The sequence below is a fragment of the Labeo rohita genome, unplaced genomic scaffold, assembly GCF_022985175.1.
Source record: "Labeo rohita strain BAU-BD-2019 unplaced genomic scaffold, IGBB_LRoh.1.0 scaffold_46, whole genome shotgun sequence".
In the NCBI taxonomy this organism is placed as follows: Eukaryota; Metazoa; Chordata; class Actinopteri; order Cypriniformes; family Cyprinidae; genus Labeo; species Labeo rohita.
In genome coordinates, this window is record NW_026129379.1 from 504,599 (window position 1) to 576,687 (window position 72,089).

The 72,089-nt window shown below is 38.4% G+C and overlaps 2 protein-coding genes, 1 long non-coding RNA gene and 1 pseudogene across 3 annotated transcripts; 2 read left to right on the forward strand and 2 right to left on the reverse strand.

The window, feature by feature from the left end:
- The first annotated feature begins 2,066 nt into the window (after positions 1-2,066).
- Positions 2,067-3,822, forward strand: LOC127160800 (uncharacterized). The gene is made up of 2 exons (XR_007826851.1): positions 2,067-2,642; positions 3,073-3,822. It is a non-coding gene; the product is annotated as an uncharacterized LOC127160800 (long non-coding RNA).
- Positions 3,823-6,111: 2,289 nt separating this feature from the next.
- LOC127160803 (uncharacterized) lies at positions 6,112-7,553 on the reverse strand (annotated as a pseudogene).
- Positions 7,554-43,497: 35,944 nt separating this feature from the next.
- Positions 43,498-45,977, reverse strand: LOC127160804 (protein AF-9-like). Its single transcript, XM_051103465.1, has 4 exons — positions 45,869-45,977; positions 45,132-45,284; positions 44,491-44,775; positions 43,498-43,652 (listed from the first exon to the last, which is right to left on the reverse strand). The coding sequence occupies exons 1-4, from the start codon at positions 45,975-45,977 to the stop codon at positions 43,498-43,500; spliced, it is 702 nt and encodes a 233-aa protein (XP_050959422.1).
- Positions 45,978-50,907: 4,930 nt separating this feature from the next.
- Positions 50,908-53,094, forward strand: LOC127160813 (endonuclease domain-containing 1 protein). The gene is made up of 2 exons (XM_051103469.1): positions 50,908-51,243; positions 51,407-53,094. The coding sequence occupies exons 1-2, from the start codon at positions 50,956-50,958 to the stop codon at positions 52,517-52,519; spliced, it is 1,401 nt and encodes a 466-aa protein (XP_050959426.1). The 5' UTR covers positions 50,908-50,955; the 3' UTR covers positions 52,520-53,094.
- Positions 53,095-72,089: the final 18,995 nt, after the last annotated feature.

The following is a 72,089-nucleotide window of genomic DNA, read 5'->3' on the forward strand; positions in this document are numbered from 1 at the left end:
TAAACCCTGTTCGCCATGATGGTGAGGTCAATTGAAACAAACAAAAATAAAAAAATAAAATTTGTGGATATATGACAGAAATCAAGTCAAACTGTAATGTTGTTTGTGGAGTTGTTTAATCAGAGATTTAATGTCTTTATTTATTTAAGTTCATTTTCTCTTTGGCTGTGTCTGATTCTTGTGTTTCTCTTTCCTTCTGTGATTCTGCTTGTAAACAGCAGGTGTTGATCATTATTGGTCAATCATGACATAATGATCTCCTTAACTCCAACACTGTGTCAATGCTACTTGAACACTCTGTAGTGTGGAAACACATGAACACTGAGCAGGGTTTGTTTAACACTGGGAAATATTTCATCAACTTTACCTGTTTCATTTACGTAAGACTGATGCATTTGAATCACATTAAGTTTAATTGATTTGTTTAAGTTAAAACTATGTAATCTAAATGCATGGAAATTTTGTACGTAAATGAATTAAGTTAAGGGCTGATATATTTTTTTGAGTGTGGCTTCGTCCTGGGCTGAACCATGCTTCCTAAAAACACAATATAAGTTTGTATTAGGGTTGTTCCGATAGTTGATAATATCGTGTATCGACTATATGCAGGCAGATCGCCGATAGACTGATGTCAATGACGATACTTTTTAAATAATTTTACAATTCCATATACCCCGCCACAGTTTTATATCCACATTGACATATACACAGAAATTAAACATTCAACTGCGACACATTAATATAACAATTTTATCAGTGCCAACTTTATATTATTTTGATATTCGTTTTAATTGCAGTGTCATACTATCCAAGAAAAAAGAAAATACTGTATTACAGAAACAACAAGGATGGCTACTGTTTCTTGAATCACTTTGGATGTAATTCGTGAATGTTTAATGATTTAAAAATATTTTCAACATTTTCAATGAGAAAAGAAGCTTTACGTTTGCGTTCAAGTCGCAAGTGAAAGTGATGCGGACATGTCGATCTAAAACTATGGCGAAGCAAATAAATTAATAATAATAATAAAAAAAAAACAGTAGTAGTAATAATTAATGTTAATAAAATTAAATTGCATATAGCCCAATAAATTTACTACTTGTTAAAAACCCACAAACATACCTTTTCTGTCGTCGCTGAAGGACGGTTGTTCCTGAGGTGATTCAAAATGGCCGCGAAGGTAGCGCTTGGCTCGTCGAGTAGGGGGAGTGGCTTACTCTCTTAACTGTCACTTGATTGGATAAAATCAGTAACCCAATGTTGGGTTACACAAAAACAACCCAACACTGAGCAAAACAACCCAACTAAATGACCCAACAGGCTTAACCCATTAGTTGGGTTAAAAAAACAACCCAACATTTTTTAGAGTGTATTCAAGTACACAGTAAAAATAGATGGGTTATTTTTTTAACCCAATAGATGGGTTACACATATTGGGTCACTGTGTTGGGTTATTTTCTAAAACGTTGGGTTATTTTTTTTAAACATCGTTGGGTTGTTTTTAATAATAACCCAGCGTTGGGTTTAATTGGTTCCCGCGGCGACAGTTCAAATTTTAACGGTCGACAGTGTCTGACCACAGAAGAAGCTGCTGCTGCATCAGTGTGAGGTAAGTAATAGGGTTTAAATAACTCTTATAACATTATACTTATACGAAGAACGTGAAATGCACTTCAAAATTGAACTTTTGTTGTTGTATGTTTGTTTTTTTTTAACGAAGATGTAGTTTCCTTTAGTCAGTGTATTGTAACGTTACTGCAGAGAATGAGCTCCATTGTAAACGAATAACGTCACGTTAACTTAGCTGTCCCAGTTAGGTTGCTAGCAGTAATAAATTAAATAAACATTAGCAGAAAGTTGTAAAACTGTTTAGAGATGTATTACAGTAACCTAAAGTTAATAATGTATGGTGGAATGTATACAGGACTACTTATATTACTGAAATCACCGTCTACCATTACTACAGGTTTAGTATTATTTTACAGCTGATGAAGGGTTCTAGACATACGGTTTCTGACTACAGTTTGTTTGGTCGCATTAATGGTTATCACATTTAACTTTATGGGAAATGGCTAATGTTAAATGAGACATTGTTGATTTAAACCGCGCCGCACGAACCTTTCAACTTCGGTCCAGTATGTAACCTTAGCTCAGCGGCAGCTCAGAGAGATGCGCTCAAATTCAGTTAATTCTCTGTTTAGAAAAGTCTACAAATAATCACATTTCCCAAAAGCAAGACGTGATGGGAGAAACGAAGCTTTTCAAAGTTTCGAATCAATTAAACGAATCGCTTAATTCGCAAAATGATTCACTGCTTCCAATCGTTCGTGACACAACGGCGACGCCTGCTGGTCAAAACAAGGCAAGCGTCAGTTGTTTGGAAAGCGAGCACTAATTGGAATAACACTAAATGTGTTTTTATGGTTTATTTATATTGAATATTGTTATGCATATATTAGATTCGCCTCTAATTACAGCCATTTCTATTATAAAGCTATGACAGATTTGCATGTTTTTTTAAATGTGTACTAAATGTGTTTATACTTATTTTTAGACATTGGGTTCTTCAGTGAAGGAAAAATTACAACAGTGGAATCTCATACATTAAACATCCACATGCCAATTAACTGAAATATTTCAAGGTAAGTAAACTATTTATATTAGTGATCCATATACATTACCAGTCAAAAGTTTTTGGACAGCAAGATTTTTAATGTTTTTAAAGAATTCCCTTCTGTCTAAGCCTGCATTTATTTCATCCAAAATACAGCATTTAAAATAACCGCTTTCTATTTGAATATATTTAAAATGTAATTGTCCAGTCTTTTCAAAGCTTTTAAAATAGAAAGCAGTTATTTAAAATAGTAAAAATATTTCACAATATTACTGCTTTTACTGTATTTTGGATCAAATAAATACAGGCTTAGTGAGTAGAAAAGAATTCTTTAAATAACTTTAAAAATCTTACTGTTCAAAAACTTCTGATTAGTAGTGTAGGTTTTCCAACAATTATGAAAAAATGTTTCTAGTTTATCTGTAAAATGTTTCTTCTTCTGCTTCATCTTATCACAGAGGAAGGAGTCAATGAAGGAAGTTTTATGCGACCGGATGACACCAGCATTGCTGCACTAACTCCAAGAGAAGAAGTTTTTAGCATTTTCAACGGTGAAACAGTGGAACAGAAGACCTTACTACAAGCAGTGGATCTGTGTTTCAGACATTTCTACATTTATGACATCTACTACCCAAAGCTCCTCTGCACCCATTTGCAGCACACAGTCTTTAATATTCCAGGAGTTCTTTCAACACATTACCTCTTCCTTAGAAACTTTGTATTTATTGATCCGTAAAAACTTTTTATGTTGCTGATTATCAGCAAGTCCAGCAGCCAGCAGATTTACTTTGTTTTATTATTATTATTATTATTATTATTATTACTTGTGTTTATGATTTTTTATTTTTGTTTTATTGATAAAAGTTTGTATGTTATGTTTGTTTTATTTGTGCACATTTGTGTATGTGTTGATATAAATAAATATGAATTGATACACATTTATGACCCTGGACAACAAAACCGGTCATAAGTATCATGGGTACATTTGTAGAAATAGCCAAAATTGCATTGTATGGGTCAAAATTATCAAATTTTCTTTCATGCCAAAAATCATTAGAATATTAAGTAAAGATCATGTTCCATGGAGATATTTTGTAAATCTCCTACCATAAGTATATTGAAACTGAATTTATTATTAGTAATATGTGTTGCTAATAACTTCACTTGGACAACTTTAAAGGCAATTTTCTCAATATTTAGATTTTTTTGCACCCTCAGATTCCAGATTTTCAAATAGTTGTTCTATCCTATCAAACCACATATTAATAGAAAGCTTATTTATTGAGCTTTCAGATGATGTTTATATTTAAATACAAAAAAACTTGACCCTTATGACAGGTTTTGTGGACCAGAATCAGATAAATAAACATTAGTTTTGAATAGTTGGTTTTGAATTCAGTGTACATCTTGAAAATATGTCAGTTGTGTGTGCATATTTGTGTTTTGAATGTATTATATTTTCACATTCTTGTACACTTATTTTGTAAACATTTGCAGTATGACTGTTTTACATTTAAAAATATATTTGTAAAAAAAAATATTTGCATATTTAAATAAAATATTTATTTGAAAACAAAGTAGTGTTATAGTGTATTTTTATAAAAAAAATAAATAAATAAATAAAAACTGATATAAATGAATCTAAATAATTAACTCAACTGTTGGGTTACTTTTAACCCAACTGGATTTTAACCCAATTCATTGGGTTAAAATAACCCATAGATGGGAAGGTGCTATACCAACCCATAGTTGGGTTACTAGTTGGGTTATTTTTAACCCAACATTTTTTAGTGAGTAGTTTTTGTATGAGCATGACCAGGACCAAATAAACAGCAAGATCAGGCTAAATTTTAAAATGATTGTAACTTATAGTCAGATTAAACACACGCAGAGCCACACTGTACTGTATAATCATGACAGGTTTAATTAACTCATAGAGATGGAGAAACAACTTTATGTTCATCCAAAGATCCACCAGATTTGTGTTTACTGAAAATGTATACTACTTGAAAAAAATTGCAAAAACTTAAAAATTTGCAAATGCATTATAGATTCATGTTTTTATTGAGATTTCTGTTCTTGCATACATTTTAAGCATTTGAAGCTGCTGTTAATTTCAGAAGCACATATGAGACTCTTTATTTTTATGTTAGTTTGTAGGTTAGTAAGAGCTCATACACTCTAAAAAATGTTGGGTTCTTTTTTTAACCCAACTGATGGGTTAAGCCTGTTGGGTCATTTAGTTGGGTTGTTTTGCTCAGTGTTGGGTTGTTTTTGTGTAACGCAACATTGGGTTACTGATTTTATCCAATCAAGTGACAGTTAAGAGAGTAAGCCACTCCCCCTACTCGACGAGCCAAGCGCTACCTTCGCGGCCATTTTGAATCACCTCAGGAATCGCCTCAGGAACAACCGTCCTTCAGCGACGACAGAAAAGGTATGTTTGTGGGTTTTTAACAAGTAGTAAATTTATTGGGCTATATGCAATTTAATTTTATTAACATTAATTATTACTACTACTGTTTTTTTTTAATATTAATTTATTTGCTTCGCCATAGTTTTAGATCGACATGTCCGCATCACTTTCACTTGCGACTTGAACGCAAACGTAAAGCTTCTTTTCTCATTGAAAATGTTGAAAATATTTTTAAATCATTAAACATTCACGAATTACATCCGAAGTGATTCAAGAAACAGTAGCCATCCTTGTTGTTTCTGTAATACAGTATTTTCTTTTTTCTTGGATAGTATGACACTGCAATTAAAACGAATATCAAAATAATATAAAGTTGGCACTGATAAAATTGTTATATTAATGTGTCGCAGTTGAATGTTTAATTTCGGTGTATATGTCAATGTGGATATAAAACTGTGGTGGGGTATATGGAATTGTAAAATTATTTAAAAAGTATCGTCATTGACATCAGCCTATCGGCGATCTGCCTGACGATACACGATATTATCAACTATCGGAACAACCCTAATACAAACTTATATTGTGTTTTTAGGAAGCATGGTTCAACCCAGGACGAAGCCACGTACGTAATTAAATTAAGTTAAGGGCTGAAATATTTTTTTGAGTGCACAGGTATATTTTAACATTTATTAATGCAAATTGTATTTTTTATTTTGCATTAAAATAGCCTTTTATAAATTCATTTTGTCTCTTTTTTTGTTGTCTTAAGTAATTCTCTTTGATTATTGTTTATTTTCTTTATTATTAAATATTTCAGGTTTGTTTTCAACCAGCAACATAGTATTTTTTTTGTCAATAGTCTAGGTAAATAAAACAACCCAAAGTGTTGGGTCAAAGATTTAACCCAACAAGTTGGGTTAAAATAACCCAACGCTGGGTTTGTCCATATTTGACCCAGCGTTGGGTTACCAAAATAACCCAATTTGGGTTATTTTAACCCAGCTTTTTTTTAGAGTGTAGTACAATTTTGCAAAGTCCTGCTTTAGTTACAATCATACCACACATTGCAAACCAAGTATCACTAACATGATTTGCAACAGTAAGCCCAGCTGTCTTTATAGTCTGTGTAGCACCATAAGTAATTTTTCTCATAGTAGCCACACTTGTGATCAAACCTGCAGGTTTTGCCATCCACAGCTGAGTAGCAGTCGACAGAAGTGCAGCAGTCGGCAAAACCGCCTTCACTCGTGTAGCACCACATTTGTCCATATCCATATTTGGCGCAGGCATGGTCACTGCGGCAGTACTTCCCGTTTTTAGCTTTACTTCTCCACAGCGGAGGACTGCAGTAGTCCCAGCCGCCAGAGATTTTCTTACACCAGTAGAAGTCTTTACCGTACGTTGTGCATGGGTGATCATCGAAGCACTTCTCTCCCTTATAAGTAATGAGCGAGTACCGGGGTGAGCACTCGATCTGCTTCTGGCCTGAGTAACACCTGTAGGAATTTTCCTGGTACAGGCAGGGAGTGGAGCAGCAGGACTTGATTTTACCATCTATTATACACTGACAGCTGTATCCAGAGTCGAAGAATCTCAAGCAGGGCAAACCATCAGCTGCAGTCATGTGTTTCTCTGGGACCAGCAGGCACTCGACATCATCCGACACCCCTGAAATGTCCCTTTTTCCAATAACACTCCTCACTAGTGGTTTCACACGAGTTATAAGACAAGCGCTTCCAGCAAAAATCATCAGATCCTTTACTGCATTGTAGTAAGTGCTTATGCTGTCAAAGGCTAATTTTATGGTCATCTCACTCACCTTGAATTTCTTTTCAGGTACGATGTTACTTTCGGCAGCCCTTTTCAATGTGACATTGTGTTTTGCATGTCTGAGCTCATGATTTGGTCTCCTTGCTTCTGACTTTGTTGATTGATTAATTTCTGAAATTTGACCTTGACCTGATCTAATTTATTATTGTTATGAAAACAATTATTTACAAAAATGCTCATTTCTGTGTCCTGACGATAGAGATTTTTTATTTGTGTGTTCAGGTTTGAAACGCTCATCATGTTTATGCTGCCTTCTGGATTGTTTTCCCCCATATAGCCGAAGGAGAAAGACTTACTGTCATCAGAGCTGTGCTTATAGCAGACGGCCGTCCAGATGTGAGAGGGCACCGTCACCCTTTCGGGCTCTTCAGAGATTTCCCTTTGCGGTATCCGTAGATTTGGATCGGGTACTGTACCTGTGACAATGTAGGCTGTAGCAGAACCACCATCACTTCTGAGCCTGTCTCTTAAAAAAATCCTCAACGTTTTCTCCCATTTTGCCCATTGGTTGCGGTTGAAGCACGCATCCATTGGTGCTGCATTGGTCAGAGTGAACGTTGATCTACGGCCTTCACTGCACTGGAAGCTGTTGGGGTTCAGGTGTGCGCGATCGTATCCCGTTTCACTGTAGTCGTTGCTGATGGCTTGATTTTCTTTATAAGCGTTTATACTACGTTGGGTCTCACGGACCATAGAAATTTGGCTTTGTTCTTCAGGTTTTGAAAGCTTCAGAAAAAATATTATGTTAGATGGTTAGTTTGATATTTGATTATTTTTATTTTAGAAAATTGTGATTTTATTTCTTGTAAGAGTAAGGTAAACTACAGTAAAGTTTCATTGGTTACCTACACAGCAAAATCCCCAGTGTTAATTTAACACTCTGAGTGTGGACACATATAGGAAAGGAAAGGAAAGGACGTGACATGTGGCCAAGTATGGTGACCCATACTCGGAGTTTGTGCGCGCGCACACACACACACAGTAGTGAGAAGTGATCAAACACGCACACACACAGCGTGAACACACACCCGGAGCTGTGGGCCATATAAACACTGAAGCAGTGTTAAAGTTAACGAGATAATTAGGTGATTAACGAAGTGATGATTGATCATTATTGAAGACACCTGATGTTAATAAGCAGAATCACCAAAGGAGAAAACCAAAATTTTTAAGCAACCATTATAGTGGTCAGTGTTTGCATTAGTTGGGCTCTTGACCCTTAAATCATCAATATTAGGTCTTGTTTGGCTGCAGTTACTGAGTTATAACAGCCAGACAAGCAAAGAGCAAAAGTCAATAAGATGGCATTGACTGTGCTTGACTTAATAATCACATAGTGACTTGAGTATTTGACATAAAATTAACTTACAGATTACAAAAAAAAAACTGTGAACAAATGATCAATCAGTTTTGCCATAATCAGATGATGAAAAAAGTTTATCTTAATTTAGACACACAGACATGAAGAATCAGTGAGAGAATCACAACAACGGTGACCATCAAAAAGCGTGTTGTAGCCAATCAGAACTCATCCATGATTCCCATCATGCATTGCGGCATGAATAAATTATGAGAGTTCAGAGTTGATCTGTTTATCTGAATATGCCGTTTGTCACCATTGTTGAGATTCATGGGCTGGTTCTTGATGTCTATGTGTGCCTAGGTGAAATACTTTTTTTTTTATTTTTAACAGGTTGTAAAAAAAATCTTTCCAAAATGTATAGGAAGTGCTGGATCATCTGTGGATTGTCAAGGCTATTACAATAAGTCAAAAAAACACCTAACTTAGAGGTTATACTCTAGGTGATTTACGTCAAACAAAGAATATGTTAAAACATAATCACCTGGTGACTTGAGCTTTTGGCTTGTCTTTCTGTTTCAACTCAAATAGAGCAGCCAAACAAAATCTAGTATTAAAGATTTAAGGGTCAAGAGCCCAACTAATGCAAACACTGACCACTATAATGGTTGCTTAAAAACTTTGGTTTTCTCCTTTGGTGATTCTGCTTATTAACATCAGGTGTCTTCAATAATGATCAATCATCACTTCGTTAATCACCTAATTATCTCGTTAACTTCAACACTGCTTCAGTGTTTATATGTGTCCACACTCAGAGTGTTAAATTAACACTGGGGATTTTGCTGTGTGTGGACATGGATAAGCAAATCATTGTTTTACAATGCTTTGTCTGCATAGAAATAATATGCATAAACCACTGGGCAGTTGTAAGATGGCTGAATGGCAACTCCACAAAAACGGTCTATTAGCTCTTTCTCTACCACTGACAAGCTAACTCGTGTTTTATGAGAAAATACTTCCCAACAAAGATGAGTTAGCCTGTTATGGGTTTCTGTGTTCTAGGTCAGGGGTCAGCAACCTGCAGCTTTTTCATCCCATGGCGGTAGCTCCTTGTAGCATGTGTGTAATATACATATAATATATGTATAATATATGTAATATGAAGATTCACATGGACACATCACGCACCTGCAGCGTTTCTGCAAAGAAACGCATTATAGAGCTAGGCTTTATGTATATAATGAATGAATAGGCCTATACAATAATGTTAAATATTTTTACTTAATTAACAAAACGAAAAATAAAAAACTATGCAACAAGTAGCTATTATGCAGAGTTTTTGGTTCATTTTTGTACTGTGTGAAAGAAAACAAAGAAGGCTAAAAGCCGCATCCTGTTTTTCTTTATTTTACGAAAGATTTGTTTTTTATTGTATGCACAAATAAAAGCAAACCATTTAGAGTTTCAATCATTTGTATGACTAGAAGTAGTTGTTTCCACTGTTAGAAGGAAAAAGCATTAAGTTAAGCATTGCTAACTTGACAATGCAGCCTTTTCATAATCATAATAAAATACAGTCAGCCAAACATATGGAAAACACACACTGCTCAGCTTAAATAATATGTGCCGTTAATTGTTATTATCGTCCGCCGTGATATTATGCCAAACTATTTGCTTAATGTGGATATTGGACTGCGAGTGAAGTACAAAACATGTTTACATAATAAATAATATTTTGGCATTCAAATGCATCTTGAATATGGAAACATCTGGACTTGTGTCGTATGAGAGACCCAACGTTAGTTTCAGTTTCACTTCAGCCTATATTAATTTGTTTTGGCTTGTCGTTTATAGCCTAGCTTTTTATATTTTTCATTCTTGTTCTTTCCTGAATACTGTGAAATTGAAAGGATTTGTTAGGATTTGTTATTTGTTATAACTAAAATAGCCTAGCCTAGCTATAGTGTTTGTAAACATTCACGTTGCATTAGGCCTATTTCTGAATGTAATAATAAAATGAAGCTTTTTTTCTCTTTCTCTCAAAAACACAATTAAATGACATTGTTAAACTGTTTAACTTATTGCATTAATCAGTCAAAATTCTTTGTCGGTAAACCGGTTAAAATGAGCATCCATATTTCAAATATCACTGATATCCATTCAGGTAGGCATTCTTCAGATTTTGGTAGCCCAAAATTAATTTAACTAGCCCAAAGAAAAAAGACTGAAGATGGGCTGAAATTCACTCCGGACAAATAATCAGAACTTCAGTGATTGTATTTTTTATTCAATTAAAAAGTCAAAAAAATAGATGTGCAACCAATCACAATACACAGAACACCTGACCCTCTGAACATTTGCAATCTCTATTGAATTTATAACTACTTGTTTTCTTTAAAAAAAGGTTTCTAACACTAGCTTTTTTCCCTATTCATTTTTTATTCTAAGTTTTTTTTTTTTTTTTTTTTTATTAAAAAAAGACCCTCTAACACTAGTGTTTCCTATTTTTCAATTCTATCTACTTTTTCTTATTACTTAATATAAAAAAAATGTTACGTGTGCTGTGTTAGACTAATGACATGTCGCATCAAATCACTTTGGACAAAAGTGTCTGCTAAATGACAATGAAAATGTAAATGTAAAACGTTCTCACAGTTTAGAATACATTATACATTTTTGACTTCCAGTTGGGCTGCGAAGCAACATGACAGGTTCAACTGCGAGCTCCCTTAAATCAGCTTTAATACTCCGCAAAACTCGATTTATACTTATTGGTAATCTACATGTGCTGAGAGATGAGCGGAGGGACAAAGTCTGAAGCTAAAAGAAACCCCGAAAATCAAGGTAAAGACTGTAATCGAACGGAGACAGACAGCATGCAAGAACGAGTAGAAGATGGTGAACAGGAAACAACAGACTCTTTACACGCGGGTTTAAACAGTATCAGCAAGCAGATACGAGAATTTCGTAGCGAGCTGAAGGTGGAGCTGGGTATGTTTAAAGACGAACTCAAGACTCAAATGAAACACGAATTAGAGGAATTTAAGGAGGACATCAATCAGAAAATCGCACTCACAACACAAGAAATAAAGGAACAAAATGCAAAGGTCGAAACCACTTTGTCATGTGTTGAGGAAATGGAGTGCTGGAGCTCAGAGATTGATGGCCTACTACAGGAATTTATGCAAGAGCACAAAAAAGATGATAGATAAATTGACTGACCTCGAGTCGCGGTCCAGAATAAATAACCTGCGCATTTTTGGAGTACCAGAGGATGAAGAAAAGGGGTCGGTCACACAGTTTGTTGAAGAACTTATGTGGAGGGAACTCGGCATTGACGCAGACTGTCAAATTCAGCGGGCACACAGAGCTCTGGGACCGAAGCCTAAAGCAGATCAGCCACCGAGGGCTATCGTCGTGAACTTTTTTACAATACACTGTAAAAAACAACCTATAGAATCTACTCAATAAAATGAGGTAAACTGATGTAACTTTTTACACTCAGTTTGTTTGGGTAGATTCTATCCTATATGTCTGAGTAAAGAATACCTGAATTTATCAGCTAAGACAAACTAAAAAAAAAGTAGGTAAAGTCTACACAGCAAAAAGCCCAGTGTTAAATGAACTCTCCCGGGATTTTGAGTCCATACTCAAGAGTATTAAAATGAACACTGAAGCAGTGTTAGAGTTAATGAGGTAATTAAGTGATTCATTGAGTGATGATTGACCATTATTAAAGACACCTGATGTTAATAAGCAGAATCACCAAAAGGAGAAAATCTAATTTTGTTTTAATTTAATTTTGACCACCATTATAGTGGTCAGTGTTAGCATTAGTTTAGCTCTTTACCAGTAACTTCTTAATATTAGATTTTGTTTGGGTGTTGTAATTGAGTTATAACAGTCAGACAAACCAGAAGAAATGAGATTTTGTGGTTTTGAATATGCTTTGACAAAGTCATGAAGTAGCGATCAGAATAAGTGAGTTGTATTTTGTTTATGTTGGTTTAATCAGACAGGTGTTTCTGAAATTTATTTGACCAGAAAAAAATATAAACAATTTTTAGATTTAGACACACAGACATCAACAATCAGCATGAGAATCACAACAATGGTGACCAACAAAAACGTATGTTGTAGCCAATCAAAACTCATCCATATCTCCCATCATGCATTGTGGCATGAATAAATTATGAGCTGATGATTTCCGTGATGTTTAGAGTTGATCTGTTTCTGAATATGCTGTTTGTCACCATTTTTGAGATTTATATGCTGATTCATGATGTCTGTGTGTGCCTAAAAGAACAGCTTTTGAAAGTTTTTTTGATCGGAGGAGCTTGTAAGAAGTCCATTCAAAATGTAAAAAAAAATCAGGCTTTTTTTGCTGCTGTGAAACCACAAGGCAGTTGTAATAAATAAAGGATATAGAACTCTAAATTATTTCAATGGCACAAATTAAGTTTATTTTAAAACAGAATTATCACCATTGCATGACTTTTGCTCTTTGGCTTTTCTGGCTAGTTTAACTAAACAGTTGAACAAAAGCTAATGGTAAAAAGCTACGGGTCAAGAGCCCAACTAATGCTAACACTGACCACTATAATGGTGACGTAAACATGTCTTCAGGTGTCTTCAATAATTTTCAATCATCACTCAATGAATCACTTAATTACCTCATTAACTTTGACACTGCTTCAGTGTTCATGTTAACACTCAAATAAACTCCCGCGAGAGTTCATTTAACACTGGGCTTTTTGCTGTGTAGACTTTACCTACTTTTTTTTAGTTTGTCTTAGCTGATAAATTCAGGTATTCTTTACTCAGACATATAGGATAGAATCTACCCAAACAAACTGAGTGTAAAAAGTTACATCAGTTTACCTCATTTTCTTGAGTAGATTCTATAGGTTGTTTTTTACAGTGTACAGTATGAAAGAAATGGTCCTAAGTAAAGCTTGGAGCAAGAGAATAATCACAATCGGAGAGAGGAGGATTTTCTTCGATCACGATTATCCCTCGGCCGTGGTGCAGCAGCGCAAGTCATACGTTAAAGCAAAGAAAATCCTGAAAGAAGCGGGGATCCGGTTTCAGACCCCATTCACTAAGATGAGAGTACATTGGAATAATGGAGTAAAAACGTACAACGACGCTAAAGAAGTTGAGAAAGATCTGCGCGATAGAGGGTATAAAGTAGCTGACTCTGAAGAGGCAGAGGGCACTACAAACGCTTTTGGAACAACTCGAGGCAAGGAAAAGCTCGGCTTGGCAGCGGGTCACCAAAGAGCGGAGAGAAGAGGCAAGCAAAAGGGTACGGAAGCGGCTAGAGGATTTTCGGCGAAAGAACGCAGTGAATTTGTAAGAGACCCTCTATATGCGACGTGAACAAGGGACTAATACATCAAGTCAAGAGGGAACAATGAACATGAGTGACAGCTGAAATTTATTGTATAATAATTCAAATAATACAGTAAGGGGTTTTCGTGTAAAAGCTTGACATACGGGAGACATGGACATCTAAGAAAAATTATCTGGTATGGGTGCAAAAACCTATAGTAGGCAGCACCTCATATCTAGAAGGGGGCCCTCCGTTCAGCTGAGGCCTTCCCCCCTAATGGAGAGAGTGACTCAAAACCCTAAGATGTGGGTGATCATTCCCAAATGGAGGTCAGTTGATATTCTGTTCAATCATTCAAATGGTTTTGGTTTATGTAAATGTTGTTCAGTTGTTCTTACTTGTTCAAATGTTAGCCAGTGGGATTGTTGTAAAGAAAGACATTGTAACGTGGACGCTGAGGCAGAAGTAGAATCCATTTGCGGTAGTTTATTAAAGTAGACAGAGTACAGGAAAACAGGCAGAGGGTCAATACCGGAAAGGCAGTCCAATAGCATACACGACACAATCGTAATCCAAGCAGCAGAGAGATAAAGCAGGCAGTGGGTCGAATACCATGAAGTCAGTCCAAAAATAGCAAACAATCCGACGGGTAATCCGTAAACTCAATAATCCATAAACAAAGCAAGATAGCAACAGGTAATCCAACAGAGTAAATAAACGCTCTGTAAGGCAGGTCAAACTAACAATACTTCACAAAGTTATGAGCACATGGTCAGTCTTTAAATAGTGCCAAACAGGAAGTAGCAGTAGAAGCAGCAGAGGGAGCGTGCAGGCAGTCCTAGAGTGAGAGCTCCCTCTGCTGGCTTGGCGTTACAGACATATGCAGGAGCAGGACATTGAGATAATGTCTTTGAATGTTAATGGTTTGGGGAATCCAGCCAAAAGGTCTAGGGTATAGCTAAATTGAAAAAGGAAAGGACACATATCTTCTTCTTGCAAGAAACACACATGTCAAATGAGGAACATGAAAAATGTAAAAAATTTGGTTTTAAAAATATTTTTTATAGTTCATGCCCAAACCATCCTAGGAGAGGGGTTATTATTTTAATTCCACAAAGTCTCAATTTTGAGTGTCAGAAAGAAATAAAGGATAAAGAAGGGAGATATATTATTGTTAAAGGAACAATTAATGTTAACATAGTAACTCTTGTGAATGTTTATGTTCCACCGGAAAGCAATAAACAATATTTCAAATCGTTATTTGATATCGTGGGTAAGGAAATGGAGGGGGTTTGTATATGTGGAAGGGATCTAAATACAGTGCTAAACCACAAGATGGATACAACAAGTCATAAAAGAAACAAAAAGCATTTAACAAAATTCATGAATCACATGTGTACAGAAATGGGACTAATTGATGCCTGGAGGGAACTACACCCAATGGAGAAGGACTATAGTCATTACTCTGCCACTCATTCTGTATATTCTTGAATAGATTACTTTCTCTTACAAGAAGAACACAGACACAGGATACAGCAATGTAGAATTGGAGTAGCTGATGTATGAGGGAGGTTGGGGGGAAGAAACACACTGTGGAGATTAAATCAAGGAATACTAAATAACAAATTAATAATTGAACAAATTTGCACAGAAATAAAAAGATATGTAGAGGAAAATAACAATGGCGAGGTGGACCCCTCCATACTATGGGATGCACTTAAGGCAGTGATTCGAGGAAAATTAATAGCTATTACAAGCACTTTTAAAAAAGAAAGGGTAGCTCATTATGAAAAACTTACTTCAGAATTTAAACAATTGGAGCGTAAACATAAATGCAATGCTAATAAAGAGGTGATGGCTCAAATTGGAAAATTGAGAAAGGAAATTAACAGTTTATTACAGTTAGAAGTAGAGAAAAAGGCAAGATTTTTAAAACAGAAGCAGGACCAAGAGCAATTAAACTATTGGCAAGACAAATGCGTAAACAACAAAATAATAACTTGATCTCGAAACTATACGATCCCAAAACAAATAAAATTAAACACGATCCAAAAGATATTGAAAATATTTACAAACAGAATTATACAAACAGACCTCTATTGTGGATAGAACAAAAGTACAAGAGTTTTTAAATACATTAGATCTACCCTCTATTGGTGATTTACAAAATAAAATCTTAACTGCTGAAATAACTACTGAGGAATTACAAAGTGTCATGGGCAAACTAAAGTCAGGCGAAGCACCAGGGAGTGATGGATTCCCTTCAGAGTGGTATAGAACTTTTAGTAAAGAACTGATGCCATTGTTAAGGGACACTTTTAATTGGGTCATAAAAGAAGGTAAAATTCCTCCATCATGGAAAGAGGCTATAATTTCTGTAATCCCAAAGGGGAAAAAAGACCAGGATCACTGTCAAAATTATAGACCTATATCACTCCTTAATACAGATTAGAAAATGTATAGTTCTATATTAGCATCCAGAATACAAATGTTTCTACCTGATTTGATAGATGAGGACCAAACAGGATTTGTTAAAGGCCGAAAAACATATGAAAATATTAGAAGAACTCTTCATATAATAGATAGGGCTTATCAAAATAAATTACCTGTTGATCTAATCAGTCTTGATGCTGAGAAAGCATTTGACAGGGTCGACTGGGATTTTCTGTATTTATCGTTAGAAAAATTGGGTTTTAACAGTAAATCTATACAGTGCATAAAGTCAATATATCAAAACCTGACAGCAAGAGTGAGAGTAAATGGGTCTTTATCAGAAAGATTCTGCCTGGAAAGAGGAACTAGGCAGGGTTGCTGTCTTAGTCCTTCGCTATTCGCCATTTATATAGAACCACTGGCTCAATTAATTAGACAGCATTTGTTGATACCAGGGGTGGAAATCAGTGGAATAGAACATAAAATTAGTCTTTTTGTGGATGATGTTATGATTTATTTAGCTGAACCCAAGAAACATTTCACAAACCTTATGCAAGTTTTAGAGCAATTTAATGAATATGCTGGATACAAAATAAATGTAACAAAAACCCAAATTCTTATGTTTAATTGTAAACCAAACATGGAACTCAAACAAAACTATGACATTAATTGGGATGCAAATTGCTTAAAATTTGAGTGAAATTCATGAACATACTAAAGACAAACTGGGCCCAATAGTGACATTTACACTAAAGGTCTGGCACTCAATTGTTAAACATTTCAAATTGGAGAAAGAAATTGGAATACTTAGGTGGATTATACATGACGAAGAATTCAAGTCAGGAAGGGAAGATCCAATATTTCATCAATGGAAGGTGAGGGGAATAACGGCATTGTGCTGTGTAGTTACTGAGGGTGAAATTAAAAGTTTCCAGGACTTAAAAGATAATTTTGGACTCAGAAATCAGGACTTATTTAGATATTTCCAGTTAAGGGATTACTACAATAAAAAAGGAAAAATTAGAGTAAATGATATCCATCCTCTTACCAAAATTATGATGGATACCTATAATCATACGTTACCTAGATTAATTTCTTCCTTATATGAGGTGTTAATGAGTTGCAGCCCCTCTTCCACATTATATATAAAATCGAAATGGGATAAAGAATTAAAGATTGTAATACCAGAAACAGATTGGTACGATACGTGGATATTACACCAAACTACCACTAGCTCACAAATATGGAGGGAGTTTTCCTGGAAATGTCTTATTCGTTTCTTTATAACACCCAAGATTAAAAGCAAACAAGTCTCCAAGCAAAAGGAGTGCTGGAGACAGTGTGGAAAGTTAGCAGCAGATCACACACACATTTTTTGGAGCTGTAAGAAAATCCAATCCTTTTGGGATAATGTGTAGATAGTTATATCTGAAGTACTTGGATATAGTATACCCAGATCCTCTCTATTTTTACTTATGGAAAATATAAAAGGCATAGTATCCAAAAGCGATCAATATTTATGTAAGATTCTTCTTGTGGCATGTAAAAAGGTTATAACAAGGAATTGGATTAAAGACACCACATTGAATTGTAAACAGTGGTTTGAAATTATCAAAGAAATCCGGGTGATGGAAGAACTTACATATACATTAAAGATGAAAAAAGGTGATTTCAAAAGGGACTGGGAAAAGTGGCTGATTTACAAGGAATATAAAGACATACTCATCTAAGTAAACTGTAACTGTTTTAGAAGTTATAAACTCACCTGTTTGGCTTTGTTTCTATGTTATGTATGTACGTATAAGGTATTTTCTTTTTTATTTATTTTTCTTTATCTTTTGTGGCATAACTCTATGCAGAAAGAGGTATGTATAGGATTATAGCTATGTATGCTGGGTAGCATAAATCTAATATATCTATGTACAATATCTCTTTTTGTTGTTGTTAAAGCTATTATTTGTTTCTGTATTGTTTATCCTGCATATTTAACCAAAAAAAAAAAAAGAATACATTATAAATTTTGAGTCACAGATCAGGTAATTTTTTGGATGAGCAAAAGAAAAAAATATATACTTTATTATTTAAAAAAACACTTGTACGTACTTTTCAATATCTTTAGAACACTTGAATGTTCAAATAATCAACTATGATAAATGAGTGAACCTTATTCTGGGTTCATTTTAAGCCAGCAATATAGAACTTTTTAAACAATAGTTGAGTTAAGTAAAACTACCTAGCAGGTTGGTCAAACATTTAATCCAAACAATGGGTAGGTCATTAAGTAGTTTTCCTTTACTCAGTTATTGGTCAAACATTACTATGTTTCCAGCTTAAAATGAACCCAAAATAGGTATGAAATGAACATTTATTCATTTTAATAATTTAACTAAATACATCTATTAATTTGCTTACTAATAAATGTTAACCTCTTGTTTACTACTGATGCCTCTAATAACTGAGTGCCTGATTTTTAATTTCCAACCATTTTTGGGTTCATTTTAAGCTAGAAATATAGTAACATTTGAATCATAATTGGTTTAAATAAAACTAGCCAGCAAGTTGATTAAACATTTAACCCAACTTGAGTTGTTTTTAAACCAACTGTAAATAAGCAGTAGACTATTGGTTTATAACACTTGTGTGTGTTTACTCATGGTTTATGAGGACGATTTAGTTTATGAGGATTCATATGACTATTGTATGTGATTCAGCAGTAGACTATTGTTTCATAACGTGTGTTTATTTATGGTTTATGAGGACATTATTTGGTGTATGAGGATTTATGACTATTGTATGTAATTTAGCAGTGCTCTCTCCACCCTTAATACCACGACTGAGGTGAGTCCCTTGAGCAAGGCACCGATCCCTCAACTGCTCCCCGCTGCAGCAACAGCAATATGGCTGCCCACTGCTCTGGGTGTTTGTTCACTTCTCACTATTGTGTGTGTGCGCACTTGGATGGGTTAAATGCAGAGCACAAATTTCAAGTATGGGTCACCATACTTGGCCACATGTCACATCCTTTCCTTTCCTTTCCTTTCAACATGTTAGTCTTTAATATAAATGTAAACATGTTAAATGTAGAACAAATTACATCCTTTTGCCAGCAGTTGGCACTATGATTGAAACTAAATATTAGCCTTACGATATTTTCAGGCCAGTACTCTTATCAAATGTGAAGTTTGGGGCAGATTGGACATTGCATGTTTAAGTGAGTGTAAAACTGTTGCCAGCAGGTGGCGCTATGATTGTAACAGAATATTGGCTGTTACATGTGTTCAGGTCAGGACTCTTATCTAGGGATGAAACTATACCACTTTTTTACAAACCGATACGAGTATGAGTATTTTCATTTGTGTACTAGCCGATACCAATACCAAGTACTGAACAAATCAACACACTATGTTGTTAAATGACTATTAACAATGTTGCAAGAATATGTATAATGTTAGTTGGTTAACTTCATTTATCAAATAGATACAGTCAAACTGAATTTTTTTTCAGATACCTTTTCTCACATTATCAGACATTTTTCAAATTATCATAAACTGTCCTACACCCACTATTTAAAAAAAAAAAAAAAAAAAAGTATCAGAAATTAGGGGGTGTATATCTGGTGTCTGAATAATTTTTGGTTTGACTATATATCCCTTAGTTATTTTTATGTTTACACTTAATTATGGCCATTAAAATATGTTTTGTTACTTTCACTGTTTAGTTTATTATTATTATTTTTTGCAGCGGCTCAGTACTGTAATCATGCTGTCACGGATTGGTCAGGTTCTACAGCCACTCACACACAACGTTCACTCTCCCCTGAATACTAATCACCGGCACCTGAAGTCAATCACCGCATGCACATAAAAACACGCACCACTCACCAGTCATTGTCCGGGCTCGTTCATACGAAGCGGACTCCTTGCGAGATTCTCTCCAAGTTCACGATTACTAAACTTACCTGAAAGTACTTACCATTGTCTCTGTTCCATTTTAGTCTGTCTTGTTCATCCGCAACCATTCAGTGGTGTGTGTGCCGTAAGTTCTGTCATCCGTCAGCGATCTGTGTGTGTGTGTCTTCATCCAGCGATCCAAGTCTCGTCAACTCCTGTATCAAAGAAACAATCATCATTCCAGCGAACATTCACCCAAGATCAAACCTTCAACTGTTTAAACAACTTACCTGCTGCACGTCATCTTCTCATCTTCCTTGCTCTGCTGTAAATAAACTAATTGTGTTTCACTTACCTCAGTTGTCCGTCTGCTTCCGTAACAGAAGCCCGGACCAAAACAGTCAACAGCATGAGCAATCTCGATCCGTTCCAGGAACTGGTGGATTCCCTCCGGAAGGTATTGTTACGCTCACCTACCACCACTCCATCTGCTCCACCTTCCGAAGGACCACCAGCACAAAGCACTTCATCGGCCATCATTCCTTCCAGTCCCATGGCCCGCCCGGCGCCCTACGCTGGCGGGGCGGAGGAGTGCAACGGATTTTTATTACAATGTTCACTGGTATTCACGATGCAACCTTCTTTGTATCCCACAGATCAATCCCAAATTGCTTTCATCACATCACTATTAACCGGACCAGCCCTCCGATGGGCCGAAACCATCTGGCACCAAGGTGGTCCAGCAGCTCATTCCATCCGAACATTCACAACACACTTCAAGGAAGTATTCGGACGATCGGATGGAGAAGTGTCCGCTGGTGAGCAATTATACCATCTAAAACAAGGTGTGATGTCAACGCAGGAATATTCTCTTCGTTTCCGTACTCTAGCTGCTGCAAGCGGATGGAATGAGCGGTCTCTAATGACCACCTATCGGTTGGGGCTGGAACCGAAACTCCGACTGCAGCTAGCCGCGCTAGATGACAACATGGGATTAGAAAAGTTCATTCAGCTCTCTCTTCGTTGTTCCGAAAGGATGAAATCATACCAGTGCAACCAAGAATCTTCTAATTTACCACTCCTCCGTCCCTCCGAGCCAGCCAGCCCTTCAGAACCAGAACCCATGATCCTGGAATCTGGTAAACTTAACCCCGCTGAGCGACAGAGGAGGCTGACCCGGGGTCTATGCTTGTACTGCGGAGCTAGCGGGCATGTTCGGCTGAACTGCCCGCTCCGTCCAGTACGCATTGCGGTGAGTGGTATTAACAACGATCAAGAAAAGATGCATCCTTTGATGACAACTGTTTGTATAACCACTCTGTCTTCCTCTGTTGTAGTCACCGCTCTTATTGACTCCGGGTCAGCAGGAAATTTCATCTCGGGGACCCTCTGTCGCCAGCTCCATCTCAGCACCAAAGACACTTCCAAGATTTATCAGATCCAACCCATAACTGGCGGTACAACCTCTTCCACACGTATCCAGTACAAATGTGAACCCATCCATCTCCAGATTGGAGTTCTTCATAAAGAGGAAATACAACTTCTGGTTCTGGAGGGCGCCAACATGGACATCATATTAGGGCGTCCGTGGTTGGTCAAACACAATCCCATCCTCTCTTGGGGCACTGGAGAAATTATCAAGTGGGGAGAGGGATGTACTACAGATTGTTTCCCAGAAATTCTCGACCAGTTCGTAAAAGTCTTCCAGTCTTCATTACCTCCGTCGAAAGTCCCATCGAGAAAAGGTCAGTCAAGATACCCGAAATCTACAGTGCCTTCCAAGACGTCTTCTGCCCCAAGAGAGCCTCACAATTACCTCCACACCGGCCATGGGACTGTGCTATAGACCTGCTTCCGGATGCGCCAATGCCCAGAGGTAAGATCTATCCGTTATCGCTTCCGGAGACCCAGGCCATGGAGGAGTACATTCAAGAGGCTCTGAGTCAGGGGTATATTCGCCCCTCCACGTCACCTGCAGCATCCAGTTTCTTCTTTGTGGCGAAGAAGGATGGAGGGCTGCGGCCATGTATCGATTACCGGATCCTCAACCAAGGTACCATAAAATTCCGCTATCCCCTTCCTCTCGTCCCTGCGGCCCTCGAACAACTTAGATCTGCCAAGATCTTCACCAAGTTGGACCTCCGCAGCGCTTACAATCTGGTGAGAATACGTGAGGGGGATGAATGGAAGACCGCCTTCGTGACCCCTACTGGACACTATGAATACTTGGTGATGCCCTATGGATTGGTCAACGCCCCCTCCGTATTCCAAAATTTCATCCATGAAGTACTCCGGGAGTTCCTCCACAAGTTCGTCGTTGTCTACATAGATGACATCTTGATTTACTCCCGGAGTACGAGGGAACATCATCACCACGTTGCGGAGGTCCTACAGAAACTCCGGAATCACCACCTCTACCTCAAAGCTGAGAAGTGTTCATTTCATCTCCCTTCAGTACAATTCCTTGGATACATCATCGATCAACAGGGGGTACGCATGGATGAGAGGAAAGTGTCTGCAGTAGTCTCCTGGCCAGAACCCACTACAATTAAGGAACTCCAGAAATTCCTAGGATTCTCCAACTTTTATCGTCGCTTCATTCAAGGTTACAGTCATATCACTGCTCCCCTCACATCCTTACTCCGAGGAAAACCCAAAACTCTTCAATGGACTCCCGAAGCCGCCGCAGCCTTCCAATCCTTGAAGACCGCCTTCACACAAGCTCCACTCCTGACTCACCCTAATCCCAATCTCCCTTTCGTGGTGGAGGTGGACGCATCCACCACCGGAGTGGGGGCAATCCTCTCCCAACACCATGGGAAGCCCCCACTACTCCATCCATGCGCCTACTTCTCCCGGAAGCTCAATCCGGCGGAGAGGAACTATGATATCGGTAACAGGGAGTTACTTGCCATCAAGCTCGCCTTAGAGGAGTGGCGACATTGGCTGGAGGGAGCCAAGTGCCCGTTTCAAGTCATAACCGATCATAAAAATCTTCAGTATCTTCGAAACGCCAAAAGACTTTGTCCCCGTCAAGCAAGATGGTCATTATTCTTCTCTAGATTCCAGTTCTCGATTTCATATCGTCCAGGATCCAAGAATGTTCGAGCCGATGCTCTATCAAGAATGCATGACCACACTGAACCTGTTGAAACTCCAGTAAATATTCTCCCAGAAAACATCAGCATCAACCCAATAGAATGGTCTGCCCCTCCTGCCGTCGCCACTCCTGATCCCAGACCTCCGCCGGGTTGTCCACCAGATCGTCAGTTGGTACCTAGGATCCAACGGATAGATCTGATCCATTCCACGCACACCTCCCTGGGTACTGGGCATCCAGGGGTCAACAACACCCTCACGTTGCTATCCGATCGCTTCTGGTGGCCCACCATGGCAAGGGATGTGAAGCATTATGTCCAAGGGTGTGCTATGTCCAAGAGTCCCCGACACTTACCTGCAGGAAAGCTCCATCCCTTGCCTGTCCCGAACCGCCCCTGGTCACATCTAGGAGTAGATTTCATGACTGATCTCCCCTCATCAGATGGAAATACCTGCATCCTAGTAATCATTGACCGGTTTTCAAAATTCTGTCGTCTCATTCCGTTGAAAGGACTTCCAACTGCCCTAGTAACAGCTGAACTCTTATTCAATCATGTTTTTCGTTATTATGGCATACCAGAAGACATTGTATCCGACAGAGGACCTCAGTTTATCTCCAGGGTTTGGAGATCGTTCTTTAGGCTCCTAGGTGTGACCATCAGCCTCTCCTCTGGATACCATCCGCAAACCAACGGCCAGACGGAGAGGAAGATTCAAGAGGTGGGGCGGTTCCTCAGAACCTTCTGTCATGGTCACCAGAACTCCTGGAACCAGTTTCTGGGTTGGGCAGAATATGCTCAAAATTCACTGCGGCAGCCAACCACAGGACTCACACCATTCCAGTGCGTCCTCGGATTCCAACCACCTCTTTTTCCCTGGAATGGTGAACCATCAGAGGTACCCGCAGTGGATTACTGGTTCCAGGAGAGCGAGAGGGTCTGGGACGCTGCTCACCACCATCTCCAGAGGGCAGTGCGCAGATCAAAACTCGTGGCAGACACCAGGAGAAGTCAAGGTCCCACTTATGCTCCAGGTCAAAAGGTTTGGCTCTCCACTCGGGATATTCGTCTGCGCCTGCCTTCTAGGAAGTTAAGTCCCAGATTTGTTGGCCCCTTTACCATACTGGAACAGGTCAACCCCGTCACCTTCAAACTCCAATTGCCTCCTCAATACAAGATTCATCCCACTTTCCACATCTCTCTTCTTAAACCCTTTCACCCACCTCTGATTCCCTCCACAGAACCTGGCCACGAAGAGGAACCCCCTCCCCCTCTATTGTTGGAAGACGGATCCATCTACGCGGTCAAGGAGATCCTGCAATCCCGACGTCGTGGTGGTCAGCTTCAGTATCTAGTAGATTGGGAAGGATACGGTCCAGAGGAAAGGTCATGGGTCCCCAGAGCTGACATCCTAGATCCCACTCTCTTGGAAGATTTTCACACAAATCATCCAGAATTCCCAGCACCCCGAGGACGAGGTAGACCACCGCGACGTCGGAGGTCTCGGCCCTCAGGAGCGGGCCCTGGGGAGGGGGGTAATGTCACGGATTGGTCAGGTTCTACAGCCACTCACACACAACGTTCACTCTCCCCTGAATACTAATCACCGGCACCTGAAGTCAATCACCGCATGCACATAAAAACACTCACCACTCACCAGTCATTGTCCGGGCTCGTTCATACGAAGCGGACTCCTTGCGAGATTCTCTCCAAGTTCACGATTACTAAACTTACCTGAAAATACTTACCATTGTCTCTGTTCCATTTCAGTCTGCCTTGTTCATCCGCAACCATTCAGTGGTGTGTGTGCCGTAAGTTCTGTCATCCGTCAGCGATCTGTGTGTGTGTGTCTTCATCCAGCGATCCAAGTCTCGTCAACTCCTGTATCAAAGAAACAATCATCATTCCAGCGAACATTCACCCAAGATCAAACCTTCAACTGTTTAAACAACTTACCTGCTGCACGTCATCTTCTCATCTTCCTTGCTCTGCTGTAAATAAACTAATTGTGTTTCACTTACCTCAGTTGTCCGTCTGCTTCCGTAACACATGCATTTTGTAGTAATAATGCAGGGAACCGCTCGTTATGCATCTCCTAGCTCTGATATTTTCAGAAATATAAGACGTGTTTTTTTCATCTGAAACATGCTTCTATTTGGGCTATAACCTAAAGAGACTCAGAATGCAGAAACACTCATGAAGCAAAACATGCGCAACACGCTCAAGTACAGTACAGCCTAGTGCATTTCACACAGACTGCTAGTTTCACCTTCGTCATACAGTGGTGTCTGCTTAAGGTTGAAAATAAATGATGTTTATAGTGAATGCCTCTATAAATTTTGTTTCATATTTATGAATTTGTTTTAATCCAAATGATGTGTGTGCTGAGTGAACATCAATAAAGACCACGCACTCTCCACTCTTTCTCTGTCGCACTCTCTCTCTCTACTGTTAAATAACTTGTGCATTGCTTTACTTACTTGTTTTTGACATATCCGACTGAGCTACAAACTTTCCAGTGATCTTTCTGTGCATCTTTGCCGCCGCGCACTCAGTCCACTCTGCATGCTATCAGCTCACACGCACCAGCTATACAAACGTTGATACTGAATGTTTAACATTATATTACTTGCATACATATACTTCGTAGACATCCTTCATCTCTAATGACTCCATTCTACTGTCTGTTGTTCTGTTGTGGGTGTTTCTTTGCCTGAATACACACTTGTCATATGATGTGTGATATTGGCATTTGGTATTGGGGCATTTTAACGAGTATAAATACGAATACAGGAGCTCAGTATCGGGCCCGATACTGGTGCATCCCTACTCTTTTATCGCTCATTAAGTAAGTATCCACTCAATGAGTATGCGGTTTCGAACACAGTCCGTCTCTTGTCGTGTATCGAACTGAGTATCCTGCTGTTGGTGAGTTTGTGTGTTTGTTCATGCCATGTCTTTGTTTACTTTTGATTACTTCTTAATGAACAGTTCATAAAGCCTGCACTTGGGTTCACCACAGCACGTCTTTCAGTGAACTGCTTGTTACAATTTCCAACTTCTTGCTCAATAACAAAATGCATCAGAAAACTGAAGTGGAAATTGCAAACACTGCATTTATGCTTCAGGGCAGCATTTAAACATTTTTCTTTAACGTGAAATGTAATTTTAGGTACATGTGACAGCTCTAAAGTTAGTCCTCTGGGAATGATGAAGCAAATGTCCCATCATATTCCTCATTTCTTCTTCTTCTGTAATTTCAGTCACACCCACAACAACATTGCTGAATCTGACTGTACTTAAGACAGCTGTTTCTGTTACCTCTGCTCTATAACACAAGAGCAGCTTCACACCATGTTTGTTCTGGGTCTGTTCACCTGTATTGTGCTGGGAGCATTCAGTGCTCAGGCAAAAGTGGTCCTGAGCTTTGATGAGTGTAAAGTCTTCTTCTACAAAAACACAGAACCAGAAGGACTGGATCAGAATGCCAAGAAAATCTGTCAGATGCTTGATTATGATAGCTACTATTACGCTTCACTGTTCTCAGTTCATCACAAGATCCCTCTCTACAGCATGTACACATTTGACCCTGACTGCTCAAACTCTGCTGGAAGAACAGAAAACTGGCACATAGAGCCACAGGTAAACATGTGCTTCACTCACTGTCTAACAAAAGACTTCCATTAGCAGTTTACACTCTAAAAAGTGCTGGGTTAAAAAAATAACCCAACCTTAACCCAGCTGCTGGGTAACTATGGGACAGAACACGCTTTGGGTTGTTTCGACCCAAGTGCTGGGTTTAACCATTTGACCCAGAATGCTGGGTTGTTTATTTGACCCAACCAGTGGGTCAGGTTAACTGTGTTGCTGGGTTAAACATAACCTAATCATTGGGTTATTTGTTGTCTTATTGCCTTGTTACCTTTATATTTACCAATAATAATAAATAATCACAAACAAATGTAAGATTACTATTGCTTTTCTGTAATACAGTTAGAAAAACACAAAAAAATGCAACTGTAACCATCAATTTAATGAGTTTTATTTCTTTTTAAAACAATTTTCAAATGGGTGCAGCTGTCAAACATTTTATCTAACCATTACAGACACATAAAACAACAATTTTAGTAGTAGTAGATGTTACTTTAAAACACAAAACTGTGTAAACTAGGCACTGTAGATTCTGATTCTTTGTCAACATTGCAGCAGCAGAACACTCAAAAATGAATTATTACTGAGAATCGTTCCAAACATTGTGTTATTAAAACACAAAGTGTCCACCAGACAATACATATGACAATTTAAAACATGTTACAGGTGGCCAGAAAAAAACTCTTGGCCTTAAAAAAAAAAAATCACACATGAAGACTAATGTCCATCAATATAATATACTGCAAGCTGGAGAAATTCCTAGGCAGCGAGTCCGCTTCAGTGGCACGGTCCATAACAATGGCGAAGGTCTGGGATGTCGCTGTCTTATCCCCAAGGCACAAATCCACCATGCTGGTCCCCACCTGTTAATTATACGACACTTAGTCTTGAAGACACTTAGGCCTGAAAAAATTCTCATTTTAGAAAAAAATTTCTAACTGCACATTTTTAGTCTTTTACATCTGAACACTTCATACAGTGGTGACCAAAATGATTGGAACACTAGTATTTTCACCAGCTAAACAATTGTTTTAAGTCAGTGATTTCTATTTTTTTCTGTAGTGTGTCAGTGGGAAATATCAGTTTGCATTCCCAAAAATTTGTTATATATATATATATATATATATATATATATAAAGTAAAACATAACTTACAGGTTTGTATGTCAATGAATGGCTTCCAGAATTCTGTGGTTGTGGTTCTGTGGTTCATTCCTCCAGAATGGGCAGGACTTTGAAAGCACTCTCCCCTTCAACATCTAAACCATAAGAATAATACAGTGCAAATTGTGAATCTTATCTCATAATCAAAACAACACATTGAAACACTTTTATATGAAAATTTCTTAATTCCTTTAAATAATGAAATTATAATAATAATAATAATAAAAAATTATAATGGTATTAGTGCTAAAGAATCCCCAGCCCCATTCAATTACTTCAGGTTAAGTTTAGGTATGGGGTGGGATTCAGGGATGTAGAATATGCTCATGCAGAATAGGGCACCAGTATGTGCTTTATAAGTACTAATTAACAGCCAGTACACAAAACTAATAAGCAACTAGTTAAGTGTTACTGTATCATTGTATTTACTGTTGAATTTTGTTTCTGTAGATTGACATATTATAAGAAATACCTTACCTGAAGTCATGTCACCCAGCTCTTAATGCACCTTTCCATCTTGCTGGGCATAGGCAACAATTTGGTCTGCAAATGTAGCCCAGTCTACAAAAAGTCTGCCTCTGGATGTAGCTTCCTGAAGTCTTGTGAAATCTGATCAAATTTGGAAAAAAACACAAATATGGTTAAATAAGTTAAAGCTTTTAAATGTTTGCTTTTTTGATTTTATTGCCATAGCAGTAACTATGATTATTTTAATAAAAAGATCACATTTTAAAACAAATGATGGTTATTGAATGTTATTGAAAGATATAACTTACCTTCAAAGGTTTTAACCAGGGTATAAAGCTGCCTTTCCTTCAACTTCTCTATTACAAAGCTGTCCATCTGCACCAGCCAGAATCTCACATATCTAGAATGAAATTTCAGATTTAGAAAATTAGAATTTCACAAAACTGTTTTTACAATGACCTATTTTATATAGAAAGCAGGTTAATGTGTTTACATGCAGCACAATCGTTTAAACAGATCAAGCGATCAGGTGATTGTCCGCAGTTTCTGATTAAATCGGTCGGGTTTTCTCTGACATGCCCTCGCGTGTGAACAGGCAGCATCTGTGTGGAGGAGCAGACGGAGCGGGCGTGGGCGCATTTAGGCGCAATGACCAAATATATTTCAAAGGAAGCCCCCGCCACTGTTATGACCGCATCACTGTCGTTACCGGGTGTTTTTAGGGAATATTTGCATTTACTCACATGCTATTAAATTAGCTATTCATGTGGTGGACTGTTACAATTTTGGCTAATGCAGGACACTACTCGATGCGCAACAGAGGGGATTTATAAGTGTGTACACGCAAAGCCAACTGATAAAGAAGTGGACATAAGCAGTGTACCTGCGTATACCTGCACTACACCACTGCTTATACACCACGAGAGTTAAAGTAAGCGGAGCTAATGCAGCTCCCTGAGGAAAAAAAGAGCGCGAAAATGCACAACATAAAAATGACGGATCTATCGTTGGATTCGGCACATTGCAAACATTAACTTGAGAAAAATATGTCCTTAAAAGATCAATTTTAGTACGAAATGACATAATTCTGACAAAACATTGCAAAGCCATACAGTATTCAGACAGTAACTGAACTTACCCTGTATTTCTAACTCATGCCTGGTTTCATGAAGCGTTAAAAAGGGACATGTGTAACGTTAACGTTACTGTATATGAATAAAACTTTACACGTGCACACACAACTTTTATTTAACGATAAAGCGATTGTTGAGGCAAAAAAGTACCTCACTATAGGCTGCTACTTCACGTTCGTTCATCATTCACAGAATAAACGCTAACCCCGCACAGCGACATATCAAATATTGCATTAAACAGTGAAATTACTGTGCTTTAAACCACAACTTATTAAAAAATAAAGGTAAATAATCATATAATCATATTAACTTGCAGAATAATCCTGCTTTCTGCGAATTTCGTGACCGCCTGACAAGGAAATGAGTGAAGAATCCAGAAAGTTCGATGAAGTGGAAAAATAAACAAACCGGTTGGGTTAAAATAACCCAACCCGCGTGTTCAGTGGTGAAAGTCCATTTGACCCAGCATGATCAGCCCAACTGTGTGTTTACAGTACCTCAAACAACCCAGAATTTTGACCCAGCACAATTAACCCAGCAATGTGTTTAAAGAAATAACCCAGCACTTTTTAGAGTGTACACTCTGCATTCTTTAAGTAACAATGCATTTAATAAAAAAAAGTATTTTCTCAAAGTGATAAAAAAACACCATCAACTTAAAGCTGCAATCAATGAAGTTTGGGGCAGATAAGACATTGCATGTTTAAGTGAGTATAAAACAAGTAATTTCCTGTTGCCAGCAGGTGGCGCTATGATTATAACAGAATATTGGCTGTTACATGTGTTCAGGTCAGGACTCTTATCTAGGGATGAAACAATACCACTTTTTTACAAACTGATACCAGTATGAGTATTTTCATTTGTGTACTTGCCAATAGTGAGTACCGATACCGATACCTGATACTTCTTAGATTTGGTTTCAATGAAAGTGCAATTAATTTGGAGGGAGGTTTTATTTTTTGCCTATAGTAAGGATGAATACAAAAATCTTTAACAGAAGGCTATTTCAAGCCAAAATATACACATCTTTTTGGTTTTAACAAAAAAAGGCAATGTCATCACTTTAGACAAAATGTAAACATAACCAAAAAAAGGAAATGAAAAGTGCTGCATAGTTTACACACCCAACTTAACAAAAAAGGAGCAGAACTACACTGCAAAAACAAGCTATAGAATCTACTCAATAGAATTAGGTAACAATTTGCACTCAGTTTGTTTGAGTAGATTCTATCCTATATATTTGAGTAAAGAATACCTAAAATTAACAGCTATGACAAACTAAAAAAAAAAAGTAGGTAAAATCTACACAACAAAAAGCCCAGTGTTAAATGAACTCTCCTGGGACTTTATTTGAGTCCATACTCAAGAGTGTTAAAATGAACACTGAAGCAGTGTTAAAGTTAATGAGGTAATTAAGTGATTCATTCAGTGATGATTGATCATTATTGAAGACACCTGATGTTAATAAGCAGAATCACCAAAAGCAAAAAATCAAATTTTGTGAGTCACCGTTTTAGTGATCAGTGTTATTGGTTGGGCTCTTGACCTTTAGATTTTTAGTATTAGTATTAGTTTGACATAATTATTATGTCAAAGCATATTCAACACAACATAGTCACCTTTCCTCTGGCTGTTATAACTCAATTACAACATCCAAACAAAATGTAATATTAAAAAGTTAAGGGTAAAGAGCCCAAGTAATACAACTAGCAAACACTGATCACTATGATGGTCACTTAAAAAATGTGGTTTTCTCCTTTTGGTGATTCTGCTTATTAACATCAGGTGTCTTCAATCAATCATCACTGAATGAATAACTTCATTACTTCATTAACTTTAACACTGCTTCAGTGTTCATTTTAATACTCTTGAGTATGGACTCAAATAAACTCCCAGGAGAGTTCATTTAACTCTGGGCTTTTTTCTGTGTAGACTTTACCTACTTTTTTTAGTTTGTCATAGCTGTTAATTTGAGGTTATATAGGATAGAAACCGAAATTTATTCAGATACCTTTTCTCACATTATCATAAACTGTGTCTTGCACCCACTAGTAAAAATAATTTTTGGTTTGACTATGTATCCCTTAGTTATTTTTATGTTTACACTTAATTATGCCCATTAAAATATGTTTTGTTACTTTCACTGTTAAATTGTTTTTTTTTTTTTTTTTTGCTCTGATACATCCTCTTTAATTTAAGGAAAAGGAAAGGACGTGACGTGTGGCCAAGTATGGTGACCCATACTCAGAATTTGTACTCTGCATTTAACCCATCCAAGTGCACACACAGAGTAGTGAGAAGTGAGAAGTGATCAAACACGCGCACACACACACGCAGTGAACACACGCAGTGAACACACAGCCTTGCTCAAGGGACTCACCTCAGTCGTGGTATTGAGGGTGGAGAGAGCGCTGGATATTCACTCCCACCACCTTCAATCCCTGCCGGACCTGGGACTCAAACCCGCAACCTTTCGGTTACAAGACCGACTCCCTAACCATTAGTCCACAGCTGCCCCAATAATAGCATTAAACTGCTCCATTGCAGCGGCTCAGTACTGTAATCACGCGTTTCATTGTAATAATGCAGGGAACCACTCATTATGAATCTCCTAACTCTGTTAGGAGTTTCTATATTTTCAGAACTATAAGTCGTGTTTTTTTCATCCGAAACGTGCTGCTATTTGGGCTATAACCTAAAGAGACTCAAATAATGCAGAAACACTCATGAAACAAGCAAAACATGCGCAACACACTCAAGTACAGTACAGCCTAGCGCAGTGGTTCTCAACAAGGGGCCGCGGAGGGATCGGAAGGAGGCGCAAATCATGGATCACGGAACTGGGGTGGCCGCCCGGGCCTGGGGTCTGATGCAAATTATGACATAATACATAGACTATAGACTCATATGAATTATTCATTAAAAGGTTGCAATCTCGATTCAAACACACACAGTCTTATTGCTATATAATGATGATTTCGCCATGTCTATAAAACCTTTGAAATCACAATCACATCGGAATATTTAAACCTGATTTCACGCAAACGCTGATCCAGAGAGAGCTCTGGTCATATAAGTTTAACCCTCTGGGGTTGAAAAACGTGCCGGCGCGGTTTGTGGCCATTTTTCTGATAACGCCAAAAAGAACTTCAATTACTCCGTCATTTCTGATCGTACAGATAAGATCAATACATCAATGGAATCTGTAAGGAATTCACTTTTATTTGTGTACACTCATAGTAACAACAACACTCTGGTTTTGTGAAATAAAGCAAACAACAGGGTATGCAGTCTGCTGCGTTGTTCTCTGTGATCGTCATTAAGAAATGCGTCACTAAAATGAACTAAAACTCAGTGAATACTCCACACAGAGACATGAGAGAGATATCTATAGAAAGCCTGATATGTCTACTTTTAAATGAAGTAAGTCTTATCGAAAACAAATATCATATGTTAAAGTAATCTGTATGAAACCAACCCCATGTCCAGTCTTTCTCGTCAGACCTAATTATTTTTAATTTGAAATGTTTGACGACGCCAGGATGTTTTTAATGTTCTATAAAATAAAAATGACGCGATATAAAAGTAATAGTGTTTAAACTGTAACACTGAATGAAAGAGTCTAAGATTGTTTAGACCAAACTACTGTCATATACTCTGTTCACGAATAGATATTTATTACATGCTTAACGATAATACATTAGTTTCCCAGACATAAAATGGCTTTGTATTGTATAAGACATACAAAGCATGCTTGTGTTTATGACTATAAAATCATATTTATTTATTTATTTATTTATCGTATAACAATAGGATACTATTAGTTTATTATTAATACTATGTTAATGAATAGATGTTTAACATGCTAAACAATAATAATTAGTTTCTCAGATATGAAATGCCATTTTTTAAAGATAGAATGAAGCATGTGAGTCTATGACTACAAAATCATACTATATGTATATATTACAGATGCTCCTGATATTAACATGCTTACAGATGTTTTTTTTTTCTAGTGATCTGATTCCTGCACCACAGATGAATGCTACATGAAGAGTAATGTACATTTTACATTTACATTTACATTTATTCATTTAGCAGACGCTTTTATCCAAAGCGACTTACAGGTGGGGAATACATCAAGCGATTTGTCCTAAAGAGGCAAAACGACCTACGAAGTGCTCAAATTACAATATAACAGGCATTGTTCAAATAAGTACAAGCTAGAAGGGAAAAAGTAGATTTTTTTTATTTATTTATTTTTTTTTTATGTCAAGTAGTGTCGAAAGAGATGGGTTTTCAGCAGTCGTTTGAAAGTTGTTAGGGAGTTGGCATTCCGGATAGCGGTGGGAAGATCATTCCACCAGCCAGGAACGGTGTAAGAGAATGTTCTGGAAAGTGATTTTGTGCCTCTTTGTGATGCTACAATGAGGCGTCGCTCACTGGCGGATCTCAGAGTTCTGGAAGGAGTGTAGATTGGTAGCAGTGAGTGGAGGTAGGCGGGTGCCGAACCTGTGGTTGTTCTATATGCAAGCATCAGTGTCTTGAATTTGATGCGAGCTGCAATTGGGAGCCAGTGCAGGGTGATAAAGAGAGGTGTGACATGGGCCCTTTTGGGCTTGTTGAAGACCAGTCGTGCTGCTGCATTCTGAATCATTTGTAGAGGTTTGATTGTGCATGAGGGAAGACCGGCTAGAAGAGCATTGCAGTAGTCCAGCCTGGAGATGACCAGGGCCTGGACAAGAAGTTGTGTGGCCTGCTCTGTTAGAAAGGGCCTGATCTTTCTAATGTTGTGTAGGGCAAACCTGCAAGATTGAGCAGTTTTAGCAATGTGGTCTTTGAAAGTCAGCCGGTCATCAAGGATAACACCAAGATTTCTGGCAGAACTTGATGGGGTAATTGTTAAAGTACCTAAACTGATGGTGAAATCATGCTGTAGAGTCAGAGTGGCAGGGAAAATAAGGAGCTCAGTCTTTGCCAAGTTGAGCTGTAGGTGATGTGCTTTCATCCACTCCGAGATGTCTGCCAAGCAGCCTGAGATCCGTGCAGCTACTGTTGGATCATCTGGTTGAAATGAAAGATAGAGCTGCATGTCATCAGCATAGCAGTGGTAAGAGAAGCCATGTGCCTGTATGATGGGCCCTAGTGATGTAGTGTAAATGGAGAAGAGGAGGGGTCCAAGAACTGATCCCTGAGGAACCCCAGTGACCAGATGATGTGCTTTAGAAACCTCCCCTCCCCAGGCCACCCTGAAAGACCTACCTGTGAGATAGGATTCAAACCAGCGAAGTGGAATCCCTGTGATACCCAGTGATGAGAGGGTGGACAGGAGGATCTGATGATTGACTGTGTCAAAAGCAGCAGAAAGATCCAGCAAAAAGAGGACTGATGATCTGGAATCAGCTTTTGCAATCCGCAAGGCTTCAGTGACTGACAGTAGTGCAGTTTCAGTTGAGTGAACCCTGACTGGTTAGCATCCAATGAACTGTTCTGTGCGAGAAACAGTGATACCTGGTTAAATACGACTCGTTCAAGTGTTTTTGCTATGAATGGAAGGAGAGAGATTGGTCTATAGTTATCTATATGTGAGCTGTTTAATGTAGGTTTTTTGAGCAGTGGGGTTACCCGAGCCTGCTTGAATGCAGTGGGGAAAGTGCCTGTGAGGAGAGATGTGTTGATGATGTGTGTAAGTGCTGGTAAGAGTGTAGGAGAGATTGCTTGGAGAAGGTGAGAGGGGATAGGATCTAGTGGGCATGTTGTAGGATGACTGGAGAGGAGAAGTTTGGATACTTCTGCCTCAGAGAGGGGACAGATGGTGAAGAGTGGGGTGTTAGCTGTGGATGTTGTCTGTATTGTTTCCTGTATGTGTGGAGACGAGAACTGGCTGCTAATAGTTGTCGTTTTGTTAGTAAAGAATGTGGCGAAATCGTCGGCTGATATAGAAGTGGTGGGAGGTGGTGCGGGAGGGCAGAGGAGCGAATTGAATGTTTTGAAGAGATAACGTGTTTCTGGGGCATTGTTGATCTTGGTGTGGAAGTATGAGGATTTGGCAGTATGGACTTGAGCAGAGAAGGATGAAAGCAAAGACTGATACATACTCAAGTCAGATGGATTTTTAGATTTGCGCCATTTTCTCTCTGCTGCCCTAAGTTTGGACCGATGTTCGCGGAGAACATCGGATACCCAGGGGTTAATAGGGGTGGCCCGTGCTGGCCTGGAAGAGAGAGGACATATAGCGTCTAGCCAAGAAGTTAAAGTAGAGCATAAGGTGTTAGTAGCTGCATTAACCTCTAGAGATGAGAAAAGGGTTGTAGAGGGAAGAGAGGAGGACACTACAGAGGAAAGATGGGAGGGTGAGAGGGAGCGTAGGTTTCGTCTGAAAGTAACAGGTAGAGGGGTCGGAGGTGTACTGGCAGTAATATGCAAGTTGCATGTAATGAAGAAATGGTCAGAGGTGTGTAGGGGTTTAACCAAACTGTTGTCTGCAACGCAATTGCGTGTGTAAATTAGGTCTAGGTGATTGCCCGATTTGTGAGTGCTTGTAGTAGCAAGGCGTTTGAAATCAAATGAAGTTAGGAGTGAGTGAAAGTCAGCAGCATAAGGCTTGTCCAGATGAATATTAAAATCACCAAAGACTAGAAATGGACTGCCATCCTCTTGGAATGAGGATAGCAGCCCATTTAGCTCATCTAGGAAGGTGCCCAGTTGACCAGGAGGGCGGTAAATGACCACAACATGGAATTTAATTGGAGCTGTTACTGTGATCGCATGAGATTCGAAAGAATTAAAGTTGCATAGCTGAGAGTGGTTAAAGAATTTCCATTTGTTAGAAATGAGTATTCCAGTACCCCCACCCCTCCCAGTGTGATGAGGGGTGTGAGAGAATGAGAAATTATTGGACAGAGCAGCGGGGGTTGCTGAGTCTTCTGGACGAATCCAGGTCTCAGTCAAGCCCAGGATACTAAGAGTCGAATGTGTGGAAAAAGCAGAAATGAAATCTGCTTTGTTAACAGCTGACTGGCAATTCCAGAGGCCGACAGTAAATGAGAAAGTTTCAGTGGATGAAGTGGCGATAGGGTGAAGGTTAGTGAGATTGTGTTGACGTTTGCGTGTGATGTTAGAGCGTTGTGTGGTGATAACCGGAATGTATTGAAGACACATGATAGAGGTGGAAAGAGGGTGCAAGCAGGGAGTGTATGAAGGGAAAGTAAGAAGAGTACCTAAGTGCGTTGTCGGTTTCGTTGCTCGGTTAAAGTCGCGCAGGAAAAAGTCGCAGGTCTTTACCCTCTTCGGTCTTCACACGAGGAGGCTGAACATGGTGGCTGAACACTTCCGCTGACGCTTCCGCGTCAGCTCACACACAATGAATATATACACAAGTGAATAGAATTGGAGTGATAACAGCTGGGCCCGCCTCCTGACTGAAGCCCAAAGTCTATATCTATGCAAATACCTCGAATCGAAACTAAGCGTGAGATGCTTCGCACTTAAGTGCCCGCAGGATTTCAGCAATACTAATTTCAATAAGTGCAATCAAAGTGCTAATTAAAACGAAAAAACAACACTACAAATAGGCAGAGAACGAAAAAATACTTTCTAGCCCTACTTAATAATTTAAACAGTACCTATTATACTAGTGTATTAAGCAAACACTTACGTGCAGACGCTGTTGCTATCTCCGTGGACAGAAGTGCTTCTCCCCACATCAAATGTTCAACTACACTGATTTTTTTTTTTTTTCATTGTAAAACAATTTCCTGGACTACTAATGATGAGTTTTGTTTCTTAAATCCATGGAAAGAAGCAGCAATCACTTAAATATCAGGTATAATTTACTTGTTTCACTTGTTGAACTGAATTAAGAAAACAGTTTTCAGGAATGACACAAAGTCTGTTCACGTCTCTATGGTTAGATCAGAGTTGTCAATGTGCTTTTGACCTTCATTATGTATGTTTTGTTGATACAGTGTTGTAAATAAAATACAAATAGTCTAAAACTCCATTCTCTGAATCTCTCATTGTTTCTACCTGACAGTCACAGTCTCATTGATGGGCCATTAGAGGAGGGCCTTTTGTCTCTCAGGTGTGAATCACTAAATATTCATGGTCATTGTCACTCCCTCGCATATTCCCTTTCAGTCACAAAACATGTTTTAGAAAATGTAAATCAATATATTGTTTTCTGTAAACACGTGAATGAGATGATTTTCACATCTTTATGTAGAAAAAACTCTAGACTACCACATCCAGTTATCAAAAGTCTTGTGAACTAATGTTCTGTATGTGTTTCATGGTCTTATTTCAGTGACTTAAAGATTTTAGTTTTTCACTAACCACGCATAAACGTTGTTTTCTCAAAAACACAAGCATGTACATTAATGTTGCTTACATATTATTGTAGCCCAGTTTGTGCTGATTACAATGTAATCAGACTTTAGCCATTGACATGTTTTTAAGATACTGAAAAAAGCACAAATGTGAGGGCATGTCAAAACTTCTCCAGGGCCCCAAAACACCCTCAGACCCCAGAGGGTTAAGCTTTGTTTGAACAAGCTTCACGACCAGGATACACGGTATAAGTTATATTTCTGTGTTGCAAACACTGAATAATAATTAAAGTATTCGGATAAATGTTCATTAGAGCCCTGCACAGGCCTCATATATATTTCCTAGCCTGGCCCTTGTCTGACAGCTTATCAGAATTATCGGCCCGAGCCTGTCTTTTTGCCCCCTTGTCCCGAAACAGCTTATACTACTGTTTCATATTGAGTTCAGTTTTGTATGTAATGGCAAAATAATTTTATTTTGTTTCATTCTTTTGTTACGTTAATTTAGAAAAACGTTTAGAGCATTTTTGTTCATCTAAAAAAACAAAAACTTTAGGCTATATTTAAAGTAAGGACTGTAAAAAAATAAAAATAAAATCTATAGATATAGGCCCAAAAGAGTTAAAGTATAAAACAATGTTAGTTGCAACGTTAAACTTAGAGAAATGTGCGCTATTAGACGCATACCCAAATTTGTGCAGAGAGTGGAAGCTAAAGGTGCATTGCAGGACATTGATGCGGCAGCGTGATGACTTGCATTTTTTTCAGTGGAAACAATTTAAAATATTCTTCCATTTTTGCTCATAATACATCTTTTGCAACTGTTGAGGGTCAACTTTTATTTGTGTGCACTCACAACATCAACAAAATGTTGCAAAAGGTGCTTTTATTAAATAAAGAAAACAAACATGGTGCGCTTTCTGTTGCCTCAACAGGAGCGCTTCACAAAAATTAACCGAAACTCAGCAAATACACACCTCACAGACATGATACATATATCTATAGAAAGCTTGAAATTATTAATTATTAATAATTAATTATAACAAAATAAAACAAATACTCTGTCACAAAAACTTATTCAATATGTAATCTGTAAAGATGCATTTCTCTAAAGGCGCGTCCAGAGAGGAGATGGTGAGTCAGGATTGGCAACTTCATCCTTGCGACACTGAAAACACTGGTTTATTAATAAAGAATTCAAATATCTCCTTATTTCCCCTGACACATTCATTTTAATTACGTTTGCTGGTGCTTTGTTGCATTTTCAGCCTATTGTGTGTGCTTGAACGTGGATCTCTTCCAGCTGCGCTGATTTGCTGCTGCTGGTGGAGACACTAAACACTTTTCGAGCCGGTCTCGAAAGTGAAAGCAAAAGTGAAGTCTTCTGGTGTTTCCACCAGCGCGGAAATCCGTGTTCGTCTTCCTCTGCAATTTTCTGTCAGTCTGGTGAGGTGGAGCTTATTAACCTGCCTTTTATCCAGCTGTCAGTGCAGACACGTTCAGAACATCAGTAGCAGAATGGACTTTTAAAGTTTAACTCCCTGGGGTCGACGATCATGCCGGCGTGATCAGCTCACGTTTTTTAAGATCAGTATGAAAGACACTAAAAATACTCTGTCAATTTTGGTCATACAAATAAGTGTTACACATCATTAGAAACCATTAAGTATATACTTTTATTTGTGCACACTCACAATAAAAACTGAACTGTCCCAACAAACATTAGACGTCTGCCCGACGTGCAGATCATGTCTATATTGCGTCGGTCGGTCCAGGACCATATTTGTACTTCTACACGACGTGCAAATCCAGTACAGTATCTGGACGTCAGACTATGACGTCCCTTGGATGTAGATATGCAGTTCAAAATTTGAAAGTCTATGAAGGGGTTTTCCTGGACGTCTGTAGAACGTGCAGAACAGGTTCAGGAAATCGACTTAAGAACTTTTTATGCAAATAAACATGACAAAGACTTAAAAAAAAGTAAATATTGTGTATTTTTATAAAACATTTAGGTGTTAAAACAGTGTAATATTTATATGTATAGAACATCATGACAGTACCATAATGCGGCCATTTAATTATGTTATTAATATTATTAATATTATTAATTTTTTTTATGTGTAGTATTTTTCACTGGGACATTGACAGAAACAGATTCTGTATATGTATATGTATATGTATATGTATATGTATATGTATATGTATATGTATATATATATATATATATAGTGCCATTCATTACACGCAATATTTATTTTAAATTAAGCCTATCACAAACTTATTTAATGTGATACTGAAACTGCTAAACTATGTGTTAGTATGTACAGAAGGTTTTAAACTTCTTTTGTCAGAATTAGAAGTTCAGCTCCAACAGGTGAACCTAATGTATGCTTTGTATGTTATTTGTTAGTTGTTATCCACTGAAAATACGTTCACAATGACCAGATCTGAACTAAATTTTAACCTTCTAGACACGTCCTGTGAATGTCAATATTGGACGTCCAGAAGACGTCATAAAAAGACGTTGTAAAAACTTTCATTCTGGCTCTTCAGGGGCCGTCATATCATTGTCCGACAAAGACATTGAAATGACGTCATTTGGACATACTTTTGCTCAGTGGGGTGTGCTGCTTTAAATTAAAGAAAATAAACAGGGTGCTTTCTCAGTCTCCACTGTCTCCGCGAACGGCTTTTACAAATGCGTCAATAAAATGAACCTAAACTCAGTGAATACTCAACACACAGACAGGAGAGATATATCTATAGTATTCTGTGCTAAAGTAATCTGTATGAAACCAACATGATGCATAGTTTTCCCTCAGAGCTAATTATTTTTAATGCGATCACGCCCACAAGCTACTTTTGCTTTTGATATGATAAATAGTCACATGTGCAGTGCCGCGTGTTAGCGCCCACATCATCGTAAACAAAGCTTGACGATTCATCAAGTTCATCTCGGCTACTGTTCATTTCTGGAAGAAGACACGCTGAGAGAAACAGCAGAATTTACCTTCAGAAAAAAGAAGACGCACTGTGAGGAATCGCACAGAATTCACTTCAGATGAAGAACAACGCGACGCACAGCTGATCCAGAGGAAGATCAGTCTGATGAGTAAGTGATGTTTCTTTAATTAACGTGTTATTTTGACATAAACTTGAACACATTTACTAGCTTGTTTTTTCCTAAACTATGATTCCTGGCTAAAATGTTTGAAATCGAGTGAAACATTTTGAAAATGATATGTAGCTCATTGTATCTAAATTTCTTACGACGCAATGAAGTTTCATGTTCTATATAATATAAAACAAATTATGATATAAAAGTAATATGAGTGTACACTGTAACATGATGAATGCTATGAGGGTTAAGGATAAGTTCATTACGTCGTAAAATTACTTCTTCCATTCGCCTCAACTTATCTGTGCGAGGCCGGGTTTTTTAAAATTGACGGCTTTGAAAACAAAGTACCAAAATTCGCTCCAGGCTGTCCAACACTGAACCGCAAAATGTGCTTCTTTGTAAAAAGAAACAAGCACAGGTGTCCCAGTGATCGCGCTTGTCGCGCTTGATACTGAATGTTTAATATTATATTACTTGCATACATATACTTCGTAGCAGAGGTGTAAAATCCAGGTTCCATGAGTAAAAGTCCTCCCCAGTATTTTGTTCCAGTCACCTGGATTTGGCAATTAGCAGTTTTTAAGCCAGGAGGTCAGAGAAGGGACCAAGTCATTCCTTCCGAGTCACAAGCAAGTCTCGAGTCAAATCCCAAGTCCTCAAAGAGTTAAAGTTAATGAGATAATTAAGTGACTGATTTAATGATGATTGTGCATTAGTGATGAACACCTGCTGTTACTGAGAATTACAGAGAATCAGATGTTGATGTTTTAGTGGTTAAAATAATGCCACCATCATGAAGATCAGTGTGTGCTTTAATTGTGCTCTTGATCCTTAACCTCCAGCATTAGATCTCCCTTTGTAACAGCGCGTGTGGTGTTGTGAAACAATGAGATCAACGCAGCAAACTGAGCAGTCATTAGTTGTTTTAATATGACAGCGTAGTCATCATGAACTTGCTTGACCATGAACTTGACTTGTTTAGGTTTTGCAGAATGCAGATAGAATGTTTCTATAACAGCTACAGTGAAAGAATTTAAACCATGTGTAAAGCATATACGAACTTGAACATCTGCAGTGATAATCTGCTACTGCAAGCTTTCAATAATGCACAAATGTTTGCCATAAAACAACATTGCAATTGCTTAGAAGCAAATTATATTAAATTACTCAAAGGGTCAAGAGACAAACTAAAGTACACCTTGACCAAAATTATGGTGGCATTGTGTTCTCTCTTTCTTTGTTTCTTTTAATTCTCAATAAGAGATTCTGCAGACATAAAATAAAGTCAGTCTGGTTAGTAACGAGTGAAGCTAGTGATGCTGTGTGTAGAGTTGTTTAATCAGATCTTGAGAGATTTAATGTTGTTTTTTGTTTTTGCTTTTTTTCAGTTGATTTTATCCAAGGCTGTGTCTGATGTCAGTTGTAGTTCTTAATTATCTCATTAACTTTAACTCTTTGAGTACTTGGGATTTGACTCTAGACTTGTTTGTGACTCGAAAGGAATGACTTGGTCCCATCTCTGACCTTCTGGCTGAAAAACTAATTTGCTCATTATCAAATCCAGGTGATTGGAACAAAATACTGGGGAGGACTTTTACTCATGGCACCTGGATTTTACACCTCTGCTTCGTAGACATCCTTAATCTCTAATGAATCCATTCTAGGTAACACTTTATAATAACTATCTGTTATAACTAGTTAATAGATCATTAATAAACTGTTAGTTAATAAGTTATAAATGACTTGTTTAATAACAGTTAATAGTTTGTTAATTATTTATAACTATCCATTATAACTAGTTAATAGACCATTAATAAACTGTTAGTTAATGAGTTATAAATGACTTGTTAAATAACAGTTAATAGTTTGCTAATTATTCATAACTGTGCCTTATAGATAGCCAACAGATAACTTACAAGCTGTTAGTTAACAAGTTATAAATGACTTGTTAACTGTATGTTAATGATTTATAACTATACCTAATAAATTAGTAATAGATCATGAACAAGCTCTTAGTAAATTACTTACTAAAGACTTGTTAAGTATATGTTATTGGGATGTTATTCTAAAGTTGCAACTATTCTTCATTTATTAACTGTTAGTAAATGAGGAATAGTTGCAACTTTAGAATAACGTCCCAATAACATACATAAGCTAATAACTAACACTTAACTAATATATTAACTCACACTTTACAGATCAGTTGTTCATAGTTTGTTAACCATCTACTAATACCAGTGAAACTTTGTAGAACAGCAAATGGATGGAACAAGTTCAAGCTACAGAAATTTGATGTGATATTTAAAATAAAAAAATGTTGTACCTCAACCTTGTTCCACCCATAGGCTTTTCTGTGTACTGTATTTTACCAAAGAAACTCCACAGGTTTGGGCACTTTTTGTGCTAAACATGAAAACAAAATAAATAAAAATCTAGCCATTGGCATTATTGATATGAACATGTTTTATCACACCTTGGACCCTCTATACTGAGTGAACCAGACCCAAGCTACAACCAAACTGCTCTAGGGCACCATCCCAAAGTGACACAACACCTAAGCTTTTGTAGACAGAGAAATCAGTTTCCCCTTTTTCTTTTGATGTTCAACATCCCTCAAAAGGTTTGGATCATTAATCAACACTTCCAGACATTTTTTTGCAAAGTCCTGAAGTTGTTGCTGTGGTGTATGAGCAGCCAGCAACTCCTTGTATTTCTTCAGGGCCACAACAGCCAGCTCACAGATCGGGCATTGGCGACGATGGTGTTTCGGTCGACACCGACCTTTCGATATGCCACACTCAGCTTTCTTCCTTTCTTGTACGCCTTAAGGACTTTCCTGTATCTCTTGATGACCTCCTCAGGATGACGTGCTGAAACAGATAGAAATTTAGTAAAGTATAACAAACATACAAGTAGTAAATCGACACAGGGAAACACACACATAGATGCAAAGTGGTTGCAAAAAGTAATGAAGATTACATGGGCACAGAGCAATTGGAGGGTCCAAGATAATATACCCACCAGGAAGTACATTTTGGAAAATAAACTTTATACATAGAGAGAGAGAGAGAGAGAGAGAGAGAGAGAGAGAGACAGACACAGATGTCTACATGCCTGACACACATGAGGGGTGCAGCATTATTTCTTGTTTTTTTTATGTTTGTTTGTTTTTATTTATTGTTTGTATTGCTGTTATTTGTTTTGGCAACACTGTATTTTAACGGTCATGCTAATACAGCGCTTTGAATTGAATTGAATTAAATTGAGAGAGAGAGACAGACAGAGAGAGAGTGTCAGGCATTCACCACAGCCACCTCTATCTGCCACATCACCCACAGCACCACCTACTCATTCTGCCTCACCAGAGTTCTGATTGATATCACCTAACGCTCGTTACCACGCCCTATAAATAGACTGCTCCTTCATTCAGTGTTTGTCTGGTCTACCGTTCACTACCCTGATGCTAGCTCCAGACCCATTTCTGCTCAGAACCTCCGGTGTGTGCTCCTGCTACTCTCCACTGCTCCTAAGACTGCCTTTGAACTCTTTATATCAGGAATCATATCATTCTGTTTTACTTCCCTCTCTGGTCTCATCCTTGTGCAAGCGTGACAGAGAGATAGACGAACAGAGAGAGAGAGATAGACAGAGAGAGAGAGACACACACAGAGGGGAGCAGCCTTATTTCCTTTCTCTCTTTACACTTACCTCTCTGCTTGCCATGGTGCCTTTTTTCCTTGTCTTTTTTCTTCCTCTTGTCCTTTTTCTTGTGACTCTGGTGGTGGTGCTTCTTTTTCTTCTTGCGTCTTTTCTTCAATTTCTTGTCTGAATCGGAAGAATCAGTTGATGAGGATGAGGAGCTGGATGAAGAGGAACTGGATGGACTTGAGGATGAAGAGGAGCTGGATGGACTGGAGGATGAAGAGAAAGAAGATGCACCAGGAGACAAGTTGGCAGAGGAAGATGTGTCAATTGTCCCACCGTCATCTGTACCTACAACATAATAGAAAATACAATACCAAATGCATTACTAACTATGATGATACAAGTTGACTACATTCTTATCAACATTTACATTGATTAAGACTTTCAGTTTCACTGATTCATCAAATCATGATCTCATCAGTTGGACAGATGTGTCTGTTATCAATCAATGCTACAGATATTATCTTTCAGGTATTAACTGTGTATTGTTTGGGTAATAACACGCTTATGCTCTGATGAAGGTCTTGTCACCGTGAAATGTTGGCCTTTCTACCACTCAATTGTATATATATTTTACAAAGCACCCAAGTATGATTGTCAGGTGTGCAAACATGTTTTCCCAAGAAAGTGTTAGGCCTACTTACTTTGACCAACTTGTTGGCGGAGGGAGTCTGTCTCCTTAGTCAGGTCACTGATTTTTTCTGTGACTGTGTGCTGCTTCTTCTTGGCCTCACAGAGCTTAAGCTGCTTATTCTTAATATGTAAAAATGCTGTTGGAGCTACAGTTGCCTCAGTATCTGGAATAATAGGATAGAGAATTAAAAAAGCTCTAATCATAAAAGCCAGATGAAGGTAAAATAAAATAATGAGCAGCTGGCTCTAGATATCTGCACTGGCTCTCTGGATGAGTGAACATAATTGTATAACTATCATCCATCATCAGTGAATATATAAATGGATATGTACTATCATTATATACATACAGTATATACGCACATATATATCTATAATGCTGGCCGATATGGCCTTTTTGAAATATCTTGATATTTTTAGGTTATGTCACGGTAACGGTACGATATATATCTTGATATTTTGCCTAAACCTTGAGTTAAAGCATACACTCACACCAGTGATGATGATTCTTGTTTGACTATTTTGCAGCCAATTCAGTTATTCTAGACTAAGTTTTACCAGCTAGACCATATATACTGGCGCACGACAGACGCAAGAAAACGCGCGTGCATACACACACACACACACGCACACACACAATTAATTGGACACTTCACTAATCTGGTTGTATTATGTAGTACAAATCTATCAGTCCGTGTTATCCTGATCAAACATCTTTAATGAAAAGATAGCAAACAGTCTTGCTTACCGTCACCGTTGTTGTCCATGTGCACAGCATGGTCCACAGGTGTAGCTTTCTTTTTACTGGAAGTACCCGCTGTTGACTTTCTCTTTCTCCAGACAGTTATTTTGCGCATCGCCGCTGGGAACACTGGTACCGGACATTTTACCAGACCGTGTATTCATTCTTCATCAATGCTAATGCGAGCTGTCCATCCAAAAAAAAAGAACTTGCTGAGAGAGTGAAGGATGGGCGTGTCTGTCTAGGTTGTGACCGGTTGTCAATTATCAAAGTACAGTGGTGATGCAAGGTGATTGACAAGTTGACAACCAGCCAATATGATGGAAGAGGCCGGATGGCTCCTTCTCCAGCCCGTGAATACAATTACGATTGGCTTGTTTCACCCTCGTCACCCCCGACCTATAATATTCAAATAAAATTTAAACAATCTGGCGGGAGCTAGTCACAGAGACTCGGGAAGCTTGTGTGATGTGTGTGGAAAGAACAGAGGATAAGAAAATAGGTAGGCCCTAATCAAGTCATATTGTAATATCGTAGCCAAAAAAATGCCTGGTTTAGCCACTGAGCTAAGAGAGCTTATAGAAGGCAGAACTAATTCAAAAAGAAGACACAGAGAAATAATCAAATGGATGCAGAAGAAAAGGCTTCTAAGAAGACGGATGAGATGCCAAAAATGCAAACACAAGATGAAATTAAAGGAATCAGTTTGAGTGGACAACTATGCATGGTAAGTTTATTCTTATTGCATGAAATGACAACATACATGGGTATTTTGGTCCAGAATTCTAGTGAAAATGAAATTTAATTGAACTCTATTTAATTGTGAGCTGATAAGAGTGCCCAATATATCTTAATTCATGTTAACATTAATTTCTAGAAATACACTACTATACACTACACTACTTAATACTAATGTACAAGATCACACGTCAAAACGTTGTAAGCTTATAGATCTGCTATTTTCAGAAAAAAATACTGAAAAAAAATCAACACTTTTGAAACATATTAACACACATTTTATGGGGGTTCCTGGCACACAATATTTTCAGATGGGGTCCATGGCCAAATACACATTAATTTGGGAGTCCTTGACATGAAAATGTTTGAGAATCACTGCTCTGGCCACTACCCTGGCCTGTGTCATTCTTATCTTTATTTGTATATATCTTCAGGGTTTGCAAAAACCATAACCACAGAAGGAGGAAACTGAAGAGGTCAATTAGACACAAATCTATATTCAACAAGTCAAAGGTCTCCCTCTTAAACTGGATGCGCTTTGTGTACATATGGCACAGGTATATGATTTTAGTCTGTCTGTCTATGATAAAAAAAAAAGTGTTTATTTCTATAGAAATACTGTATAACTATGCTGTCATAAACAATAACTGGAGACTATGTACTAAAGCTTGTGATTTATTATGTTATGGAGCATCTCTAGACTCATGATGATAACAGGTGCTTGGAGTTATTTCACTTTTGTGATTTATTTTGCTAAAAGGTGTAATTTACAGCTTGAATTCTTAACAGTTTAATTATGGAAATATGTTTAATTGCTGTTACTTATGGGATGCTGTGTTGGTCAGCATTAGGCCTGGTGGAGCAACATGAGTGTCTGACCCTGCCTCTTGAAGCTCAATGGCAATTAGCACTCTCAATCTATAGGCTCTGGCAATTAATATTAGAAATAGGATTTTACAAATATCCTACAGTATTATTAGTCCCAAATGTATTGACAGAGCTCCGTAGACAATACCACAAAACATATTTTCCGTCATTATTGCTGTTTTTGTCTACACAGCAGTGGACAATTTTCATATCCTGAGGTGCAGTAGATGCAAACTTTGTGTATCAAACCAAAAAGATCAAAAGAACTGTGGTATAATAATTATTTTCCTTGTTCTATCAGATTTGCACAAGGCCTGCATCTACGTCAAGTGGACATGATCAATGATGACATTTCTGGAAGCTCAGCAACCCTGTCCAAGATGGCTCAAAAGCTGCGAGATGTGTGCACTACTGCAATGGACAGATATCAGCAAGCAAGAGGCCAGTACATTGGGGGGTGCCAGCAGTTTGTCACCGTTGATGAGAGCCACTTCAGACACAAAAGAAAGGCAAGCACTATTATCAAGATAGTAATGCAAATTACCATTGAATGATAGATTATTCATTTTGTTTAAAGAAGAATAATTCCTAATATTTTATGTTTTCAACAGTATGGACGGTGACGAATGGCTGGTGGGTGGAAGAGGAAGAAGTGGGTGTTTGGGATGCTAGGTGTGAACCGGAGAGGGAGAAGACATGCAAAGCCTGTTCTTCGCTTAGTCGAGAGAAGAAGAAGGAGAGATCTGGTGCCACTTATAGCTCACCATGTTAAAGTGGGATCGACAATAATAAGTGATGAGTGGCGGGCTTATCGCAATGCTTTACCTCAGCTAGGTTACACCCATTTCAATCACTGTCAATCACAGTGTGTCATATGTTGATGCCCAAACAGGTGCACATACTCAGCACATAGAGAGGGCCTGGAGAACGGTTAAGGAAAATGTGTGGAGACTCAGGGGGAATCGTACAGAGGAGTTACTGGTAGACCATCTCAGAGTTATTGAATGGCATGAGTGGCTTGCCCGTAAGCATCGCAAAGGGCCGTTAGGAAGGATAATCCATGACATTGCTGTGATGTATGGACACTAACCTCTGAAATTCTGTTTATCCAGTGTTTAGCACAAAAAGTGCCCAAACCTCATGGGTTTGTATTCTGTTGTATACTGCTGTTCTGCCATGTGATGGTCAGTATGTGTGTTTCTATACATTAAACACAATGTTCAACATTTCATCTGTGGAGTTTCTTTGGTAAAATACAGTACACAGAAAAGCCTATGGGTGGAACAAGGTTGAGGTACAACATTTTTTTATTTTAAATATCACATCAAATTTCTGTAGCTTGAACTTGTTCCATCCATTTGCTGTTCTACAAAGTTTCACTGGTATTAGTAGATGGTTAACAAACTATGAACAACTGATCTGTAAAGTGTGGGTTAATATATTAGTTAAGTGTTAGTTATTAGCTTATGTAGGTTATTGGGACGTTATTCTAAAGTTGCAACTATTCCTCATTTACTAACAGTTAATAAATGAAAAATAGTTGCAACTTTAGAATAACGTCCCAATAACATATACTTAACAAGTCTTTAGTAAGTAATTTACTAAGAGCTTGTTCATGATCTATTACTAATTTATTAGGTATAGTTATAAATCATTAAAATACAGTTAACAAGTCATTTATAACTTGTTAACTAACAGCTTGTAAGTTATCTGTTGGCTATCTATAAGGCACAGTTATGAATAATTAGCAAACTATTAACTGTTATTTAACAAGTCATTTATAACTCATTAACTAACAGTTTATTAATGGTCTATTAACTAGTTATAATGGATAGTTATAAATAATTAACAAACTATTAACTGTTATTTAACAAGTAATTTATAACCCATTAATTAACAGTTTATTAATGATATATTAACTAGTTATAACAGATAGTTATTATAAAGTGTTACCTGTTAAATAAGTATCTTGAACCAATGAAAAATAAATAACTTTCACTAAATAATCTCTCAAGATCTCAGCAGAGGAGGATTAAACAACTCCACAAACAGCATCAGCAGCTTCACTCATTACTAACCAGTTTGACTTAATTTCTGTCATATGTCTAAAAAAGTTTTTTTGAGAACAGAGGTTTAGATGTTGAATGGTTTGTTTGAAGTCACCATTAATGTGGTCAGTGTTTACTTTAGTTGGGCTCTTGACCCTTGACTTTTTAATATTAGCTTTTCACTGGTTGCTGTAACTCAGTGTTTGCAAAACACATTTGTTGTGGGAAAAAAGTCCAAAAAAAGCATGGTCAGGTAGTGTTGGCTGGTTATTGAAAACAACGTCGTCATGTACTGGCCTGACAAGCTGATCTTATCCAATATCTGAACCTATCAGCATTTGATTTTAAAAATAACTTTATGTTGTTGATAAAAGTAATGTTATAGTTTAACCACACACAATCATCAAGAATCAGCATATGAAGCTCAATGATGGTGACAATAAACAAAAAGCTTCATGCTGCAGTGCATTCTGGGAACTCCAATCAAAACTCAATAATGGCTCCCAGAATGCATTGCAACATGAATAAATTATGCACCTGAATTGTCTTAGTATTTCCTTTTATTTTTACTATTTGCTTTAATTTTTGCTATTTGTGTTGCAACTTATTAGTAGCTTGTTTTGTGATGTTCAAAGATCTGTTTATCTGAATATTTTGTTTATTGTCACCATTGTTGAGATGCTTAATGTCTGTGCCACAAATGAATTTTTTTGCGTACAAAATAAATGTTCACATGACCAAAAAAACAATCAGTAAAGCAATGAACTGCTATAACAAACAATGCAACAATCAATGAGTCAAGCCACTATATAAAGATTTTTGTTTAGTTTGCACTGCTTTTATAATATGATTTCTAAACACAAAATTGCAACAGCAAAAGAAAAAATATAACAGTGTTATAATATCAACAACCAAGTGACCAACTAAAGCAAACACTATTCACCAAAATGGTAACCTTCAAATGGAATTCACTAAAACTGTGAAAATAAACCTCTGTTGATTCTCAGTAAGAACTTCTGCATGACAAATAAAGTCAAACTGGGGAGTTTCCCAAAAGCATCTTTAGCCAACTATGGGTGCAAGTTCTGTTGAACTCTGATGATAACGACACAACTTGCGACCAGAGTTGCTTTTGGGAAGCTTTCCAACTTCTTGCTCAATAACAAAATGCATCAGAAAACTGAAGTGGAAATTGCAAACACTGCAATTCAGAGCAGCATTTAAACATTTTTTTTTTTAACGTGGAATTAAATTTTCGGTACATGTGACAGCTCTAAAATTAGTCTTCTAAGAATGATGAAGCGAATGTCCCATCATATTGCTCATTTCTTCTTCTTCTTTAATTTCAGTCACACCCACAACAGCATTGCTGACTCTGACTGTACTTAAGGCAGCTGTTTCTATTACCTCTGCTCTATAACACAACAGCAGCTTCACACCATGTTTGTTCTGGGTCTGTTCACCTGTATTGTGCTGAGTGCATTCAGTGCTCAGGCAAAAGTGGTCCCGAGCTTTGATGAGTGTAAAGGGTTCTTCTACAAAGACACAGAACCAGAAGGACTGGATCAGAACGCAAAGAAAATCTGTCAGATGCTTGATTATGATAACTACTATTACGCTTCACTGTACTCAGTTCATCACAGGATCCCTCTCTACAGCGCCTACATATTTGACCCTGACTGCTCAAACACTGCTGGAAAAACAGAAAACTGGCACATCGAGCCACAGGTAAACAAGTGCTTCACTCACTTCACTCTACAGAAGGCTTTCATTAACAGTTTACACTCTGCATTCCTTAAGTAACAATGCATTTAATTGAAAAAAAGTATTTCATCAAAGTGATTAAAAAAACCCCATCAAACTAACATCTATCATTATATTTCTTTTGTAGATTTCCCAACCTGAATCCCAAACTGATCATATGGTCAATGAGAGGGACTCTGATGAAAACATTATTAAAAGATATCAAGCCATCAGCAGCGACTACAGCAACTCTGGATATGATCGTGGACTCCTGAATCCCAACAGCTTCCATTGCGAAGAAGGTCGTAAGGCAACTTTCACACTGACCAATGTTGCACCTATAGATGCAAGCTTTAACCATATCCACTGGAAGAACTGGGAGAATGCGCTGAGGAGTTTCTTAAGAAGCAAGCTTGACAGTGATGGTGGTTCTGCAGCAGTCTACACTGTCACAGGTACAGTACCTGGTGACGATGCACGGATACCACAGAGGGGAACCTCTGAAGACCCAGAAAGAGTGACGGTGCCCTCTCACATCTGGACAGCCGTCTGTTATAAACACCAGCTTAATGACTCAAAGTCATTTTCCTTCGGTTATGTTGGGAAAAACCAGCCGGAAGGTGACATAAGCCTGATGAGAGTCTCAGACCTAGATGATCAACTCAGCAGACTCTATAGTGAGCTGTTAAAAACTCCTCAGTTAATTAGGATTTTTGTTGATAATTGTTTTGATGACAGTAAAACATTAAATGAAATTCAGGGTGTATTTGACAAATTAATAAATCTGCCAGCGAACCAAGGAGACCAGATGGCCACAGATGAGCAGAACATGTCTCAGACCCTGAAAAGGGTCGTCAGAAGTTCCCAGCACACACACTTCACAATTAGTGGGTACTCGTGCAGGAAAAATCACCCTTGTGGCACATATCGTAAGGACTACTACTGGTGCTGGACTGGTTATGGTATGTTTTTCGACGGCTGGGACTACTGCAGCCCTGCACTAAACGGAAGTAGAGCTAAAAATGGGCAGTACTGCCAAAGCAACTACGCCTGTAGCACATATGGTAAAGGATATAAGTGGTGCTACACGGAAGGTGGCAGTAATGACATGTGCTGTACTTCTGATGACTGCCACTCAGCTGTGAATGACAAGACCTGCTGGAAGAATCACCCCTGTGGATTCTATGGCTATAATTACCTGTGGTGCTATACTAATGATAATGGCAGCTGGGAGTACTGTTGCAAAGACTGTGGTCAGTAGGCTTACAGTAGGCTTGAAGTATTACTTTGCAGAGTTCATTGTGATTGTGATGGTTGAAACAAAAAATACAATAATACAAACAAAAAGTTAAAACTCTCTGTTGAAGGATCCAAGAATTCTTGATGCAACCTGTGTGTGTTGCTAAAAAAGAGGAACATTTGTGTTGCGTTTTACTTTCTTTCTTTTATATTCATTCATTCATTCAGCTAGTCATTTATAATCATTTATCATTTAATTATTCAATTTAATCATATAATCATTTATATCAACTCTTTAAGCCATTTATATACTCATTTGATTGATTCATTGATTAATTGATTAGTCATTTATATTGTATTACTTTATTTTGTTATTTTTGTCAATTGTTTAATGTCATAATTGTGTGGTTTCAAAGATTTCAAATTTGTCTTAACGAGTAAATGAGAGAATGTCTGTTTGTGAAACAGTACTTTTCCATTACTATTGCTTGTAATGTATTACAATAAAACTTGCTGGATTTGTGATGGTCAGAAAAAGTCTGAGCATTGAAACATACACAACTAAAATTATTCAATAAACTCTGCTTACACATGTAATGTATTGTGTCTGTTTCCTTTATACACATAGCCGGAGGGCGTACTCATGCAGAAAGTCCATAAGTGAGACTTACAGAAATCCTAAATGTTCCAGAAAGACTATTATATAGAGGAAGGCCTTGTTTAGACTGTCAGTCAAATCTGATTTTGTGCATATCCAAATGGAATCTGATTATATTTAGCAAGTGTGAAACTGCTAAAAAAAAAAAAAAAACATGAAATCTGAGTTTTACTAATATGTTTCAAGCTATGTTCATATGGAATCCTATTGAAATCGCAAATCTATTTCAGTCTGACCTGTGGGATTACAAATTTAAGAATCTGTTTAAAATATGCTGATCCTATGCTCTGACATAGCATCACATGAAAAACTAAGGTAAAGTACATTGTATTTTGCATTTAAGGTAAATTATGATGTTATCAGACAAACGATTCTCTCTAGCAAAGTTTGTAGCAAGAGGTTCCTGCCAGTTCCTGTTCTCTTATTGTAAGTCAAATGAGCCAGATTACTGAGATGTTCACCTTTTGTTTGTAATGGCTCTTGGTGCCCCTGCCCCAGTCTTTGAGTAGTTATGATGATTGGATTAGGACTGGTGTAAATGGGGCACTTGGCTATACCTGAATACTTCATTTGCATGCTTTGTTTGGGGTCGTCACCCAGGTGCTTTGTCTCCATTTCTAAGCACTGCCCCCTAAATGTATATAAACTGCAATGTATCACTGCCTTAGTTAGACTTTTGATGACTGCAGCGCCACACAGCGTGTTCTCAATAAAGAACTCTGCTGAAGATACCCAAGAGTCTCCTGGTCTTCGCTTCTGAGTTTCCAACAGACCGCGCAAATCAGATTTTGCATAGCTTTTTTTATGTGACGCTCTCATGCCACATAAAACATTAACATCATATGTTGTTTGTAGAAAACATGATGAATGTCTTTGTAGAAACAAGGTTGTGTTGTTGCGAACTGCAAGTCAAGTGGAAAATGACAGTAAACTGCTGATCGACACAGTTTTTTGGGTTTTGAGGCCGGAAAAGACAGAATAAATTCATTCCAGCCTCCTTTGTTTCTGCCGCAGCCTCATAAGACATAATATAATTCAGTGTTATGGCAACATTTTGTCCTGTTAAAAGCCAACATCCGTATTGCTGTTGATCGGTCCCATACAACAAATAATATGTTTTTAAATATATTTCAGAATATACAAAGAATGGCCAAAAAAATGTATTTGCTAAAATATATTTACGTAAATATTTTTGGCCACATATAAATATATTTTTAAAAAGTACTTAAAAAATATATTTTGACCTCTGTATATTTCAGTCCATTTTCTTGCCACAGAAGTATTTCAAAAATATTTTTCTTCGAGCTTCACTGTGTGCAACATATATTTCAAATATGTTTTGGCCAAAACATTTTTTTTTGCCATATGGGGTAGCATTAGAGCACCGGCCCACATCCAGGTGTGATGTCAAAAAGCCACACCCATATCCAAATATCTCATTCATTTTGAATCAGGAAGAAGCATCGATAAGAAGATAATTGTTTGCCAACTGTTAAAAAAGAAGTAGTTGTTTGTAGTGTTGGTAAGTAAAAAAAGATCTTTGGTCTTCACTAAGACTAAAAATGTTAAGATTTAAAACATATCTGTAACACCACGCCAGCAGAGGGAGCCCTCACCCACTGACTGACTGTTGCTGCTCCCTCTGCTGCTTCGTGGGTTACTTCCTGTTTGGTGGCAATAAAAGGAGGCTATTTTCTAACAGGAGGCTGCAAAGTATTGTTTTGCTCTTGCAGACTCTACCAAGCATTTTTCCCTGTTTACATTGCCCTGTTTTGTCATTGCCACGGTTTTGTTTTATTATCATAGTTTTGCCTTTTGTTTCTCGCCATAGTTCTGTCACTTTTCCAGAGTGTTTCCAAACTTTTGGAGGGCAGTGTACTTTGAAAAAAGATATGGGCACCCCTAAAATTAAAGTATTCACTATATACAAAATATATAATATACGAGCAGACCTATGTATTCACGTACACAACCTATAGAACCTATAGAATCTACTCAATAAAATTAGGTAACAATTAGGTAACAGTTTGCACTCAGTGTGTTTGGGTAGATTCTATCCTATATATTTGAGTAAAGAATACCTAAAATTAACAGCTATGACAAACTAAAAAAAAAGTAGGTAAAGTCTACACAGCAAAAAGCCCAGTGTTAAATGAGTTTATTTGAGTCCATACTTAAGAGTGTGTGTGTGTGTGTGTGTGTGTGTGTACACTGCATTATTATTTATTATGCAAGTTTGTTTATTTTCTTCTTAATTCTTAACACCATTCCAACATCTCTGGTTATTCATGGCGAGAACCAGCTAATCATATGCAAGTCAGTCTACACACAAGTCTGTTATACACACACCAGCTAGCAACTTGTCAACAGCTAGCCACTAACTAGCTTAATTTTTTTCACTCTGTTGGCAGAAAAAATTAAGGTTTTCCCTTATTAAAAAAAGATTGCACATTTACTCATGTCAAATTGCTTAAGAATTTGTGGATTTTGTAATCTGGGATGCTATGTCTTGTCTTACTAATGAGGGGATCGTAGTTGATCCCTGATCCATACAGACCAGGCCCCACGGTTCGACATGCATGTGATCCACGGATTAACTGCAAAATGTAATCATAATAGACTGACAATTTATCATTTATAGATTTATGCATGTTTATGCGCCCATGCGTTTCAGACAGAGCACACCGAACACCGAAATGAATCATCTTTTGCATCTCCTTGCATTTGTACAGACACATACACATAAAATTATGACAAAATACCCATCAGTCGGTCAAAATACCCAACAGTCGGTTATGTCGGATGTGTATCATATTAAACCCGTGCATCGGGTCTTAAAGGAACAGGAGCCTTTAAATACCTGCTGCTGTCATTAATGCTAATTAAACAACAAAACACAGCTTTAACAAAGATTAATTCATATGTAATGTATACAGTGAACACTCAGGCCACGTCCACACAACTTTTTCTCTCCGTTTTGGCCTTCCATCCACACTGAGACAGCATTTTTAGTCATGGGAAACTGAGCTTTTTGGAAATGCTCTCCAAAGTGGATAAATTTGAAACTGCTTTTGCATTGCAGTGTGGACTGGGAAAACGGAGGCTTTTATAAATGATGACGCATGTTTAGTCATGTGACGCATATTGTCAGATGATTAAAATATATACTCAGATATATGTAGATCAGGAGCCGCATTCCCTTCACAAACAAACGTAATCCACTGCATCTTCAGCGGCTCAGATGTCAGGAGTAAATGATGACCACTATGTTCATTATTACATCCAGCAACACAACACCTCAGGCCATATCCACACTAATACGTTTTCATTTGAAAACGCATATTTTTCTCTCCGTTTTGGCCTTCCGTCCACACTGAGACAGCGTTTTTGGTCAAGGAAAACAGAGATTTTTGAAAACGCTCTCCAAAGTGGATACATTTGAAAACGCCGTTTTCATGTTGCAGTGTGGACTGTGAAAACGGAGGCTTTTGAAAACGATGACGCATGTTTAGTCATGTGACGCATATTGTTCCAATAGCTATCCATGTTTATGCCGGTAAATGAGTGCTATTCACTCTCACACTGCTGCTAAAGATATATTTGTACACTCTTCATATTACAGTCCTAAAAAGATGACAGAACATCTTTTTTTCCTGGATATTGTATATAATACATTTTCAGATTAAAAATATTTCCTGTGGGTGGTTTTGTGAAGACATAGTTATTTAACTTTTAAGGTATGCATAGGTGAAATATTATCTCAGTTTCAAGTGTTGGAATGTAAGGACTGTTTGTCTAATGAAACAAGAACGATTTTTCCTGTTATGATTTATTGTTGTTTCTACACATTGCCTAATTTGTCTGTAACAGAGTTGACAAATGATACTCTAAAAACATCTGTTTTTTATTCAAAGTAAAAAAAAAAAAAAAGGAAGCAACTTGTGTTTAGCAAGCTGTAATGTTGAGAGGCGAGCGGATCCATTTGCGAGCTTTTATTAATGGGACAAGACAGAGACATGGTCGACAACAGGCAGGGTCAGAACAGTAGCAAACAGGTATAACACAGGCAAGACGTAGAGAGAGTCCGTAAAGCAGACGTGGGTCAAACAGCGGCGAACGTAATCCGTAAAGGGAAGAGACGAGAGAATAATCCTTGTAATGAGCTAGAGTCCAATAGGCAGGCGGCGAGACAGGTGAGACAAGAAGGCCAGGCGAGAAAGCTATACACGGGGAACTAGGAAACTAGGGTACACGGGAACAAGGGAACAAGGGAAACTAGGAACACTAACAATGAAAATCACAACAACAATACTTCGTGAACTCAGAGGGAAAGTCCTGGGCTTTTATAGCGCGCCTGATTGGCTACAGGAGGCAACGCAATAGGCGCGATGGGTGATGGGATTAGTAGTCCGGGGTGCAATGCAACAGTCTGAATGATATGAAAGAGTAAGAGCGGCATCTGGTGGTGAGCGGACCGCAAGTCACCGACCAGATTCATGACACAAGCACTGAATTATTAAAATTAAATACGTTTTCAATAAGATACTGAAAAAAATCTATATTTTCTTCATTTTCTGAAATGCCAAATATATCTCCAATTATAGAATCACCCATAGAATCACCCATTTTATAGCATTTATGTTCCTTGATCAATCAATCTTCATAAATACACTAGTTAATGTTTACCAGGTTAACTATTGTGCATTAAACAAAACACTAAAAATAACCAAGATTAATGCAAATGTGGATGCATGACAGATGATGTTTATATCTAAATTTAATTATTCCTTCTTTTGACACCCACAGAAAAAACATCTTTAAGCCAGCCTACTATTTCAGAGGTACGGTCGGTGACAGGAAAATATGAAAGAAGTTCCAAAGAAGCAAAAAGACGTAACAGGCCCATTGCAGAGTTTATTTGCATGGATCAAATTCGTATTTCAGTTGTTGATAAAACAGGTTTCAGAAACCTTGTAGAACAGCTTGACAAAAGATACGAGATGCCAAGGAGAAAATACTTTTCTGAGAGAGAGATTCTCACTTTGTACAATGAAATGAGATCTGTGCTTGAATCACAACTGTCCAGCCTGCCTTACTTTGCTTGGACGAGTCAGACAGTGGACTCGTATATGGCTGTTACAATTCACTTCATTAGTGACTCTTGGGAAATGCAGTCCTGATGTCAGGATCACACAGAAGAGAACATTAGAGAGGGCCTTGAAGAAACAGTAATTCAAACATGGAAACTGGATATGACACGTAATATCACAACAGGTAATGCATCCTCAAACATCAAAAAGCATTTAAAAAAAGTCTTACCACTGTGTTCTTTGCTTCAGTCACAACCAACATCTGGTTGTGGTTAAAATATTTTTTATAAATTATAATACAAATATTTATTCTTTGTAATGTGTGAAAAGTATTGCTCTGTTCCTCTTTCTCTTTAGTTTGATTGTCAATTATTCCCTGCACCTGGTTCTTGTTTGTTATCCTCATTAGTCCTCGTTTGTTTAGTATTTATAGCCCCACATTTCCGCAGTTTCTTTGTCCTGTCACTGTTGTATTATGTGGTTGTTTTTGTCTTGTTAACGCTTTTGGGTTTATAAAAACACAGTTTCTTTGATCTCCTGGGCTCCTAGTTTCCTCTTCAACAACACGTGACACCTTTGAGCGGCTAAAGGAAATTTGACCTATACAACTGACTTATTTTCAGCATTAATAAGCATCTTTACTAGAGAATCACATCAAGAAAATGCGTAATATTTTTTTCTTTTTCTCTTAATTTTTCAAAAGTTGCCATCCAGGATCCACTTTTTTTTTTATCCTATCCTAATATAATTATAATCCTATCATAATATCCACACTCCAGACCAGTTGGTGGCGATAATCCACGTTAGGCGAATTAATCAACAACGAAAGAGGTTTGAACACATGTCATTATTCAGAAATGCAAGCATGGTAGACAGGGTGATATCATATGGCCATGATGAGGGAGGCTCCAGCTACAAGCAAACAGCTGAAACTGCTGAATGCGGACCCTGTTTGTTTTCTTTGTTTTGCAAAAGCATAATGTTTTGTTGATATTGTGAGTGTACACAAATAAAAGTAGACCCTCTACAGATTTAAATGATGTATTACTCTTATATGTACGATCAAAAATGAGCGAGTATTTTAGGTTCTTTTTGCTGCTGTCATGATCAGATGCAATTGGCGTCGCCGACGCCACCGTCGACCCCAGGAGGTTAAGTGTGTAGTGTTGTAAACTTTTTCTTAGATACCAGAAGACGTTTTGAATATCTTAAAACGGAAGTTTCTCAAAAACTAGCTGTGCGTTGCTGCAGTCCTCAAAAGTCGTCTGACAAAAGCTCATCACAGAAAAGTATATAGGTTTCAAGGGGAGGAGTACATAGAGGAGGAATCATTCTAAACAAAGCTTGCAATTGTGGTACAGGAAACAGCTCAGTAAAAGATTTTTCCCAGCCTAGATCTATTTAGAATACAAGTGTCATTCAAATGCATAGGTGTTAAACAAAAGTCTTTTTATATATAAACTTTTTATAAATTTGTAACACAGCAATTCCCCCTTTGAGAGTTCTAATAACTCACAATACAAATTTGAACCATCATAAATCCATTCTATAGCCTATGTTTGTTAACATTACGTCCCATCTTCTATTCATGTAACTTGAAATAGTTACAGGCACATATATCTTATTCTGTGTCTTGTCCTAGATTTAATTAGGTGTAATAGTTCTTTTCAGAACCATAACTGTTGACACATACGACATGGATGATAACATGTCGTACAAGCTACATGTTGACACAGAAAACCATGTAGCATAAGAGTGGAAGCCCTGAAGTCCATGCCACCTAAATAGCTGTGAAGTCTGTTTCTGTAGTCCATTTCCCACGTGGATTCACTCAGATGACTCTTTGTCCTCATGAAGCTTGTTCATGGATTTCTGAGGTGATGCTTTACACGAGGGTGCCGCTTATGAAGATGACATGGCATGTACACATACTGGCAACACAAGAAAACGAACAAACAGCAGACCAGCAGTATTCATGCATAGACATCTTTAAACTTCTATTGATCGTATAGTGGTTTTGTTGACCTAGTCTTAAGTCATTTTACACCTATGGACCAGTGAGGTGGGGGATAAACTACTGATAGGGGCAACCTATGAGGATGTCTTCACCACAGGGTTGGCCCCCGTGGCCTGTTGCACTTCGGTTCTTCCCTGGGCTCCTCACTGGTCTGTGTGTGTCCTAGACTGTCCCTGTAGTTGGTGTGCAAACTTAACTGTGCATTCACTCCATCCTCTAAAGAAACATCAGTCATAGCAAACATCATAACCCATAGAGGATAGGTGAGTGACTGGAGTGTGCTGTAGTATAGCTTTGAAAGCTGTGATTGTACTTAACTGGCGTTCTCTCAATGGAAGGGAGTGACAGTCACCTTCCTGTTGTTTCATTTACAAAGAATATTTCATCTTGTACAGTACTGGGGAAATAAAGCACTCACAGCCCTAACAGTTAACACCTGAGCAAGCTGCTCCAACAGTTCTGCGAAGTGGGGAGGGGCTGCTTCAGAGTAGTAAGTAGACTGAGTAAGAGCTGAGTAAAGCTGTTCACCTCTCCTAATGTCTTTTTGCTTTTCCTACACTGTTTCATCCAGTGTCCAGGTTTACCACAGAACACAGAAATGACAACTGCCCTCCCTCTTAGGACATTTACGTTTCTGTTGGTTCTCTGTGTTGACCTGTAAGGATGATGCTGCGATCTTTACTCTTGCTTTAACATCAGAATCTCTTTCCCAAGTAGCTAATGTGTCTAGGTTACTTCTGAGAGTTCTGTTAGACCAAGCTAGATCTAGGAATGGCAATGCTTATCTGTACTCGGCTACAAGGCCATCTGACCAGATGCGGACTAGGGGTCCCTTGTCATCTAGCACACTTTCAAGATCCTCAGCTATTCCACTGTAAGTTACAGCTGTCTGACATTCATGCACGAGGGAAGTTCTGATTCGAGGTTGATGCAGGAATTGCATTCTGTGACTGAAATGTCTCAGGGCAGTCCCTCGGTCAGGTGATATCCATTCTATGGCCTAAAAGTGCTATCTTGGCTGAACCTGGTGGAGACATGTATCATTGACAAAGCTCAATTTCTTGGTGTCCGTCTCTCTGGCCAGCCTCTTCGGCGACACTGTCCAGGACTTATCCCAGCGGTCTTGGGCAGTTCACACACAACAAAAGAACTTGGAGTGCCCATGGAAGGGCCGCATTTTTCGGGACTGAGCTCTAAAAAAAAAAAAATGCTGAGCTCCCTCTTTTCTCGGTATGTAAATGGATACCGGTGCCCTGTCCGCTAAAAGATTGTTTTCTGGCCTGATTTTCAGAGGGTCAGCGGTCCCTCTAAACAGTCAGAGGCCTCAGCCACAGAGACTTGCGCGGTCAACCGGAGAAATGTGAGCTCTGCAGCAAAAATACGACTTGATCCTGAGATGGGCATGGCACTATGGCTTTTCTGGGTTGGTATGGAGTAAAGTGGCCACCGGTCGAGACATGGTCAGACCCTGTGTCCAACGGGCAGCTGTGCTGCTAGACCTGCCTGATTCAAGGCAGCTGTCAGGACAGCAGTCCAAGCTTTAAATGGTCAGCCTTGGGCTCCTGAAAGGCACATGCAATGACACTAGTAGCCTTCAACGTTTGTCTTACCCGGCTGTTCCCACCGATGCTGCGGGACAGGCCCACGCTAGTCCATTGGACACCATAGCCACGGTAGTATGAGATGGGCATGGCACTATGGCACCCTTTGGTTTGTTGAAACCTCAGTGTTGCCACCTCTGGAGTCAGCCACTGGTGCATGCTGACCCTGTGTCCAAAAAAAAAAAAAGCTGTGCTCTTCCCAAGAATGGTGACTCCAACCCTGGATTCCAGCTCATCTGGAGTCGATTCAGCAATGATCAGGTGAACCTGTTTGCTTCCTCTGAGTCCTCCTACTGCTGGCTTGTTCCTGACCAAGGGCTCGGCAGGCACACGCTGGCACACAGTTGGACCCGGGGTCTACAAAGAGGAGTAACCTTCCCTGCACAAACCCTGTGCTAGATTGGGGGGCGAGGAGCAGGTTCTCTGGTGCGTCTTCTGACCCACCCGAACCTGGGTTGCTGACACCCATTCTCCTCGTGACAGCCCCTCCCAGGAAGTTTCCCCTGAAGGAGAATCTTTTTCTCAGAATGGGCGCAATCTGGCACCCGCATCCCAATCTGTGGATCTGTACCTTTGGTTTCTGGATGGGACATGGTAAGACCTCACTGGCCCTCTCAGGCTGTGGTAGATATTATCACTCAGGTTAGTGCCCCCTCTATGAGGCAGGCATATGCTTTGAGGTGAGGTCTTTCTGTTGTATGGGGCTCTATTCACCGAGTTAACCTGAAATGCTCAGTCAGAGTTGTGCTTCCCTTCTTGCAGTTGGAGCAAAGGATGTTCCCTCCACTGTAATGTTCATCGTGGAAAAAAAAAAAAAACAAAGCAGTGGATGGTTGTCCCTAGGGAGGCATCACCTGACTGACAGGTTCTTGAAGGGTGCAGGGGGACAAGTCCCTCTAGGATTGCACCTTATCCCTTCTTTGGGTCTCTCTGTGGCTCTCTTAGGTCTACGGAGTGCTCCCTTTGAGCCACTGGGATCAGTCAAGCTACAAATTCGGTCGCTTAGACCTCACTCCTGATCACGCTCACTTCCATTAACTCCCTGGGGTCGACGTTTTTTAAGATCAGTGCGAAAAACACTAAAAATACTCTGTCGATTTTGGTCACACAAAAAAAGTGTTATACATCATTAGAAACCATTAAGTGTATACTTTTATTTGTGCACACTCACAATAAAAACTGAACTGTGTGCTGCTTTAAATTAAAGAAAATAAACAGGGTGCTTTCTCAGTCTTCACTGTCTCCGCGAACGGCTTTTTAGAAATGCGTCAATAAAATGAACATAAACTCAGTGAATACTCGGCACACAGACAGGAGAGAGATATCTATAGAAAGCTTGATATCTCTACTTTTAAATAAATCAAGTCTTATCGAAAACAAATGTTCTGTGCTAAAGTAATCCATATAAAAACCAACGTGATGCATAGTTTTTCCCTCAGAGCTAATTATTTTTAATGTGATCACGCCCACGAGCTGCTTTTGCTTTTGATATGATAAATAGCCACGTGCAAGGTGCAGCATGTTAGCGCCCACATCATCGTAAACAAAGCTTGACGATTCATCAAGTTCATCTCGGCTACTGTTCATTTCTGGAAGAACACGCGCTGAGAGAAACAGCAGAATTTACCTTCAGAATAAAGAAGACACGCTGAGAATAACACAGAATTCACCTCAAATGAAGAACACAATGCGACGCGCGGCTGATCCAGAGGAAGAGATCAGTCTGACGAGTAAGTGATGTTTCTTTTTGCATTAGTTAACGGGTTAGCTTGGTTTTTCCCAAACTATGATTCCTGGCTAAAATGTTTGAAATCGAGTGAAACATTTTGAAAATGATGGCTCATTGTATCTACATTTCTTACGACGCGATGAAGTTTCATGTTCTATATAATATAAAACAAATTACGATATAAAAGTAATGAGTGTACACTGTAACATGATGAATGCTACCAGTCAAAGTATGTCTAGATCATGATTATTATTAATACTCTGTTCCCAAATATAAGGTGCTAAACCATAATTTGTTTCTCAGATATAAAATGTCGTTTTTACATAGTACAAAGTACGCGTAAATATGTGACTACAAGATCGTTATATACAGATTCTTCTGATATTGACATGCTCAGATGCTTTTTGTTTTTGTTTTTTAGTGTTTGGATACCTGCACCACAGATGAATATTGCAGATTTTTACTGCTGATTTTACTTTTCTACTGAGAGACATCTGTACCAACATCAGATGTTATTCTTCACTGATTTTTAGTCAAATACGTTCTGTGACTATGTTTATTTTTTTATCTTGAATCCATGGAAAGAAGCAGCAAATCGTAAATATCAGGTATGGTTTACTAGTTTGACTTGCTGAACAGGAATGACACAAGGTCTGTTCACATCTCTGTGGTTAGGTCAGTGAGTAAAATAATAATCTTTGACCATCATTATGTATGTTTTGATTATATTGTGTTGTAAATAAAATACAAATGACCAAAACCCCCCATTCTTTTACTCTTCTCACATTCTTTGTTACCTGCCTCATAGTGACAGTCACACTGATGGCCCATTAGGGGACGGCCTTTTGTCTCAGGTGTGAATCACTAAATATTCATGGCCATTATCCCTACCTCGCATATGGCTTTCTATCACACAACATGTCTTAGAAAATTTACATCAATATATTGTTTTCTGTGAAAGAGTAAACATGATCATTTTCACATTATTTTGAAGTAAATATTCTAGCCTACAAGATTGATTACTCAAAAGCCTTGTTCAGGACTATTCAGTATGAGTTTTATGGCCTTGTTTCAGCTACATTTATTTTCCTTGGTTGCTCCAAGCAGCTCGTTTGCTTGCAGATTAGCAGAAAAACGGGGAATGCTGTCCTCAAGCAGAAGTTGGCCATTGGGTGGAAATTGGGCCGCCTTAGTGCCGAGGTGAGCTGTCCTCTCTATGAAGGGTACTCCTCCCAGGCGTGGTGCACAGCGCTTCTCTAGCAGACATTTGGAGCTGCGGGCCGGGCGACACCCATCAATGCGCAAGACTCTTCTTGGGCTGAGCTGTGTCCTCCCGTGTATTGCGGGTAACTCAGGTAATTGGCGGGAGGACAGCTCGATGTCGGCTTGCTGCGCCATTCCTTACGGATCCGTATGAATCTCCCAGTTGTTCCGCTCTGTGAACTCTGGGCCCTCCATTGCCCCGCAGTCCGGATTAGAGTGGAGTAGTCCGTGACTGTGCTCTGACAGGGGGTCTCCTTCGCCCCCTGAAGGTTGTGGCATAATGTCTTAGCATTTCTCCACGGCTATTCACCGTGTTGCCCTAATATCTTAAAAAAAAAAAAGAGGATATTTTATTGTACTAGTCTCCACATGGCTTTAAATTTTGTCATTGTGCTCCGCCCCCCAATGGTTGCTTTAGATACCTGGCTCCCCTGTGGGCTCTTTATCTGGCTTACAGGGCATTGGGAAGGTTATGTGTTGAGCTTCATTTGTCCTGACACGCTTGCCTGTCAGCATTTGTTCCTCAACTACGTAATGTGGTTCATGATTGTGGCGTTTTCCAGAGGGACCCCAAATACGTCAGTATTGACGTAATGTTGTAGAGAACGACTGAAGGAGAACGTCTCGGTTACAACTGTAACCCTCGTTTCCTGAAGGAGAGAACAGAGACGTTATGTTCTCTTGCCACAATCCTGAACTGCGCTGAATGCCGGGATGTCTCTCTGCTCCTCAGCACAAAACCTGAGTGAATGGATCCATGCCGCCATCTTATATACCCGTATGTATGGGGGAGTGCCTTAGCATGCAAATTCCACTCGCCAATTTCATTGGCTTTTTTTTTTTAAGCTCGGAGGTGATTGGGCCCCCAAGTAGGACCCCAAATACATCAGTATTGACATAACATCTCCGTTCCCTCCTTCAGGGAATGAGGGTTGCAGTTGTAACCAAGACGTTTTGATATGTGACTTTGCTTTTCATATAAGTTTACATTTAACAAGACTACAGGAATAAACAATGAATACACTACTTTGAGTGGTTATTTACAATTACCTTAACCTTCTGGGTTAAGGTACGGTGGCGCGGGCGACACCAATTGCATCTGTTCATGACACAAGCAAACAGAACCTAAAATGCTTGCTCATTTTTGATCGTACATATAAGAGCAATACATCATTCAAATCTGTAGAGGATCTACTTTTGTTTGTGTACACTCACAATATCAACAAAACATTATGCTTTTAAAAAACAAAGAAAATAAACAGGGTGCGCATTCAGCAGTCTCAGTCTTCACATGTATCATTTTGAAATGCGTCAGTAAAATGAACTAAAACTCAGCGAATACGTGACACACACACACACACACACACATGAGAGAGATGTCTTGATATTTTTACTTTTAGATGAAGCCCCTCTTGCCGAAAAAACTTTCTTTGATGAAGTAATCCGTATGAAACCAACACCAGTCTCTCCCGTCTGCTTCATTATTCATTTTTAATTAGATCACAAGATTTTCTTTTGCTTTTCATAGTATAATCACCAGGTCAGGGTGCGCGCCAAACGTAACGCCCTCATCACTGTAAGCAAAGCACCGAGACTTGTTTCTTTTCCAAGTTCAACTGGGCTACTTGTCCTTTCTGGAAAAAGATCTGCTGTGAGAAATAAGAATTCAGAGGAAGAACACGACATGACACATATTTTAGGAGATATTTACGCGAATAAGCCCATCTTTTATTAGCCTGCTTGCGTTAGTTGTTACTGTGTTACTGTGACAGAACTTGTACGCATTTTACTAGTTAGACTTTTTTTCAAACTATAATTCATAACTACAGTAAGTGAAACGTTATGAAGTACGATTCATTTCATTGCATCTAAATGTCTCACGACGCCAGGATGTTTTTTAACATTCTATACAATAGAAAATTATGCGATATAAAGATAAGTGTTACGCTTACGCTTAACAATAATAATATAATTTCCTCGATATAAAATGTTTTTGTATTGTATAATAAATACAAAGTATGCTTATGTATATGACTTCATCGGATGCCTATTTTCCACAAGTTGATATGATTCTTTAGGGTCTTAATGAAAAGTCTCTAATATACTTTGATTAAAAATTCTTAATGGTTTTGTAAAACAACACCCTTTTTACCTTGCCAAAATCAGCTCTGCAAAAATCATCTCATTCTAAGGCGTTGCTCCTTTAAATGCAAATGAGTTCTGCTCACCCCACCCCTCTCTTCACTCTGTGGAAAGACGGTCTTGTTTACATTAGCATTTAGCCGCGTTTAGCTGCTAAACTACCTAACTACCACGTTATGAGGAAAGGCGATCGCAAAGATTCATAAAAAACGCTTATACTCACTTCTGCTGTAAGTGAAGGTGGATCATGAATGATTCGCGCAAACGCAGAGGGATATATGTAGATCGGGAGGCATTCCATTCACAAACAAACGTAATCTACTGCATCTACTGCATCTTCAGCGGCTCAGATGTCGGGAGTAAATGACGACCACTATGTTCATTATTACATCCAGCAACACAACACCTCAATCGCTCAATCGGAGAGCTAGCTGTCACGGTTACTAGCTGTGACGGCTGATTCAAGGTAAATCGCTCATGTCAATCAACTATGGTGGGAGCGGCATCTGACGGTGTGACGGCACACCGACAGGCATCTGAGAACGGCTCGATTTGAAAAAGGGGATATTATTTTTACAGATTAATTAAAAACCACTGCATGGATTTTTATCATTATAGGGTAGATTTGTACATACACTGCCAACACACATTAATGTTCAAACAACATGAAAAAGTGAACTTAGCATCCGATGACCCCTTTAAAGATCATATTATTTAGTTACTTATTTATCGTATAACAATAGGATGTAATATGAGTGTTTACACTGAGTGTATGTTTAGACCATGTTTATCAATACTCTGCTCTCGAATAGATGTTTAACGTGAAAAACAATAATTATTAGTTTCTCAGATATAAAATGTCCTTTTAACGTTAGCACAAATGTGCAAGTCTATATGTACACACTATATATATTTTACAGATGCTCCTGATATTAACATGCTCACAGATGTTTTTCTTATGTTGTTTGTTTTTTAGTGATCTGATACCTGCACAACAGATGAATCCTGCTGTCTTTCAAACTGAGATCACTGTACTAACATCAGATGTTCAACTACACATATTCTAGTGTAAAAAAAGTTCCTTTACTACTGATGAGGAGTTTTGCAAGCATTTAAATATCAGGTATGATTTACTTTTTTCACTTGTTGAACAGAATTTAGAAAACAGTTTTCAGAAACTACACAAAGTCTGTTCACATCTCTGTGGTTAGATCAGGGTGTTCAACTGTGTGTATTTGACCTTCATTATGTATATTTTGATTATACTGTGTTGTAAATAAAATACAAATAATCTAAAACTCCATTCTTTGAATCTCTCATTGTTTTTTACCTGACAATCACAGTGTCATTGATGGGCCATTAGAGGAGGGTCTTTTGTCTCTCAGGTGTGAATCACTAAATATTCATGGCCGTTGTCACTCCCTCGCATATTCCCTTTCAATTACAAAACATGTCTTAGAAAATTTACATCAATATATTGTTTTCCCTGACAGAGTGAACGAGATGATTTTCACATCAGGTTGTAGAAAAAAACTCTACCACATCTAGCCTACCACATCCAGTTCTCAAAAGTCTTGTGAACTAATGTTCTATATGTTTCATGGCCTTATTTCAGTGAATTAAAACATTTAGTTTTTCACTAATCACTCATAAACGTTGTTTTTTCAAAAACACAAACATGTACATTCATGTTGCTTGCATATTATTGTAGTCCAGTTTGTGCTGATTACAGCATAACCAGACTTTAGCCATGAATATGTTTTTAAGATACTGAAAAAAGCACAAATGTCAGGGCATGTCAAAACTTCTCCAGGACCCCAAAACACCCTCACACCATAGAGGGTTAAAGTTACCTTAACTATGCTTTTAAAACAGTGGCTTTTTATACCAAGTACCACCTCAAAAAATATTTGGCTTTCCAAGTACCACCATAATGACCAGCATTAAAACAGTAGCATAGCAGGTCTAACTATTCAGCTACAGCTCTGCACAGTTCACAAATGAGGCTGTTTTATTCCTAATAAGAATATTTATTGTTGTCTGCCACTTTAACATTGTAAATACACAGTTCAAACATTAACACAGCACTGTGCTTACAAACAGGTAAATAAGCTTAAATAATGATTAAATAAAAATGTGTTGTGCCTAAAAGTTAAATAAAAACTGTATTGTACTTAAATGTAAAAACAAAAAAAAAAAAACAAAAAAACAAAAACAAAACTTTACTTCAATAAAAATACTCATACCACACTTTGAGATGCACTGCCATTTAATCCATTTGAAATATTTTGTTATTGTGGCTAGTATACATTACTGTTAAGTAGTTTTTAGATTTGTTATATTTACCCTGAGGTAAATATTTTACCTTTATAAAGGGCATTTTTTTTCACCTTATTTTTTTGTATGCATCATCTTTTATGTTAAATTCTTACATTTGATTGAAAGAGAAGTCCACTTCCAGAACTAAAATTTACAGATAAATTACTCACCCCCTTGTCATCCAAGATGTTTGTGTCTTTCTTTCTTCAGTCAGTAAGATATTATGTTTCTAGAGGAAAATATTTCAGGAATTATCCTCATATAGTAGACTTCAAGTTTGAACTTCCAAAATCCCATTTAAATGCAGTTTTAAATGGCTCTGAACGAACCCAGCCAAGGAAGAAGGGTCTAATCTAGCAGAACGATCAGTCATTTTAGAAACAAATTCACAGTTTATTTACTTTTTAACCTCAAACACCTCATCGTCTTGTGTGAAGTCTGTGTGAACAGTTTTTTTTTCTTGTTCAGTCCGGTTAATACAGTATGGGTATGTCTAAAAACTCCCATTTGGTTTTCTTCCCCAACTTCAAAATCATCCTACATGGCTGCAGAAGTGCCGACCCAGTGTTTACAAAGTGAACGAGACTGGAATTTTTCGACATACCCAAACTGGATTGACCTGGATTACACAGACTACGCATGCACATTGCAGAGATGAGACAAGACAAGCATTTGAGGTTAAAAAGTACATAAATTATACTTTTTTTTTTTTTTTTAAACAGATCGTTTCACTAGATAAGACCCTTATTCCTCAGATGGGATCATTTAGAGCCGTTTGAAGCTGCATTTAAACTACATTTTGGAAGTTCAAATCATTGAAGTCCACTATATGGAGATAATTCCTGAAAAAGAAAGAAATGAACATCTTGGATGACAAGGGGACAAGTAAATTATCTGTAAATTTTTGTTCTGGAAGTTAACTAATCTTTTAATAAATTCAGCTGTAATTGGGATGTTACCAATTAAATTAAATAATTTAAACCAAAAAAAAAAAAATACAATTTACAACTGCATTTAATAATGTTATAAGATTGTCCCCATGACCATTGTCCCCATGTATTCCCTTACTGCTTGTAACTAGTCTTTTTGTGAATGATTTAACTTTTTATAAATAAAATAATAATAATAACAACAATACAGTGAAAAAAAGTTGAATCATTCCTGTGGCATGACTTGATCCTCTCTAAATGTGAGGCAATGCTGCAGTTAACACAGTTGCATTCAGATCAGCCTCCATTTCTGAATGCAATGCTTGCTTTTACAATAAAACGTACTCGGTTACTAACATAACCTCGGTTCCCTGAAATACGGGAACGAGTACTGCGCCTGCTTAAGACACTATGGGGAAAAACTCCTTTTTCTCTGAGACTGAAGCCTTTTTCAATAACGCATTGTAACTACACGCCCGTTGGTTCGTGCAGAGGAAAAAGACGAACCAATGGCTCGGCGGCAATTGCTCGTCAGAATTCACCACACAGAGGGCCGAGTATCTGGCTATATAAGCAGACATTTTGCCGTAGGATCTTCAGGTTACTTCGACTGAAGCGATGAGTGAGTTGTGCGGGTACATGGCACGACCGGCAACACAGTACTTGTTCCCATATCTCAGGGAACCAAGGTTACACAGTAACCGAGTATGTTTCCTGTCAGTAATTCTCTCGTACTGCATCTGCAGGTTGGTCACCTTGGCGATCGTCCCAAGGGAATCGTACAGCCTCGGAACTCAGGCTGAGGTCCAAGAGCATACAGGAATGGAGCACTGGATTAGAATAAGTCCAATTTAAGCAGAGAGGACCCGGGCCTGTAAGGCCGGGACATCCAAACTATAAAATCTGGCAAATGTGGACGGCGAGACCCAGCCGGCCGCCGCACAAATTTCTGCAATAGACATGCCACTAGACCAGGCCCAGAACGAGGCAATGCCTCTAGTCGAGTGGGTTCTGCTTCGTGACCGGAAGCCTCTTCAAATCTGCAAATGAGTGTTGGTTCCTCCAGAAGGGGGCCCACTAACAGCACCTTGTGTTTCTGATCCCTGACTTGCCTAATGATCTGTGGGATCAGGGCAACAGGGGGAAAAGTGTAAAGGAGGAGGATGGGCCACTCGTGGGCCAACGCATCCTTGTTTTTCAAGAAATAGGTTGGGCAATGATAGTTGTTTTCTGAGGCGAAGAAGTCGACCTCTGCTTTGCCAAAGATCTCCCAAATTCTCTGAACCATCTGGGGGTGAAGCATCCACTCTTCTGAGGGGACATTGCTTCGAGACAGCATGTCTGCTCCCTGGTTCAACCTGCCCAGCACATGTGTCGCTCTCAGTGAATGCAAATTGAGCTGAGCCCATTCCAAGAGGCGCTCCACCAGAATAAAGAGGCGCTTTCGAGGAGATACCGCCCTGGTGATTTATGTAGGACACTACCGTCATGCTGTCCGATCGGACTAAGATGTGGTGCCCCCTCAGGTCTGGCAGAAAGGACTGAAGACCTAAACATACCGCCAACATTTCCAAGCAGTTGATGTGAAGGCGACTTTCTTTCGGCTCCAGTGGCTGAAAGCAGGTTTGCCATCACACAGAGCTCCCCAACCTGAGTTGGAAGCATCTGTCGAGACCACCTTCCTTCTGCAGACAGTGTCCAGGGGTACGCCCTGCTCCATCCACTGATGGTCTCTCCAAGGAGCTAGGGCTGCTACGCAGGCCTGGTCTACCTTGACACGAAGGCGTCCGTGATGCCAGGCATGGGATGGAACTCTCGGTTTCAGCCAGTGCTGAAGGGGCCAC

Excerpts from the sequence above, each read along its gene's own strand:
- LOC127160804 (XM_051103465.1), bottom strand. The coding sequence starts at position 45,977 with ATGCGCAAAATAACTGTCTGGAGAAAGAGAAAGTCAACAGCGGGTACT. Across the intron at positions 44,776-45,131 it reads CCGCCAACAAGTTGGTCAAA|GTACAGATGACGGTGGGACA; the intron begins GTAAGTAGGCCT and ends ATTATGTTGTAG. Across the intron at positions 43,653-44,490 it reads GCACCATGGCAAGCAGAGAG|CACGTCATCCTGAGGAGGTC; the intron begins GTAAGTGTAAAG and ends TATCTGTTTCAG.
- LOC127160813 (XM_051103469.1), top strand. The coding sequence starts at position 50,956 with ATGTTTGTTCTGGGTCTGTTCACCTGTATTGTGCTGAGTGCATTCAGT. Across the intron at positions 51,244-51,406 it reads ACTGGCACATCGAGCCACAG|ATTTCCCAACCTGAATCCCA; the intron begins GTAAACAAGTGC and ends TTTCTTTTGTAG.